General features: G+C 37.5%; 1 protein-coding gene across 1 annotated transcript; it reads left to right on the top strand.

The window, feature by feature from the left end:
• Positions 1-25,608: 25,608 nt before the first annotated feature.
• LOC131063977 (eukaryotic translation initiation factor 3 subunit B) lies at positions 25,609-58,582 on the top strand. Its single transcript, XM_057997983.1, has 11 exons — positions 25,609-25,900; positions 54,614-54,848; positions 55,182-55,328; positions 55,708-55,836; positions 55,947-56,075; positions 56,242-56,325; positions 56,483-56,607; positions 56,732-56,930; positions 57,105-57,637; positions 57,739-57,847; positions 57,949-58,582. Exons 1-11 carry the CDS (start codon positions 25,782-25,784, stop codon positions 58,288-58,290), a joined length of 2,151 nt encoding a protein of 716 aa, XP_057853966.1. The 5' UTR covers positions 25,609-25,781; the 3' UTR covers positions 58,291-58,582.
• Positions 58,583-72,089: the final 13,507 nt, after the last annotated feature.

Here is a 72,089-nt window from a genome sequence, read left to right as displayed (position 1 = left end):
TTCAGATGAATGTTGTTAGTTGGGTCGTTGAGCACATCTCCTTCTGAAGTTGTAAGCTGATAGGCACCTGATCCATAGACTGATATGATGACATAGGGACCCAACCAGTTAGGTTCAAATTTCCCTTTCTTTTCTCTATCTTGCTGATTTCTTGGATTTTCTTTGAGGACTAGGTCACCAACTTTGAAGTTTCTGGGAATGACCTTGTGATTGTAGCTTCTGCACATGCGTTGCTGATATGATTTGAGATGAGTGTAAGCATGTTGGCGTCTTTCATCTAATAGTTCAAGTTCTTGCAACCGGTTAACTCGATATTCTTCATCCGGGATTAAACCTTTTAAAGAGACTCTGAGAGATGGGATTTCTACCTCCAGGGGTAAAATGGCCTCTGATCCATATACCAATGAGTATGGTGTTGCTCCTGTAGGTGTGCGGATGCTGGTCCTGTATGCCCAAAGTGCTGGATTGAGTTGTACGTGCCAATCTTTGCCTGCATCATTCACTGTTTTCTTTAGGATTTTCAAGATTGTTTTGTTAGATGCTTCTGCTTGACCATTGCCCTGTGGGTAATATGGTGTAGAAAACCTATGTTGGATTTTGAATTTTTCACATAGTTCTTGGACATCTTGATTCTTGAAGGTCCGTCCATTATCTGTGATGATTGAACTTGGAATACCATATCTGCAGATCAGATAATTGAGGATAAAAGAGGCAATTTGTTTCCCTGTCACTGTGGTCATGAGAACTGCTTCTATCTATTTGGTAAAGTATTCTATTGCAGTTATAATGAACTTGTGTCCATTTGAAGATGAAGGATGAATTTTGCCAACTAAATCTAGTCCCCACTGACAAAAGGGCCAAGATGTTGTAAATGGCTGCAGTTCCTGTGCTGGTGCATGTATTAGATTGCCATGGATCTGACATTTAGGACATTTCTTGGCGAAATGATATGAGTCTTTCTCCATTGTAGGCCAGTAGTATCCCCTCCGTAGAATCTTTTTAGCAAGAGTAGTGCCACTTGAATGTGTGCCACAAATACCTTCATGAAGCTCGTGTAAAGCAGAATCGGAATCATTACGATCAAGGCAACGAAGAAGAGTACCATCTAGACCTTGACGATACAAAGTATCAGCGGTAAGGGTGTAACAGGCGGCTTGTCGGATAAAGTTACATTTTTGGTTACGGGATTGGTCAATTGGTAAGATATTGTGTTTGAGATAGTCGTATATTGGTCCATATAACGGAGAATCTGAACCAGTCAAGGTATAGATAACCTGGGATTCAGAGTGGTCATAGGCGAGGGAGAACAGTTGCTCTACCAGGAACTCGTAACGACTCTGATGCTCTGGAATTTGTAGTAGTGAAGCGATAGTAGCCATTGCATCGGCTGCTTTGTTGTTTAATCTTAGTATTTGTTCGAAGGTGATGTGCACAAAATACTGTTTGAAGTCATCCACCATTCGCTTGTAGGGTAGTAACTTGTCATCCTTTGTCTGATAGTCGTTGTTGATTTGATGGACTACTAGTTGTGAGTCTCCATAGACTTTTAACTCTATGATTTTCCATTCTACGGCTATTTTGATACCTATAACCAATGCCTCATATTTAGCCACATTATTTGTGCATGGAAACATAAGCCTATATGATCTTGGTATAGTGTGTCCTTCAGAAGTGATGAACAAAATGCCAGCACCTTAACCATGTTGTGTATAGGATCCGTCAAAGTATAGGGTCCATTGTTTAGTAGAAAGAGCAAGAACGTCCCTGTCTGGAAATTCAATCTTCATGGTGTGTTTGCCTGGTAGCAGTGCTTCAGCCAACTGATCTGCAATTGCTTGTCCCTTGATGGCTCGTCTTTCTGTGTATTGGATGTCAAATTCACTGAGAATCATGACCCATTTAGTCAATCGGCCTGTAAGAGTTGCCTTACTGAGTAGATATTTGAGAGGATCAATTTTTGCGACTAGCTTGATGGTGTGTGCTAGCATATAATGTTGAAACTTCTGAGATGCGAAGACCACTATTAGGCCAGCCTTTTCAATGAATGTATAGTTGAGTTCATAGCCATTCAATGTCCTACTGATATAATATATGGCGCATTCCTTCCCTTGTTGATCTTCTTGTGCTAATAGTGCCCCCAGCGATATATCTATTGTTGAGATATATAAGATAAGAGGCTTTCCTGTGACTAGTGGTACCAGAACTGGTGGATTCATCAGGTACTATTTGATTTGGTAAAAAGATTCTGCACACTTGGCCTCCCATTTGAATGGTACATTTTTGTGTAGTTAATGGTTAAATGGTAGACTTTTATCTGCTAGCTGAGCGATGAATCGCTTGATGGATTGAAGTCGTCCTTATAGAGATTTGAGTTGACTGATATTCTTTGGTGGTGGCATGTCCATAATGGCTTGTACCTTTGCTGGATCTACTTCAATACCTTTAGCTGAGACAATGTAGCCTAGTAACTTGCCTGATGTAACCCCGAAGACACACTTCTTAGGGTTGAGCCTGACCTGGAATTTCTCCAATTGATCAAAAATCTTTGTTAGGATGCCAAGATGTTCAGCTCTAGTGAAAGATTTAGCTAGTAAATCATCCACATAGTCTTCCATAAATGTGTGCATCATGTCATGGAAGATTGTTGTCATTGCTCTTTGATAAGTGGCCCCTGCATTCTTTAAGCCAAAAGGCATAACATTCCAACAGTACGTTCCCCAAGGACAGGTGAACGTTGTTTTATCTTGATCTTCAGGAGCTATTTTGATTTGTCTATAGCCTGAGAAACCGTCCATTAGTGAGAGCATTGCATGACCTGCTGTAAGATCTACAATTATGTCGATACTGGGCAAAGGAAAATCGTCTTTTGGACAAGCTTTGTTGACGTCTCTGAAGTCAGTGCAAATTCTGATACTACCATATGGTTTTGATACTGGAACGATGTTGGAAATCCATTCCCCATAGTCAATGGGTCATCTGACATCTAATAGTTTCTTCAGTTCAGTTTTAACCATGAGTGCCACCTGTGGATTCATCTTTCGTAGCTTTTGCTTGACTAACTTAACTCCTGTAGAAATGGACAAGTGATGCATGATTAAGTGTGGATCTACTCCGGGCATATCAACATATGACCAAGCAAAGTTAATTTGCTATCCTTTAAAGAAGATGATGAATGTCGATCTTTCTTCCTCTGTCAGGGATTCTGCAAGGTGTATGTTTCTGGCTGTTTCTGTGGTACCAATGTTGATTGATTGAGTGGGCTCAATCAAAATGGGTGATCGCTCATGAAAGTGTTCAGGAAGAGTGTCAAGTCTCCCATCGTTAGGTGCCTTAAAAAGGTTTTCACCTTCAGATGCGTCCTTTATTTTTACTTTTTTGTGATCTAGAGCTGCCATTGACTGGTTTTCAGCATCAGATCCTTTATTTGGTGTATTTTTGCAACTGAGAGACTTGGCACTCCCTGATTGACAGACATCATTATTTTGTTCACTGGTAGAGCTCGTTTCTGGATTTACGGTACATAGGTAATGGATAATAGATTCATCATCTGGGAAAATTGGTATATCATGTGTTTCAAGTTCATCCCAGTCGATGAGGTTAGGAAAGACAAGCGGTAAGGAATCGTTGGGTGGATCAAGCTCTGCTACTGTAAGTGTTAGGACAGAGTTTTCATCGTGATGGGTCTTGGTTTTAAAGAAGTCCAGGATTTCGTCGAGGTCTTCGATGGTATTATCTTCTGCATAGACTTGTGCATAATGTTTCTGTTCGCTTTCCTTGGCGTCATAGATAATTTGTGGTCCAAATTCAAGAGGTCTATTTTCTGCGTTATGTTCTTCTTGAGAAAGGGATATAGAATCAGTATCATCCAGGATATTTGTAGTAGCATTGGAGCAGGTACCCCATTCATATTCATTGGAATCTATCTCATAGGCATCATCCCAGATTCTATTTGTGCTGCAAACAGGTACGTTGTATGGTGAAAACAAATCTTTGATGATGGATACCATTTTGATGGTTTTTGTTGATTCTGTATCAGATCCGTCTTCTACTTTCTGGATTTGTTCATAGACTGTGCTTCCTCGGGGAGGAATAACGGTATCTAGAGATGACATGATTTGTTTTTGAGACATTGGTGTTTGAATATGAGGTACTGTTGCAGATAAGGCCTTCTTATGACTTAGAAGCTTTCCCTGATGCAACTTCTGATTTTGACGTTCCCGTGCCTTGCGGATTGTTTCTGTTGATTCAAAGAGTGCTTCCTACCAGGATTCTTCTTTGTACTTCTTCTTTACCTTCCATTGAGGTTTTGTAGTTGTGTGTGGCGGCTGTTTCAATAGGAACGTGAGTTTAGAACCCAATCCTGCTTTGTTTCTACTAGGTTGTGAAGGAAGATCTATAGGTTCAGTGACTCCTTTGCGTTTCCCAATAGGTCCTTTACCGCCATATCCCATTTGCTTCATGATTAAGTAGCCTTTTCCATACAGGTGTGTTGGTAGGACAATGTCCAGAGCGGCTGCTCTATGATCTTCTTCCTCGTCTTTGTATAACCAGCTAAGAATGTCCTTGTCTTCTGATTCATGTGCTAGAGTACCCAATTGGATGAAGGTACCATCAAATTTAGTGATGGGCTGAGTGGCTAGATGTGTTGATGTAGTAGGCAAACCATGCGATCTAGGTGATGTTGGCAATTTGGTCAAACATAAAGGCTCCAAAGAGTATTCTCCCATGCCCTGGTCTTTGATTTGCATCTTCTGCTTGAAGTCTCCCAATAAGGAGTTGGGCTTTGCTGTTTGTAGATCTGATGTCAAGGATCACTGCTTTTCTCTATTATGAGGAACCAAACTGTCTTGGGCTGCCCCCATTGCGTTGCAATGTTGAAATGGATTATGATCAGCTGATATGGAGATTTCTTGTCCATCATAAGGAAACTTGACACACTGGTGATACGTAGAAGGTACTGCTTGCATTTCATGTATCCAGGGTCGTCCTAACAAGATATTGTAGGTTAGATCTATTTCTAAGACTTGACATATAGTATCCTTTTGTACTGGTCCTACTTGAATAGGTAATATCACTGTTCCTTTAGAGGACCTTTCCTCATCATCATATGCTTTTATGGTAATCTTCTTGCAAGGATCAATAGATTCTTCTGAGAAGCCTAATGCACAGATAAGCTTTAAAGTACATATATTAAGTCCGGCTCCTCCATCTATTAAGACTCTTTTTACTCGGTGTTTGCAAACAATGACTTCAATATGGAGAGGAGTATTATGCGGATGACCCAAGGAAGTATTGTCATGTTATGAGAAGGTGAGGTTATGAGGTCTTGTCATATGGGCGACCATGGCTTGAAATCTGTCTGTATCCAAATTTTGAGGTACATTTGTTTCCAATAGCGCTTGCTCCAATATGTCTTTGTGCTTTGGTGATAGTTTCAATAATTTCAGGATAGATATCTGAGCTGGAGTCTTGCGTAGTTGGCTAACCAAGTCATATTGGATTTTGGGTGTGGTAGTTGTAGGTGCAGTATGTCCCTTCAAGACATATTTCTGAGTTCGGGTTGTTACATTGACAGATTCATGATCCTGCCGATCTCGAATGGTGATGACATTGACTTGATGATCTTCAGCTGATATGTGGTTAATGGTGTTGCTGTAGATGTGATTAATACGAGCTCCGCGTGTATCATCCGAAGTTGATGCTCCATCTTTGTTATAATTTGGGAGAGGATTTTTGAAGGTTCCGTGATCACCATTTGTTTTGAGACCATCCACTGTTAAGTCACCTCGATCAATCATGTCCTGTACTATGTGTTTCAATCTCATGCACTCGTTTGTTCTATGACCCTTGTTGCGATGGAAATCACAATAGTGTGAATCATTCCACCAAGGTGGTTTGATTGGGGGTTCATAGTTGCTGATTGGAGGCAAAGAAAGAATCTTGTTTGCCAAAAGTTCTCTGAATGCGGATTCTAATGATTGTCCCAGTGGTGTGAAGATACGCTTTTGGAAATTGTTCGTGTTGTTGTGTGAATTGTTGTTAGGTCCTGGATTCATGTTTTTGCTTTGAGTATTGTTGGTGTTGTTTGTGTTGAGTTGTCCTTGATCAGTGTTTGGTGTATATGTGTTAACACTGGGAGTAGCATTTTTAGGATTTTTCATATTTTGAGGATTTCCGAATAATGCAAGCACTGGTTGCTTAGATTTGGGATGATATGATTCATTGTTGCCTTCGTTTTTGTTTCGAGTCCAAAATCGAGATTTGTCAAGGTTGGTGTTGTTCTGGTTATTGTAGTTTGATGAGTTTGTTCCCTCTTTGTAAAATTTGAGTGTTCCCTTTTTGACACATGCTTCTTCTACTTGAATGCCATTTTCAATCAATTTAGCGAAAGATGGTATGCATTGAAGTTTTAGTCTGTAACTCATTTCGCCATTCAAGTTATCGATGAAGATTTCCATTTTCTCCTTTTCAGGAATATCTCGAGGATATTGTGATACCATGCGTCGCCAGCGTTGAAGAAATATCATGAATGTTTCATTATTCTTTTGTTTGGTATTGCAGACATCTAGCATGGTTATGGCATGTTGGATGTTGTAGGAAGAGTGGGTTATGAATTTGTTAACCAATTCATTAAATGATCTAACAGGCGGTGAAATTTTGGATAACCATTCCATGGTTTGCCCTCCCAAGCTTCTGGGGAATAACCTCATCAAATAGGTGTCATCATGAGCAAATTCAAGGCTCGGTGTGCAAAATTCTCGAACATGATCTCGGGGATCACTTTTCCCATCATATTTATCAAATTTGGGAACGTCTGAGTTTGGAGGAAAAGGCACCATGTTCAATCTTCTATCAAATGGATAAGGACAGATTTCGTTTAAAGAGTACCGCACTGTTGTCCCTTGTTACATATCCTGTATTTGCCTTTGCAACATTTGCATTTGTTGAGTAAGGGCTGCCAAAGGTATATGTTCTTGTCGAGGGAAAAGTTCTTCCCTTGTATTTGTTCTCAGCTGGAAAGGTGTGGTAAATGGTATATTTTGCTCTGGTGTTTCTAGCTCAGGTATATTCATTTCTGGTATGCATTGTTATGGAATGTGTTGCTCAGGTATATGTTATTCAAAGTTACGGGTTTCTTCTTCTCTTTGTTGTTCTTGATATGCATATTGTCAAGATCTAGTTTTAAAGATGTTTGGGTCTAAATCTTCGAGAAGTTTAACGCCTTTACTTGTAAGCATGAGCAGATATTTTTCTTTGTCATTTTCCATGAGCTTTTCTACAAGCTTTTGGAATGAGGGGTTTTCCTGACATTCCCAAAGAAGTGCTTTAGTAATTTCAGGTTCTTCTAAGTGTGGAACCTCAAAAGGATTTGACAATCTTCGATTCATACTAGACTCAGCATGTGTCTCGCTTTGTTTGTTTCCTTGAGAGCGAGTAACAGACATTTTAGTAGAAACTCTCAGTGATGAAAGAGACAAAAGCCTCGTTGATATGTTGTTCGGGGGTGGGTGGTTCTGGTCGAGATGTGTTATAAGTGATACACTCGTTGGGCAAGAATGTTGGATTGATTCTTCCGCTGCGGTTTATGGTTTGATTAAAAGCAGACTTTTGACAGTATGCTCTTGTCTTCAAGGGTTCTTTGTCAAATTCGCTAGATTTGTTTTGGATATAACGTTTGACGTGATAAAGGAATACCCGATGAGATTTGAATAATTGACGATTGATGTATAAGAACTTGTTTCTTTTGATGAATTTGAAAAAACTAGGTTGTTGTTTCTTCAACGTGATGTTACGATAAAGGTTCTTTCTTCTCAGAATATGAGGATTAGTCATGCATGAGTGATCAATGGTTTCCTTTGATTGGTTTGGATTCAGTTGATCTTGTTTGAAAAATTTCAAATCTTACTCTATCAGAGTGAAGGTTTAGATGTCTCTTCACGACAAAGCGTGTCAAATGATATGGATAAAAGCCTCCCGATCTGGAAACTTGATTTGACAATTTAAAAATTTTAAACAAGTGTTTTGAAATAAAAATCCGTAAGATGGTAAAGGATTCTGTTGATACTAATGATGAAGTTTCTGGATTATGATAGGAGAGACATCCTTTATCGCGTGATTCGTTTAGGATTCTGACAACGTTCGTTTTGACACAAATTTAGCTCAAGAAATAGTTTTAGTGGTTTGTTTTTGTCACTCTGGTTTGATGAAAAATGATGTTGATGAAAAAAAGGCTTCTAAAAATGTTTTTGAAAATTTCAAAAAATTTCTCGATTTTGCCCTCTGTTTTTCTGTTTTTGATCACGCGCTAGAACAGAGACTACATGCACTACTGAAATGTCTTTATACGCTAAAATGATAACCACATGCGCTAAGCTGCCCCCAGACACGTGCTAAAGTTTTTGGACTGTTAAAATTGTTTTTCTAGCTATTGAAAAAGCTATGCGCTATCCTGAGTCTGTGAAGCGCTAATTGTTGGTCTTTATGCGCTAATGTTTGGCTTTCACGCGCTAAACTGTTGCTTCTACGCGCTAGACTGTTTTTCTGATGCGCTAAATGTGTCAACACTTATTTGACCTATGATAAAAATGCTACTGTTTGGACCCGACGCGCTAACTTGATGTTTTGATGCGCTAACATAAGTACCCCACGTGCTAAGAAGTTGCTCTTATGCGCTAAACTGTCCTGATTTTTCCTTTGGTTTATTTTTTTTTGTGAATTTTGAATTTTTGCTGTGAATTTTTCAAGTTTGATGGATGATTTTTTGAAGTAATAAATGCAAACACGGCATAAAAAGTACAACCATTTTGCCTAATCTAACAAAAAGTGTATGTTCTGCGAGGATGTGTTCAAATCCCCAATGTTTTAACAGGTTTGGATACAAATAATACACTTCAGAAAGACTCTTTAGTCAAGGGTCATAAATAACATCATAGCCCACTAGTCTCGATACTCCGTCAGCTCAAACAGCCGTGTCACCCCCTAGAGGGCGCCCGTTTTTTTGCCTTTTGCCAGAAATTAACTCAAAGTGAATCGCTTCACAATTGAGTAGTTATCTTGGGAGATATATGGTGAGTAATCTTGGGGGCGGATTCTTCCCCACCCTTGCACTATGATGTTATAAATGTGTGGTTACTGACTCGGTTCAAAGCTTCTATTTCTATGGTTCATAATCAGGCTTCTCGTTCGGTCGTCAGTGATAAACTCCCTCAGGAGGCTTCCCAACCTTTAGAACAAAGGCTTTACGTATCTCAAGGATACTAGGGGAAGGCTAATCACTGCGTGCAACCGTTGAAAAGGACTTTCGTCACTTTCCACGTTTGATTATAGTAGGTTGGAATTCTTGGTGTTAAAGTCGTTCCCCACTTAGGTCGTTCCCTTCACACCGGCCATAAACGACTTTAAGATTTGATTTCAACTCCTCGGGAGGGCAAGCCTGCTAAAGGTTTTATTACTTGAAGTACAGAAAGCTGTAAGAGTGGTCTGGATTTTTGATCACCCAGTTAAGGGGAGAGCATATTCCTTCCACTTTCGAGACAAAGCAATCAAGTTAGTTCTTTTTAGCCTTTCAATTCAGTGATTTGCTAAAATCTATGTGGAGATATTGCTCCACAAAAACATGGTGTTTATTTTATCCTTTCAAGACAATGATTTTTTTAATCTATGAAAAGGAATTGGTCAACAAAATAAATTCGATGTTTTGGTCAGCAAAATGAAAATCAATAGGGGAAAACTTTCCCTCTTTGTTTTGCGCAAAAATAAAAATGAGGTTCTTTTACTTTGCAAAAATAAAGTGAATCCTTTTAGACACCAAAGGATGGTGATATTCTTTTTAGCCCTTTCTTGCAAAAATAAAGATTGTTTTGTTCTTTTTAAAACCCAAACTGAGAAATTTTCTCCTAGAAAAGTAAGAAAAGATTTTTGTTGTGGTTCATTTTACAGCCCAAAGTAAAGTGAGTCCAATTTTATCCAACAAGAATTAAAATGACTCTAAATTTTAACTAACTTATCTAAGTTAGCCAGAATCTAAACTATTTGTAATTCTACGAATAAAATCCAGCTCTACCTGCAAGAAATTGTCAGAGTCCTGCAAAATTCCAATCAAATAGTCAGAGAAATCTGGATTTTGGTGGACTTCTACAAGTCTAAACTTTATTGCGGTTACAATTTTAATTTTTGTTTTCTGTCTGTGATGCGCTACAGAAAGGACTGCACGCGCTACAACATAACCTGGATGCGCTAAAATAATGTCCCAATGCGCTACACTATGTACTGGATGCGCTACTCTGTGCGTCGAAAGCGCTGCTCTGTTTTTCTCCCGCGCTGAGACCTACAAGAAAATTAGTGATTTGATGTGCTAATGTTTTAACTGCACGCGCTGAACAGTGGACTGGATGCGCTAAACAGTGAACTGAACGCGCTAATTCATTTTTTCCGCGTGCCTACAAAAGTGGTTAGTTTCAAAAACCGATATGATATATGGGGTTGGGCCCCACGGTGGGCGCCAGAAATGTATGCGGGAAAAGTGGGCTGATAAAACTCAATATGTGAAAATATTGCTAAATACTAGTCCACACACACACACGACTTCTTGGTGCAAGCTATGGAGTAACAAAGTATTACTCAGCTTCCCAAGGTGGGTCCCATGGTTCTCTATCTCACAATGTCCCTCAAACCAATGTTTTTGCTCTTAGATCACTGAGCAAAATGGTTCAGGGATGGTAAATGCAAGAACGAGGGATGTCTTGATAGATTTTAGAATGAAATGGATTCTGAACTATGCATGATCTTAAAATGCAATAAACTAGATTATAAGATGACAAGGTTAGTATAAATACTATCCTAACATAATATATTTGTCTATGATTGAGCTAAAATGATAAATAAATTATTCTAAACATGCATATTTAGACTAATTTCTAGTTAAAAGAGAGGCTAAAATGATGAGGATATATGATATAAGAAAGCTTGAATGTATTTGAGCATAAGTGTGATACTACAAATTTGGAGGATGATGTAAAATGGAGGAATGAGAGCTCTATTTATAGCAAGAATAGGGCAATGGATGGTCAAGATTGAATGGTTTAATCAAGGGTTGAGTTTGAAAGTTGGGGATCCATGTTTGTAATTGACACCAATGAAATGGTGACAAGTGTCAACATAGGGTTGGGTTGAGAGAAGGGGTTGGAGACATTAAATGCCTGAGAAGACCTCATCGTTATCTTAGAGATAAGGGTTAAGCTTAAGTTAGGCTTACCTAATGGATTAAGAGTTAATCCAAGGATAAACCTTTGTGCAAATGATTAAGAGATAATCATGGTCAAAGCATTAAAGGCCTGATGAGACCTTTGGGTTGGGTGAAGGTTGAGTTAAAACAAATTCTTTAACCATGTAGGAGGGTTTGAGTTAACCATTAATGGTTATTGGAGACTTTGGGGGATTAAGTGGTTGAAGGTTGGAAGCCTTTAATGGTTATCAAAGACTTTGAGGAATTAAGTGGTTGAAGGTTGAAAGCCTTTAATGGTTATCAAAGACTTTGAGGTTTTGAGAAGTGACTTCCCTTTGCTTAGGGATGTGACAAAGTTTAGAGGAGGGGTTAGGTTAATTAGAAGAGATTAGAAGATTCTAGAAGGGATTAGAAAGGGGTTTGGGATTTTGCAAGTGGATGGAGGGATAATAGGATTTAATTGAAAAAAAGAATTTCATTCAATTTGGTTGCAATTAAATAAATTAGATTTATTCAATTTAGGATAACTATTTAATTAAATTTGAATTTAATTAAAAGTGGATAGAGGGGTTTAATTGAATAAAATGATTTATTCATTAAATGGGTATAGTGAATTTAATTTAAATAAATTGAGTAATTTACTTAATTAAATAGAGGAATGTGGGTAAATTAATTAAATTGGATTTAATTAAATAGAGAAATGAACAAAAAATATTCATTTAGGAATATGGTCATTTTTATACGTCTACAGCAATATCAAAGGGATTAAAGTAATAGAGGGGGTTGCGAATATTACTCATCAACAATTTGCAGATGACACTATTCTCTTTGGAGCAGGACACAAGTCAAAAGAAAAAGAATTCAGGTCAATATTAAATAAATATGCTAAGGCCTCAAGGTAGCTAGTCAATGCAAGTAAATCAATTTTTTTTTTTATGATCACTAGTGATAGGGATGAGGTAGAAATAAGTCATATTCTAGGCTTCAAGAAGGGGAGATTCCCTTGTAAATATCTAGGTTTACCTTTGGGTAAAGGGATTAGAACTAATAAACTATGGGATCTAGTCTTATCTAAAATAGAGCAAAAGATGGATTCCTAAAAAAGGGAAATGGTTATCAAATGTTGGTAGAGCTACAATGCTTAAATAAATCCTCTCTGCCATTTCCACATACCAAATGTCATATGTGCCTTTATCTCAAGGCACCAAAGCTAAGATGGAGAAAAAAATGAGAATTTTTTTATTTTCAAGGATCATCAAATGATAGAAAATCAATACATTAATTAAATGGGGGAATATTTGTAGGCCAATAGAAGCAAGAAGATTTGGGTTGAAAAAACTAAGTTTGCAGAGTAAGGCTTTAGGAGCAAAATCAAATTGGAAGATGTCTAAAGAACCTAACAAGAAGTGTGTGAAGATCTGGGTAAGAAATATTTGAATGGATTAAACCCTTAATATATTTAGGACATCAAACCCTCCTAGGGGATCTAGGGTTTGGAACTTCATTTTAGATAATAGGAATATGATTTTAGATAATTTGACTTGGGATATAGTAGATGGCAAGAAAGTACTCTTCTGGAGTGATTCTTGGAGTGGGTATTTAGTGCTAGATTATGTGCCTATGAGTCCTAGAATCAATGAAGTATTGATGGATCTATGGGGAGACTATTTGAATAATTATATTGAGATCCATAGTAGGGACTTGGTCCTAGGATGGAAATGGAAGACCCTGGATCAAACAACTTTAACTGAGGCAGAGAAAAAGGAATTCATAGACTCTATATTAGCGGAAAGACATATTACTTTTAAGAACGACATAGATAACTTAATTTGGTTAGGCTCAAATTCAGGAGTTTATAAAGTTAAAGATGGCTACAAGGAGTTGATCAAAGCTCAACAATAAGAAAAGACAGATTTCCCCATTCATCTGTGTTGGGATAAAGTATGCTTACCTAAATCAGGAATGTTTTTGTGGGTTGTATTACAAAAAAGAATTACGATTGCAGATTAGTTTAGGAAAATTGGTTTTGAAGGACCTTCCATTTGCACCCTCTGTGAAGCAAATGAAGAAACAATAGATCATCTTTTAATGAGTTGTCCTTATACTTCAGAATGTTGGGGTTTGGCTATGTAGGAATTTAAGCTATAAAACAACTCTATCCAATGAATTAACGATCAATATGAAAATTTGGCCTGCAATTTTTAAAAATAGTCTCTAGTGTGATTTGGAAATTAGCTCCCTCCATCTTAGTTTAGGAAATATGGAAAGAAAGGAATAGAAGGATTTTCCAAGGTAAGAAACTGGAGACGTACAACCTATGCAATAAGATAGAAGCAAAAATAATAGAGACCACAAATAATAGAATTAGGAGAGGTAATCTAAAAGATTACACATTTTCAGCTTGGGATAGCAAAATCAGAAAAAAGAGTGGTTTGGACTAATAGTACCCCCATAGTATGGGAAAGGAGGAAATGAGAGAAAACTGATGAGAGAATAATATAAATGGGCAAAACCAGATTATGGTTGGTATAAACTTAACTTCGATGGTGCATCTAGAGGTAATCCAAGAACAACTGGTATTGGTTGCATCCAACACTATTGGGATGGCTCCATATGTGCTAAACTCGCCAGGCAAATTGGTAAGGTTACTAACAATATAGCTGAAATGGATGCCCTTATTGAAGGTTTGTTACTTAGTATAGATTTAGACATTAGGAAAGTGACAATAGAAGGGGATTCTTAAATTATCATTAATGCTTTAAGAACTAAAATTACCTCGAATTGGAAGTTGAATTCTAGGCTAGGCAGAACTACTCAATTATTAAATTTTTTCGAAGAAATCACAATAAATCACATCTATAGAGAAGGGAATATTGAGGCTGATAGGCTTGCTAATTTGGGAGCAGATATTTTTTTATGGAGAAGATAGGATGTGTAGACTAAGGTAGCAAGTGGCTAGTCTTTTGTATTTTGGTGGGGGGCATTCAAGAGTGAGTTCTAGCCTTTTAAATTAGTAGGCCTTAAATTAATAAAAGTAATGATAATTAACCCTTAATTTGAAGATCTAATTTAGAAATAGCATTATGAGTATTTCTAATTATAAGGGGAGCAACTAAGCTATGAATATTTAGTAAGCCAATCATATATATGATAACTGTTAGTGATTAAGGAGGTGGGCTCGAGGAAGTTTCGAGATGGCTTATGGTGGAAAAATTAGCTTGCGAATGAAGGATCGCCGCATAGTTACTTGATAAATTATGAGGAATTTCACATGCACCAAATCACATGATACAACCAGCTGCAGTAGAGTGATGTTAATTATGACATCTTAATAGAAACGTCTAGTATGATAAATTAACTGGAAGAGCTCAACAAGCAGTAGAATAGGAGAGAAATTGTGAGAATGGAGGTGAACCTTAGGCTGGTCTCTGTATTAGACACTAGGCTCATGGCTTTTAGAGGAGAGGTCAAACTTGAGAGATGGGGTAGAGTGCTACTTGAATTGGATGACTTGTCTAGAAGAGCGGTTAGAGAGATTATGGGAGAAGAATTTGTCAACAATGGATTCCGATACAGGGTTAATTGTGACATTCCAGCTACATTCTTGGCTATTTAGCTTATGGTGGGTATCAAAAAGATTGAGGTCATTCAATTAAGCATAAATGTTTTCAAAGAGGATTTTTTAGGTAACCTAGAAATTGTTATGGGTAGTGTGGATGAGAATATGATGATTCACTTCCTAGAAGATTACGAGGTAGTAGCAGGCTCAAGAGGAGAGCAGAATGCTTGAATTACCAAATGACCGTTGTTGTTAGTGAGGGACAAAGTAGCCTTTGAACAAAGGAGAGAGGTTATCCTAAGAAATATAAAATTTCTTCTCAAATGGCCACATTTGAAGAAGGCTCCTGACAATAATAATTGGTGGGTTGATCATCTTAAGGATGAAGGATATGAGGCACTAGAATCTTTATCAGATGTGGCTATGGAGAGGGTGCAAGTTCTGCCATTGGTGATAATTAGGGCAGCAATGGTAAAGGGAGAAGCAAAGAAAGAATGTAGAGGTCTCTCAAGAGACATGGATGTGGCTAGGTTTGAAGCAGGACCTTCAGTTCCAAGGATGGAGGCAATGAAATGCAATTATATCTACCTCAACAATCTAGAGGAGCGAGATACTTAAGGGCATTGCGGTTTGAAATTCCCTTCTAGGGTACTTTTGTTTTATAACTTACAAATATAGGTTATGATCTAATCTAGACAGTTCAAGTAGTAGGTTTAGTCTTAGTCTTCTTTGTAGATTAGTAGTAGACTCCATAGAAGGAGTTAAGACTCTTACATGTATTAAATGAATACTGAAGATTATTGGGGATAGGATCAATTTTGTAACGACTTAGTTTGTTTGGGTTTTGAAGGTTACATAGCAAATGATAAATTTTAGATAGTGATTTTGATCCCACATTTTGAAACAATATTATATGTTAGTGAATGAAAGAAATATTATGGCTACGATGGTTGTCTCTTCTTCCCTGTTGGATCAAAGGTTTGGTCTATGATTTGTTAGTTTAAATTTAATTTAGTATACAAAATGTTGGATTTTTCTAGAAAAAAGTAGGATGTTTGTGGTTGAATTTTCGTTTTATTGCTAGTAGTAAGTAAGGTCATCATATAAAGCATGATGTTTGGGTTCTTGTTGTGCTCCCTTTGACCTATAAATCAATGTGGGGAAGATTAAAGGTTTATCATCTAGGATTGTTGTTAGTTTCAATATCTGAAATCTTGTTTTTACATAGATGAAGTTAAGATTCTCTTCTAAATCTATCATGCCAAGGACTCTTATTTAGGCAATATCATTCTCAAGGCTATGCTTGAGAGAAAGGGCATTTAGGATTTATGCTATGTCTTATATGTATAGCATTCTTTCAATGAAATTTAACTATATTGTTATTATTTGTAGTAACTAGAAGTTCAATTTTAGAATTTCTCTATAGTAAGTGTTGTTATTTCTAGTTTGTCAAGGATTTCTATTAATGGGTATAATGATCTGAACCATTATCTAAGAGCATTATTTGATTTAGGATTTAGGAATGATAGAGGATTCACTATTCATAAGGTGAATCTATATTTGCATGATTAGGTGGCTAAAGCACAGATCATTGTAGCTATTAATAGATTTGTAGATGACTTTCTAAATTGATTATTTAGTTAAGGTCTTATGGTTTTGAGCATTGTGGATAGACTTGGGAGATATATTAGATGTTAGTTAAGGTTTGGTTTGTTAGTGAAGAAGTTGAGATAGTACAACTTTTGAGATCCCAAGAGAATCTACAAGAAAAATACCTGTCACAAGAGAAGATTGGAGACATAACACAAAAAAGACTCTGAAGAAAAAGATTATCATTCAGAGAGGGAATAATAAAGAAAAGTTATAATACAATCCTTATGATAGGAGAATAGAAACCCTAAAGATGTGCAACCCTAAATAAACCCTAAAGGGATAAAGAGTATTTAATAATTAGAATAATTATTAAATACCTACGATATTATTAAATGCCTAAGTTTAGCTTAAGCGTAGAGTATAATAGATTAATAATTAAATAAATAATTATTAGCTAATACAAGATAACTCTAACACCCTCCCTTAAGATGAACTTAGGGAGTAGCTAAAAATTAAATGCAGGAAAGCAAAAATGCAACTACAGGAAGAAGGCCAAATTTGGGTCCTGACAACAAGGCCTGATGAGGAACCCAATCACAACCAAATCTCTATGAAACGGAGAAATAGAGAAAACCACATGGAAAAAAACTCTACTCCAAAAAGATATGGGAAAAGAATGCAAAAAAAACACGAAGGAAGGGCTCAATGAGACCCCCCAAGGACAACTTCCTTCACCCCAAGCATAGAGCACAACTGAAGATAGCGCAGAGATGCAAAAGGTTTAGTGAAGATGTCAACAACCTGTTCCTCTATAGGAATGTACTCCAAGATGAGAAAGCCATCCTGGATCAACTGTCTGATGAAGTGCATGTGAAGCTCAATGTGTTTAGACCTCTGGTGCTCCACTGGGTTGCGGGAAAGGTGAATGGCACTCAGAGTGTCACACCAAATAATAGTGGGATTATCAGGAGGGAACCCAAATATAGTCATCAACTACCGAAGCCATAAAACCTCCTGACTAGCTAACACTGCTGCTCGGTACTCAGCCTCTGTAGATGATAATGCAATAGCAGACTGCTTCTTGCAAGACCATGTGCTAGGACCAGAACCAAGGCAAAAAACAAAGCCATAAGTAGACTTCTGATCTTGAGCATCACCAGCCCAATTTGAGTTAGTGAAGCCAACAATGTGAGGGGATCTTGAAGTATAGTGAATGCCAAACTGTGTAGTGCCCCGAATGTACCTCAAAATACATCTGGATGCTTGCCAATGACTCTCATGAGGATCATGGGAGAACCGAGAGACAAGACCAACCACAAAAGAAAGATTTGGGCGCGTATGTGTTAGGTACAACAAACTGCCAACCAACTGCCTATATAAGGTAGAATCCACATAAGGTGTAGAACAAGTGGTAGACAAAACAACACCTGACTAAAATGGAGTGGGTGTAGGCTTGCAAGTAAGCATGTCAAATTTGTGAAGCATATCAAGAGCATACTTCTGCTGAAGTATGAAAATCCCATCGAAAGACTAAATAACCTATAGGTCCAAAAAATAGTGCAAAAGGCCATGATCGGTCATCTCAAACTGCTCCATCAAGGCTTGCTGAATATCCTAAATCAAAGAGGATGAGCTACAGGTAATGATAAGATCATCAACATAGAGTACAATAATAACTATATCATCCTTATGTCGATGAATGTATATTGTAGGATCAGAATGACAACGTGTAAAAAGTGTGGAAAGCAGGAAAGAGTCCATCTTCTCATACCAGGCCCGAGGATCCTATTTGAGACCATATAATGAACGTTGAAGTCTTCAAACCAAAGAGAAATCTGACACGAATCCCTAAGGCTGCTCCATATAGATCTCCTCATGAAGGTCTCCATGCAAGAACACACTCTTCACATCCATCTGAAAAACTTTCCATCCCCGTGAAGCTGCTAGAGAAAGTACAAAGTGAATAGAATTCATCTTGGTGACAGGAGAAAAGGTCTCAAAGTAATCAATACCCTCCACCTAAGAAAACCCCTTCGCAATAAGATGAGCTTTATACTTATTAATAGAACCATCTAAAACATACTTGGTACGGTACACCCACTTGCATCAAACCAATTTTCTTCCCTTCGAAAGAGTACAAAGATCCCAAGTATGATTCTTCATCAAAGAAGAATACTCCTCATCCATGGCCCTATCCCACTTTGGGTGACCTGTTGCTTCTGAAAATTGATGAGGATCATCCAAAATGGCATGACTTAGAAGACTAGAACCAAATGTCTGTGTACGTGTATGATGAGTGTCAGTAGGATCACCTGCCATAGAACCATCAACATCAACTGTAAACCAGGCCCACTTGGGCAAAGGCTGAGCAGCGAGTGGTGGTGGTGGTGAAGGTGGACCATCATCTGCATCATCCTCAAGGAAGAAGGAATCCTCAAAAGATGAAGAGGGAGGAGGAGGCAGTGAGGGAGAATCCATCTGAGGAAGGTGCTCATCAAACTGGACATCTCGCCTAAACTGGACCTCTCGGGAATTAGGATCAAACAACCTGTATGCCTTAACATCCTCACAGTAGCCAACAAAAATGAGTGGTTGGATCTTCCTCTCCATGGCTTTCCTTTGAGCATCTAAAATAAATGCCCAAGCGTCACTACCAAAAACTCGGAATGAAGAAACATCAGGCTTGACATGGGACCAAGCCTCCTCAAGAGTCAACTGGCGCAATGCCTTATGATGCATTCAAATCTGAATATAAGTGGCACAATTAACTGCCTCAGCCCAAAAAGTAGGCTGCATAGAACATGACTAAAACATACAATTGGCCATCTCCCCTAGTGTTCTGTTCTTTCTCTCAACAACACCATTATGCTGAGGGGTGTGAGGAACAAATAACTGATGTTGCAAACCATGATCTGTGCAAAAATCTGTAAAAGCCTGATTCACATATTCTCTCCCATTATCTGTGTGTATCCCCCTTATAGAAAGACCAGACTGCTTCTCTACAAATGTCTTAAAGACTCGAAATGAATCAAAGACATCAGACTTGTACTTAAGAAAGTACACCCATGTATGTCTGGAGAAGTCATCAATGAAAGTGAGCACATACTTGGACCCTGAAAAAGATGAAGTTGGAAATGACATAAGATCACCGTGGATCAAATCCAAGGGTGCCTTAGCACGAGTGGCTCTGCCTATAGGAAAAGGATCACTGTGATGCTTGCCAAGTGCACAACCTCGACATAAACCATTAGTATAGGATATCTGAGGGATCCCAATAACAAGTGCCTGTGTGCTCATCTGCTGTAAGTATCTATAGTTGACATGGCCAAAATGCTCATGCCAAAGTCTACTCACTGAATCTACATGTGCTACAAGTGAAACACCTGAACCATCTAGACTCTCAAAGCCACCAAACTGATATAACCGAGAATCAGGATCAACACAACCAGTAGCCACAACCAAATCATGATCATGGAGCTCTCGAATAACCACATCATATGGTGAGAACTCAACCATTTTACCAGAGCTAGAATGACAAATCTGATAAACAAAGAGGAGGTTCGTAGAAATGTCAGGAACGTAAAGAACATCTTGAAAACAACCACCTGCTAATGGAACATAACCTAAACCTGAAACTGAAAGCTGTGCTGAGTCAACAACTGCAATTTGTAAAGTATTACTGTGAGCAAGTGAGGTAACAAGCTGCGGTGAGTGTGTCATGTGATGAGAAGCCCCAGAATCAATAATTCAAGTGGATGCAGAAGGAATAGCTCATGTAGAAAGAGCATGTCCTTTCCTAGTATAAAAGGAAGATGTGGGTTGAGGAGTAGAAATATGATGTTGCTTCATGGCTGCCTCCAAGGCCTCTAATCATTTCCAACAACGAGAAACTGGATGACCTTCTTTGCCATAGAAACTGCAAAGTTTGAATATCTAACTTCTTCTTAGTCTTAGAGGAAGACTCACCAGACTTAGAAGAGTGCTCATGTTTGGGATAGGACTTTGGTTTGTAATCAGACTTAGGTGGTGGCTTGGAGGAACCCTCACTGCCAGTTGAATCCTTCTGAGGCTTTGGTTTCTGCTTCTTGTTCTCTTTAGATGTCTGAGCAACCAATGCTTTCGACTTTGATCCTGTGAGAGTGTCCAATTGAGATAGGTGAGTCTACTTATGAGTCAAGTGATCACAGAACACATCAAAAGTAGGCATGGTGAAGCATGTACCCAATGCATCCATAGTAGAATAAAATGTGGAAGCAAATATTTGATAGGGACCTTGAAGCTTAGAGAGAATCAGGTAAATACACTCTGGGTGTCTTATTTTTACCACAATTGTGTAGGATAGATCTGGTGGTTTTGAACTTGTTCAGAAAGTCCTCAATGTTAGGAAAAGACTTAGGTAACAAGGAAGAGAGCTTTGCCTCAATTTGTAATGTTGTGAACTCATTGATAGTACCAAAGAGAGTTTTAAATTTGGACCACATAGCCTGTGGAGTGAGAAAACCATCAAGGTGAAGAAGCAAGCCGTCTGAAACATGTAAGGAGATGACACCCATAGCCTCATCCATCTTATTCCGGTGCTGAAGAATCTCAAAAGGACGCTGCAACAACGACTGATCCACATCCAAACATGACCACAACCCCCTTAATCTAAGAAGCCTCATCATATGAGCTTTCTAGAGTTGATAGTTCTGGGATGCAAGAAGCTCAACTGAAGAATCTACCATTTGTACCTGTACCTGAACCTAAACCTGGACCTGCTCTTGATTTTTTTAATTAAGTGATCTTTTAGACTAGATAGAAGATGCTGAAGGTTTTTTTTTTCTTTTTTTTTTTTGAGTTTAGGTGTTCTGATTTTCTGAAGTAAGTTACAGAAAATAGCAAAAAAATAACACCCCCCACAATATGTAAAACAAAAAACTAGTACAATATGAGAGACAGAAAAGAAAACAAGAGCAAAGAAAATGCGTCAGACACTATCTTGTGTACCTAGTGATTTTTTTAGAAAAAATAACTCCAAATATGAGAAGATCTCTCTAAGGCCTTTCTGACGCCTATTCATTTTCCAAAAACGGAGTTCGTTTGCCCAAGATATGGCTCCCAGAGTGCAAAAAAGAGCGCTGACTTGGACGACAAAAAATAGGTACTAGATGAAAAAATCAGCAAATCTCACCTCCAAATTTGAGTATATCTTGAAAAGATATTTCCAACGCCTATTCGTTTTTGAAAATCTGACTCCGTTTGCCCAAGTTATGGCAAAAAAACAATACGCTGTCAAAACCCTTCAAGGAAAAAAATAAGGGCCCCCCTGTTGGTGGCAGGGAGGTGGCGCGCTGGCTGGGCGGCGACAGGGTGGTGATGGTTTCTAGGCGGTAGCAACAATGGCTGCGGGTTTCTAAGCGATGGCGGTGGGGTTTCCAGGCGGCGGCAACGGCGGGTCCCGGGTTGGCGGCCGGCGCTGGGCGCAAGGTGCTGTGAGCAGCGGCGAGGCGATTTAATAAACTACCTACGGGAATCGCCAACCGCGACAGTTAATAAACCGCTAGTGGTTGGTGGTAGTGGTTGTGGCCTGGGCACGCCATTAAAAGGCCCGAAAAAAATGACTTTTTGATTTTTTTGATTGTTTTAAAATTTTTTATTTAATTTTTGCCTCGGAAAACGTGCTTGCAAAGGGAAAACTCATTTTTTTTTCCCCAGAGCTAAAGTTGTCCAAATTGGACAAATTTTATATGAAAATGGGTTTTTTTTTGGTGTTCTGAGCTCAATGGTGAGGTCCGTTTGAGCTCAAAATGCCCAAAATAAAAAAAAGATACCCCATATCCAAACTAAAACCTCTGAAAAAGAACCGAAACCCTTGCCTCCAAAGAAAATCTTCTGAAAAGGAAATCAGGAACAAGCTGCAGCAGATGAAAGCTCTGATACCATGAAGAAGTTGAGAAAGTACAACTTCTAAGATCCCAAGAGCATCTGCAAGCAAAATACCTATCATAGGAGAAGATTGGAGACAAAACATAAAAAAGACTCTGAAGAAAAAGATTATCATTAGGAGAGGGAATAATAAAGAAAAGTTACAATACAATCCTTATGATAGGAGAATAGAAACCCTAAAGATGTGCAACCCTAAAGAAACCCTAAAGGGATAAATAGTATTTAATAATTAGAATACCTACAATATTATTAAATGCCTAAGTTTAGCTTAAGCATAGAGTATAATAGACTAATAATTAAATAAATAATTATTAGCTAATACAAGATAACTCTAACAGTTAGTATGACTATCTATTTCTCTCATATTAATATTGGAAAGGTGAAGGTGCAGAGATGATTAAATCTAATTATCAAGCTAAAATTCTCATGATATTGTTTCTGCTAGTAGGAAATATGTAAGGATCTATTGGAGCAAGCAATGGTTATGACTTTGGATTTGTTAAGCTAACGCTACACTAATTTGTCTTCAAGGTGTTTGAACTTTAAACAAGTTTTGCAGATTGAGGAGGAGAATCAGGTATTCAAGCCATTGTTACAAAGGAATACAAATGACTCTAAGGCAACTTAAAAGCTTTGATGCAATTGTCACCACTATATGGTGACATGGTATATTGTAATGGGGTTGTGGAAACCAATAGAGATCACCATTAAGGTTGGGTATGGCAGTATGCTGGTTGATGTAATTATGATTAGTCTTGAGGTTTATTTGAGTTACAACTGGAGGTTTTCTTCTTGGTTCTTTCCTGCCGGTATGCTCTATTGAACCAGGGCTATTGTAATCTTTACTATTAATAAATAATAAAATTTCTCAGCTACGACCCATTACTTATAAAAAGCAAATAAAAAAATATCGAGCCATATAATTATATGGAGCTAGTGAGCTTATCGAGGCATTATAGGGTAAATTTCAATAAATAGGATAAGCTATAATGACACAATCAATTAATTAGTAATTTTGATAACACAAATAAATAAATAATATGATGACAGTGTTATGGCCAAAGACTTCCAAAATGGAATGTAGATTGTAGATTTGTTCATTGTAAAATTCGTGTTCATTGTAGAATGTAGATTTGTTCATTGTAAAATAGAATGTAGAGTGTAGTAATGTTCTAAATTTAATATATCTAAGGAAAAAAGTCATTGACCATCACAAGAAAATTTGAATCATTTAATCAACCAAGTGAGGCCCACATATGTAAAAGGGATCTTCTTAGAGAGGGAAATATGAAGCCTACAACACAAAGCAAGAACCTTTTGGAATGTTATATAGAGGAGATACTAGGAGAGACCAAAGTACATGCAAAAACTTTTTCTCTAAGCATAATTAATCCCATCCTCTTAGAAGGAAAAATAAAAGCAAGCAACCTTTAAGTAGTTATGAATCAAGGAGAAACAAGGGGAAAGTTTGCAAAATGAGTTTACATACAAACATTCTAGATTCTATTACAAACATATAATTAACAAGGAAACTTCCAATTTGTTCCCCTCTTTAGGATAAATACCCCAAATATAGTAAAGGGAGTTAGAAACTCTAAAATATCTGGACAATGTAATTGAGATTTTCTATGCCTCAAAAGTTTGAGCATCAACCACTTTTCTTGTCATGTCACAAGTATGGCCATCCAAGTAACTAATGAGAGGAAAAATATTGCAAGTGAAGCTCTCTCAAACACCCTATCATTAAACTTTCATATGTTATTTTGTCGTGAAAGGAAATAGTACTTTAAATAAAACCAATAGATTAATTTGATATTTTTTTAATTCACCATTAAGTTTGGTTTGATTTAATGACATGGTAGTGGGATCACAATTTTTTTCTTAATCATGAAGAGTAAAATTTACTTATTTATTTATTTGGGTTCACAACTTTTATTAACAATGGTAACATTTCATTTAAGATCAAGTTTCCAATATTAATTCAAAATGTTTATGATGGAGTTCAAATTTAAAATATAATTTAGTATTTATCAAAAATATTAAAAATAATTATTTTCAAATAGATTAATTTTTTGGGACACCAATCTTTGTCATTGTGGATGAGCACATTTTCGAGTATGTGATAAAAGGGTTGTTCAATAATAGACTTATTTTCAATTATGGTGAAACATTTATTCGACATCTTCAAGCAAATAACAACAAATAGATTAAATGTAATACATCTCTTGTGTTCATTATAACCATATATTATAAAATAATTTCAAATAACAAAAACATTTTCCACAAATTATTGATTTAAATTAAGTTGTGTACATTCATATAAAATTTATTTTACATGTCAAACTCAAACAATTTATTTATATTGTACACAATTACTACTAGGGGAAGCGTACCAGTAGTGGACATAGCTAACTTTGGACATTTTTAACTCTCAAACCATACATCAGATTTCTATTTTTTTTTTTGGTTGTCTTCGTATGTGGCTTAACTACTTATAGCTAAGGATTTGATTTCTGGGTAGTAATGATGCACGCTATGAAATTTGTTATGTTCGCAAAGGTTAAAAAAGTGGTCATTTAAAAGTGCCGCCCGATACATAATCACCTTTGCACCAATAATAGATAACTCAAAATATACAGTAGTAATGGACAAATGCCCTAATAGTAGATCACCCTTTTTGACCATAATTAACCTATTTATGCACCAGAGACATTTGTGCAAAATTATCCACTATTGGTACATGTGATATTTATTAATGAACTTTTCATTATCAATTTTTTAGGTTCTTTTAGAATCTAGTAACGGAAGATTGGGTTGACAAAAAACTATCCACTATTGAAACTATGTCCACTAGTGATGCCCTTCCCTAACAATGCACAACTCATCAAAGTATATCTCATTATGGGGTAACTATTGCACCTAAATTGATGGGATGTGTCTATTTTGACTCCAAAATGATCGAATCTATTAGACTAACAAGATGTGTTATGCATTCTCAGCCGTCGAATAGAAAATCTACGGTTGAAAATTGTGACTAACATTGTGTGTTAGTCGCGCCATACCACTTTTTGGAATGCGTTTGAATTGATGGGCTGAAGCTTTCTGGCTCCGAAACAGACCTTTCATACAACGTGATAGTGATGTGATAGTCAATCCCAGCCGTTTATTACAAAATCGAAAGTATAAAACGCGCGACTAACACGTGTGTTGGTCAATCCTTACTGCCGTTTTGGAACCAGAATAGACACGTCCGAATTGATGGAAGTGCTAGTAATAAGAATTGCATCTCACGGACGGCAGACACTCTCCAAATTCGTTGGATAGATTTTGAGCGTTGGATGGGTCGGCAGTGCGGCAAAACCCTAACAGAGATCCAGACCGTCGGATGAAGGAAAAGGAACGGCTGCAGATGGTTATAGTCAGTGAAGCTTATCCCCTAAAGCCATTCTCTCCAGCGTATGCGACTGACGTCCTCCTAGCATGGCAGAGACAATGGAGATGCCTGTACCAGTGCCCGCCCACCAGCTGAACATCGATTTTTCGCAGGTGGATTTGGATGCAATACAGCTGCCTCCTGGTGAAGACTTCGGCATAAAGAGGTGCATGGATTTATAGAAAGAAAAAATGATGTCCAGGGTTCTGGACGGGCTTTTGTAAACCCTTTATAGTCTTTTTCAATACCCAATTCATTTTTAGATGGATTTGTCCTTGTACACAGGCATAAATTGTTGATCGGTCAAGTAGAATTGTATGATGCATATATTCATAATCTTTGTATCGTATATTCATAGCTATTTTTGAGACCCGCACCCGCACATGGCACATTCCTTCTATTGCAGACTTAGAACTGCTGATGCACTGGTGACACCTGAACATTAAAACACATCTGCAAACAAGAGTTTAAGCTGCCTGCATGGATGCTCCAGGATGAAAATATAAAGGTCTGAGCACAAGCCAAGCATGCTCGGCCACAAATTCCCAAGAGTGTGACCCAATTCCCACACAAGCGAGTTGGTACCGCTTGCTCATCAATAAAAAACACGATGGCACTCTAATCACATGGTTGTACTCTGAAGTTAAAGAATGATTAAACCATTTTCCATGATCTCTCTAACAACGGGAGCAAGTCCCTCGCTTCTGGAAAGACACTGATCTTTGACAAGAAGGGGAAGTCACATTGCCTTATCTGAGGCAACGATTGATCTCAATATAGTCAAAACCGGTTCTGAGAAGAAGATTTTCCTCAACAATGCTCTTTAATTTCCAATTCTGTAAAGAAGTATTCTTTAGACAATCGATAATCAATATGGAATCTTTTTCATTCTCCAGATGTTTGAAATTGGACGCCACTGTCAATTTGTTCACATTTAACACTGCCAACGCTTCAATTTCATTTTCCATTTTGCCGCCAAGAAAGAACGTGGTCTCTTTGACAAAACTACCATCTACTAGTCTAAAAGCGTTTTTGGCTAAGTTTTATGTTGGTTACCTCATTGATGGTGGATTTGTTATGTTTGTTCGCGTGTTGCTTCACTAGAAAAATTTATTGCAATAGCCCAATTATACAATAGAGGATTTTCCCTACCAATTCCCCCAAACTTCTCACTACTATGGAGGATTGCATTGAAATCCCCCCTCCCAAAAAGGATATGTTGGTCCTGCAAGTCTGAATTAAATCTGTCCAGTTCCATACGTAATTCCCTTTTCCTTATGCAAGTAGTAGGGCCGTATACGTTGATCAAGACAAAATCTAGATTCGAACTGAGACTTTTCATCCTACAGCCAATCCACTGTACGTCTTCATCTAGCTTACTTACAACCACAATCTGAGGATTCCATAAAGTAGCTAAGCTCCCAAAGGCTCCTTGCGCTTCCACGGAAATGCCATCCCACATTTTTATTTTTCTTTTAAATAAATTAAAATCAGCATTGGTCAGCTTCGTTTCTTGCAATAGAACAATTGATCCTTGGCATAATCTCAATCTCTGCTTTGAAGAGCAGATAGGCAATACTGAGAGGGGGGTTGAATCAGTATTGCAGAAATTTTTGAATATTTAAATGAAGAAACCACATAAAACATAAAGAGACGAACTATACAAACATTAACACTAGATTTCTCATGGAAAACCCATTTGGGTAAAAACCACGGCATATAAAACTTTCATTAACAAAGAATGGGCACCAACCCAAATACAAATATGAATACCACCCCATAGAGAGCACCAACTCAAAGAACCAACCCTCTTCGAAGCACCAACTCCAGACAACTGAGACACCAACCTCAGTTTGAGAGCACCAACCCTCTTCAAAGCATCAACATTCTACCCTCTTCAAAGCATCAACATTCTGTAGCACACAGAAAACCAAATGACCATGCTCTGCCCAAATAATATCCACACAGCCACACATTGCTTTACAATGGCCTCTTTTTGCTTGAATACCCACGTGCACACTTCAGTGTCTTCTTTTTTACCAACAAAACATCAAAAGCAAACAATGCAACTCTGTCACCAAAAAAAACTTTTACAACTTGACTACACGCACAATCACTTAGCCCACCATTCACTTTTTCAAATCCTCAAAATACGAACTCCAATGTCTTAAAAAACGATCACCCACTCATAGCTACAAAGCTTCAAAACCGTGAAGCGCCTTTTTAAATATATGACAAAAAATGGCTTTACAAACAAAACGTTTTTCATGCAATTCAACACACCACCTAGCAAAGAAAGACGATATTAAATTCAAATCGCATACCCATTTTTCAAGTCCAAAATTTGATGCTTGCCAGATATATGTGCGACACACGAACTCAAGCTTCTTTAAACTTGCCCCACGATTAAGAAACAAAAATGTCCATGTTATTGATTCCAAAAGAATAAAAAACATAAATACACCACCACATGCAAACATCCAATTCTGGTTGAATAAATGAAAAATTTCAGCGCACTACCTCCACCATATCTACCATTTATGTTGCCACTTTTAAAATAGCCGCCACTTCTGAGTCAACACAATAAAAAACTTTTCTCTGTTTTGAAAAAGATTCCCAAACCTTTTAATTAAGACAATTCTGAAAAGAAAACATAGAGCCACAAAAACGTGGGGTCATGAAGATTACTCGATGAAGCCAAAGTCAAACTTGAAAATTCAACCGGTGATGTGGCATAAACTCTGACTCAGCTGCTGACAAAGTGATAAGTAGACATACAACTAGTTGAATCTGACAGCCAGACACCTCAAGTAGCCAACCAGGCACCTCAATCAACCAAGCAAGCAGGCAAGGAGCTAAAGCAGGTCAAGTAGGTCAAACACCTCAAGCACCTCAAGCACCTCAAGTACGTCAAGCAACTCAATTAAAATTGAGAAAATTTAATGAATAAACAGTAGCTCGGAAAGCACTTCAAACTTAGTCTAATATTACTTTGAGTAATCGTCTAGTTTGAATAGCACAATTTGACAAAAACCACTTGACATCAATGACAAAATGTCTAACAAACTCCCCCTTTGTTATTGATGGCAACTCCATTTGCAACTGCCACCTCCTGAAAGCAACAAAACAAAACTGCTCTCCTTGAGATATTGCTCCCTCAAACTTACTTCTCCCCCTTTGACATCAATGACAAAACCAACCTGCAAAAGCTGAAACCATCCCGCATAACTGAAATGGGGCTGAAAGGATGTGACAATAAAATAACTTCCCCTTAGTCCAAGCAGGTAGCTCAATGATGGAGTGGAAACACTCCAAACTTCTCCATTTTGATATCATCAAGAGTGTATAAATTGTTAGCAGCCCTACTTGCATTTGCAATAAGTTTACCATCTTTTATAACTTCACAACAATCTAAATTAAAACTCAAACTATGTCCATGGTCACACAACTAGCTCATACTTAATAAATTTTGCTTCAGACCATTTGCATATAGAGCAATCTCAATTTTTGTCACACCATCATTCAAAACAAGTGTATCTGTACCTTTGATTTTTGTTGAAAAATCACCACCAAATATTACCTTACCTCCATTTGTTCTTCTGAGAGTAAGAAACTTGCTCTTGTCTCTAGTCATATGCTTAGAACAACCAATGTTAATATAACATTTGTCTTTTTCATTTTGTGCATGGAGGGTTGTTTGCACAATGAAAGATTTCACTGGCACTTCCTTCTCTTTCTTCTTCCAAACCTTAGCAACCTCCTTTGCCTTATCCACATTCTCATCCTTCTTGCTCTGTTTAGAAAAATCTGCCATTTCATTTTTACAAACCTTTGCAATGTGACCAGGATTATTACATTTATAGCATACTATATTGTAATTCCTTGGAGAAATAAAAGAATTCCAACTCCTAAAATTGAAATCATTTCTTGTAAACCTTTTACAATTGATGGCTTTGTGTCCAAAATAGTTGCAAGAAAAACAATAACCATTGAAAAAAGAATTATTGAACTTGTTCATATGTCTTTGCCTTGAGATAGGAGGCCTCTTGGAAGTATTATTTCTGGCTTTTGATGATGAATTCATTGTTCTGCCAGCATTTGTCTTCTGCTGTCCATCTTTTGCAAAGATAGAACTTTGACCTTCTTCAAGACCAACTCCACCCTTATTAGAAGATTGTTTTTGTAAACTCAAGATGTCATCCAATGACATAGAACCTTTCTGATTTATACTCTCATAGTTTAACAATGATGAAGATCTATTTAACCTTCTGAGAGAAACAATTTCAGTCTCAAGTTTCTCACAACTTACCTCTTTTAGCTTGATCTGATTTTTTAGTTCTTCTTCACTTTTCTTAACTTTCTCCATCTGAATTTTCAAGTTATCTATATGAGCTTTTCAGCATCATCAAGAGCTTGTGATTTTCTCATTTTTTCTTCACTATCTTTTTCGAGCAGTAGCTTCAAATTTTTCTTTTTCTTTTTGAGATTTTTAATCTCGCTAAGAGCACTCAACGATTCTTGTTCAAGATCCACTTCTCCATCTTCTTCATCAAAAACATTTCCGTCTTCTTGATTCTCAGCCCGAGTCTCTTCTAGAGCCATAAACAAAATCTCATCACTTTGAAATTCTTCATCACTTTCTTCAAATGAATCACTAGCCTCTTTTTTAGATTTCCATGTCTTCTTATCTTTTCTTTTGTATTTCTTTTTGTTAAACTTAGGCTTCTTTTCATGACTGCTATCTTCATTATTCTCATATGGACATTTGGCTGCAAAATGTCTAGCTTTTCCACAGTTAAAACACTTAAGAGGCATCTTCTTCTTGTTCTTCCTTAACTTTCTCATGACAGATGTTTCTTCTAAATCAGAATCATCACCTGAACTATCACATGAACTTTGCTCTTTTGGCTTGCCTTTCTTTGATGCGTTGAAGGTAGTCTCCCTCTTTGTTGATTCTGTGTTTGTCCTCATCTCATATGTAGTCAATATACCATGGAGCTTGTCAATGGACAATTATTGAGGTCAACCATCTCCTCTATGGCTGAAATCTTTGCATCAAATCTTAAAGGTAAAGACCTTAATATTTTCTGAATAACCAAACTATCTTCAACCTTCTCACCAAAACCTTTAAGAGAATTCACTACTTCATCTACCCTTAGAAAATAGGCTGCAACATTTTCATTTTCTCTCATTTTCAGACTTTCAAATTGCATTCTATGAGTCTGAAGCTTGGCTTTCTTCACCTTTTCATCTTCATAGGCATTCTTGAGTTTATCCCACATGGCTTGAGCAGTATCACAGTGCATGACTTTAACAAACTCAGATTCAGACAAACCACACAATATTGCATTCATAGCTTTAGCATTGCTTTCAAACACCTTTTCATCAGCAGTGGATGGTGGATTTTGTGGAGGTGTAGAGCCAATCGTAATACAATTCCACACATCAAAACCAAGTGACATTAGATAAGCCCACATCTTGACACACCAAAGTGTGTAGTTCGATCCATCAAATAGAGGAGCTTTGTTTGTTGCAAGACATTCCAAAGCATTCATCTTCGAGTTCCAACAAAAACAACCTTCAAGATTTTAAGCCTGAAGATACCTGCTCTGATACCAATTGAAGAGCACATGGACAATACTGAGGGGACAATACTGAGGGGGGGGGGGGGGAGTGAATCAGTATTGCAGAAATTTTTTAAATTTTAAATGAAGAAACCACATAAAACATAAAGAGGGGAACTATAAAAACATTAACACCAGATTTCTCATGGAAAACCCTTTCGGGTAAAAAACCATGACATCTAAAATTTTCATAACAAAGAATGGGCACCAACCCAAATACAAATAGGAAGACCACCCCACAGAGAGCACCAACTCAAAGAACCGATCCTCTTTGAAGCACCAACTCTGAACATTGAAGCACCAACTCCAAATAGTTGAGGCACCAACCTCAGTTTGAGAGCACTGACCGTCTTCAAAGCATCAACATTCTGTAGCACACAGAAAACCAAATGACCATGCTCTGCCCAAATAATATCCACACAGCCACACACTGCTTTACAATGGCCTCTTTTTGCTTGAATAGTCATGCACACACTTTAGTGTCTTCTTTTTCACCAACAAAACATCAAAAGCAAACAATGCAAATCTGTCACCAAAAAAAAACTTTTACAACTTGACTACAACCACAATCACTCAACCCACTATTCACTTTTTCAAATCCTCAAAAAACGAACTCCAAAGTCTTAAAAACCGATATCACCCACTCATAGCTACAAAGCTTCAAAACCATGAAGTGCCTTTTTAAATAACTGACAAAAAACAACTTTACAAACAAAACGATTTTCATGCAATTCAATGCACCACCCAGCAAAGAAAGACGACATTAAATTCAAATCGCATACCCATTTTCCAAGTCCAAAATTCAATGCCTGCTAGATATATGTTCGACCCACAAACTCAAGCTTCTTTAAATTTGCCCCAAATGATTTAAAAAACAAAACAAAAACGTCCTCTGTTCTTTTTTAAAGTGTTATTGATTCCAAAATAATCGAAAACATAAATACACCACCACATGCAAACAGATAATTTTGGTTGAATAAATGAAAAATTTCAGTGCACTACCATTTATGTCGCCACTTCTGAGTCAGCACCAAAAAAAAGCTTTTTTCTGTTTTGAAAAAAGATTCCCAAACCTTGTAGTTAAGACAATTCTGAAAAGAAAACATAGAACCCCAAAAACGCGGGGTCATGAAGATTATTCGATGAAGCCAAAGTCAAACTTGAAAATTCAATCGGTGATGTGGCATAAATTCCGACTCAGCTGCTAACAAAATGACAAGTAGGTATACAACTAGCTGAAGCTGACAGCCAGACACCTCAAGTAGCCAACCATGCACCTCAATCAACCAAGCAAGCAGCTGGAGCAAGCAGGCAAGGAGCTGAAGCAAGTCAAGCAGCTCAATCACGTCAAGCACCTGAAGCAACTCAATTAAAATTGAGAAAATTTAATGAATAATTAGTAGCCCGAAAAGCACTTCATTCTCAGTCCAATATTACTTTGAGTAATCGTCTAGTTTGAATAGCACAAGCTTGACAAAAACCACCTGACATCAGTTACAAAATGTCTAACACGCTTGACTAAGCGTTGCTTGTTAGGTGCGTTAAGGCTCCTAACATTCCACGTTATGACCCTCATGGCTCCGGGGGAAGGGGGCTCCCTTACTTGACCTTAGCATCCATGAAATTTTTGTCTGGCCCTTGTCCTCTCCATTCAAGGTTCACATTTCCTTGTGTGACTTTTGCCCGCTAGATTTCTTTTGTCCACAATCTGGTGCAATTTTGGTGGTTGGGGTTTGACACAGGCCAAGTTTTGCCTTGCCCACAACACTATTCCCATTTATCCCAAGCTCTTCAGGGTTCCCAAAAAGGAGGCACTGTTCATTTTCCATCATCTCCTCATCTTCCATGCCATTAAGCAAGAGGCCTTCCACTGTTGGGTGTTCCTACCCATTGACATTGTTTATCTCTTCAAGGAAATCCTTATTGGCTATCATGTTATCCATCACTTCTCAAGTCCCCTACATCAGTTGTTCTTCTGCTAATTCTGCATCTTGTATACCTTGATCCCCCACAACTTTGGTTGGTGCCTCCTCAACCTTTCCTCGTAATGCTGCACCGTCTAGGTCATTCTCTACATTATCTGGCTTTGTTTGGCTTAAGCATATTTCATTAACTTCAGTTTATTGTTTGTCTAGTAATTGATTTGTTTGTAGCTTGGATGATTCCTTTTAGACCTTGTTAGGGCTTATAGTGTCTACCTTATTCCCTATTTGCTCTAACTCCCCAATGGTAATTTGAATGGTGGATGGTGCCTAGGTAGCCTCATCTTGACTTTTCTTGTTTTGGAGAAAATCCAACTTCCTTTTCTTTTGAGTTCTCCATTCCACTTATTCACAATTGATTTCCCCTTATCCTTCACTGCTTCGCTCAATCCATTTCCATCCTCAACTTGTGTTTGGTCTGGGGTGAGGCCATGATGTTTGTTGTTTATCAACGAGTTAGGGTTAGGGCTTTGCGCCCTATTCCTCGTTTGTTGGGTTTTTAATCAGTAGGGCTCCAAGTGCTTTTGCGTGAGGCATATACCCCCAATTTGCTCCTCACTTTTGACCTTTTGAAACCATTTTCCATTTTCTATTATCATTTCCAAATCATCCAAATCTCCACTGCGTATAGGGATTTCCACTAACACTCGGGGCTTGAAAATCGCTTTACCATTTTTGAAATTTTCCTTGACACCTAGAAATTCTCCTAGGGCATCACCTATCGCAACTAGAGCCTTGAGAGTCCAGTATTCTATGGGAAGTTCATCCAATCCTATCTAGAATGGTTTTCTTTGGAATTTGTGATTCCGTGGGTTAAAATTTGGAACCCATTCAATTCTGAGGAAGGCATATCCTTCAAAGAAGATTGGATCCCCCCCCCAAAAAAAATTCTTTCTTTGACTTTGAATCTATACATTCAATGGAAAAGAATCCATTAGATAGGAAATTGATGCTTACCTGGTTTTCAAATTGCTTTGACCACCATTCTTTGATATTGTCTGAACATTCTCCATCTCCACTCCATTTTACGAAAAAGGCTCTATCTTTGTATCTTTCTGTAATTGGTGCTATGACTTTCGAAGAGATCATCGTTGCTCGACTAGCCTTTTTGATTCATACCTATGATTTATGCTTGTCCTGATTGACTTCTTATATCGACCAGCCCATTCCCATTCTGATTTGCACTGCATGCTGATGCCCTTGTTGCTTGCTTTGCCAAGTTAGTTTCATGGCCTCGTTTGCTTTGGATCTTTTCCCGTTTAGGGGAATTGCATTTGTCCTAGTGGCAAAGGTAGGAGTGTCTGATGAAACATTGCCCCATTTGTCGATGTTTGGTTGTCACTATCTGTTGCGGCTTTATGGCTAGTTTGTTCATCTTTCCACCCTTTTGCGAGAAAATTTCTGACCTTTTTGTGAAAATTTGCACTTCTGTGAATATTCCCCTCACCTTGCCTCATTTTTTGACTATAGCCTTGTTTCTTGTGTTGTTGCATAATAAGTTAGACCCAATTTTTACAACAGTCTTATATCAATATTTGGATTTAATTAGATGGTAGCTAAAACTGAACGGGCCAAATAATTGCAAGAAAACTTGTGAGCGACTTCAATTAGAACCTTTGAAACTTATAGAGCTAGGGAGGCCGGAATTAAGGCCCAAACATTAAAGATATTGTTGGATGCTTTCAACAAATTTTATTTCACCATTGTAAATAGAGACATGGTAGTGCATGGATGTGGTTGTTAAGAGTGCACAAGGGCATTGATTGAGGACAAGAATTGCATTAGACATCTTTCAAGTCCATTTTCAGTGGTTTTATTTTCTATAGGATGTGGCATTAGTAATTGGAAATGGAAATCGTCTAATTAGTTATTTGTATGGTTATTTTAAATTTATGTCAAAGTTGTCTCTTGGATTTATATGGTTACTTATAAGATTTTATGATGAGCAGATTCGTTGTTCCTTTTAGTGCACCAAATCCAAGTGTCTCACTGTTGATTACTCCTTAATGCTCTAGAGTGAGAAGATTTCAAATGCAGCTTGGATGATAAATTGATGCCAATGAATGCCTTTAAATACTAGCTTGTAGTATCATACCTCACAAAACACATGTTTGGTTGGCTAAGGGTGGGAGAACAAAGGGGTAAGTTGGCCAAATTTAAATTTTGAATTTTGGAAGTGAAGGGATAAAGGTCCACAATTGTGGGGTTACCCTTGCGACAATATAAATGGCCTAGGATGGGCAAACGGTCAAATATAAGTCACTTACGACTACATGAAGATAGATGCATATGTGATGTGGTAAACATGAGGGTAAGTTTGATGTATAGAATTATTTTCATAGAAGGATAAGATAGGTGCTTCATGTGTGTGAATAAGTGTGTACAAAGCAATGAACCATGGGGACATGTCCCCCCACCAAAAACCTTGCATTTCGGGGACGGGGATAGGACGTCCCTCCACTACCGCCGAGATGTCAGAGACTTGTGGTGGACGCTAGGGGCATCCAGACATCTTTGGGACGTCTTGTGGATGGCCGTCTTAGGGATGCCTAGGAGTCTCCCATAGCTCCCACTCAAAACCTAGGCCGATTTTAGGTTTTAGAAGATTTATAAATTTTAAGACCTAGTCAAATTTCATTTATTAACAAGCTCGCTCCTATCAGCATTCTCTTGCTCCATCTCCTTTTTTTTTGTGTCCTCTGAACTCTAGACCTATCTCTTTCTCTGTCACTCTTCCTCAATTCACTCTCTCTACCTCTATCTCACTCTCTTCTCTCTCCCCTCAGATCTAGACCTATCTCTCTATATATTTGTGTCTGTTAGCTCCTGACCCCTACAATGGGTGCTACGCTCAACCTCATTTTGGTGTCGCCCCCAAACCCCCATTAAACTATAAATCTAAGCAAGTAATAGGCCAATGATGAATCGTGATCATAAAAATCTACATGATACATATCCCTTGGTTGCAAATCTTTGCATGTTCATAGTCAAAGCCATAATCAAGACCCTCGCAAGGGGCACTACCTCTTGACCCCAAACCTCCACACACCATTCTTATTGTTTATGCAATCATTTCCACATTTTTTATGTTTTAAACTTTTTAATTTAATAGTTTAAAACTTTAAAGTTAGTGTGCCAAAGTTTCATTTGCAATTCTTAATACTTATTCTTGGTTTGCACTTTGCTCCCAAAGTTCCAAAATTCTGCCCACCATAGTTAATGTTCAAATTTCAAATTGTTATTGCCATTACTTACATAGTGTAAACTTAGGCCCTTGGTCCCCCCTACCCCCGAAACCTGTCTCTATGTCGCCCATCAAGATACTTTGTGGAACACTAGTATAAAGATAGGCTAAGGCTAGGGGAATGAGCCCAATTTAATGCAAGATTGTGCCATTTGTCAATATGTACGGGTATTAATACATTTTCTCAAATGGGTAGAAAGCTAAATGGGAAATAGCATAGACATGCAATTTTCACCATTGCAATTTGATAGCAAAAATATAATAATAAGAATAATAACAACAAAATACTATGATAATAATAAAAGCAAAAATAATATTAAGTACTATAATAATGATAACAATGATAATAATAATAATAATAGAAGAGAGGTGGCTTTTTGGTAGTTTACTTCACTACTTATTTACTGGAATGCACATAAGAGGGAGCACCGGGGTAAAAGTGATGAATTCCATGAAAAGATTGGGGAAATAAAAATTTAATGTTAGCTACAAGATGGGTTCTGTCCTATTGCAGCAATTGTTTGAAAAGTTTGAATTGTGTAAACAGTCGATTCTCTTTACATATATGCATTTATAATTTTGTATTATAAATACTTATAATTTTTTAAATTTAGTTATATTTGATGGTTGTATGTTTATTCTACCAATTTTTACAGATTAGTACCACAACAACAATTTGAAAATGAAATTACAGCCAGCCCTTGACTTGAAAATTCACAACAAACCTGTCTGAGGAGAGAAAATCACATTGAGAAGTTGTTAGAGTGAATCATTAAAGAAACTTAGAAAATGAAAAAAAGGTGAAAATGAGTGGGTATAAACTAGTGTTGCATGGGGTTGCATCCCCTTCAAAAAACCTCATGTTTTTGGGATGAGGATATCTCGGGGATGTGGGGACTTTGGGGAAATGTCCCTCCATTGCACTGCCACCACCTTCGTCACCTTTGAGATGCCATTGGGATGTTGAGACATCCTTGAGACATTTGGGGGACTCTCAAAAGTCTCCCGACCGTGCTAGGAGTGCCCAAGCATCTCTTGTGACTAGACGGCCAAAAACATTTAAAACATAAAAAGATCAATTTTTTTTATTTGTACACCGAAGGCCGAATCTTAATGGCCTATGGTCCCCACCTAAACCGCAAAAACCCTTTAAAGCACCCTCAAATCGTCATTTCAACTCACAAAAACAAATCAACAAGAAGCTGATAATGTGAGTGTGAGAGTGAAGTGCAAGAGAGTTGAGGAGGAGCAAGAAGAGGAGTGACACCAAGTTGCAAGCATTTTTCAAGCAACTTTAGGTTTTTATGACTGATTTTTAATCTTTTTCAATTAATTTCATGATGATATGTTGATAGAATCCATAGATGGCTGCATATTGTCATTATGTTGATAGAATCCGTAGACATGGCTGTATATTATCATTTTATGTTGATAGAATCCATAGACATAGCTGCATATTGCCATTAACATTGAACAAAATCATATACCAAGTTACAAGGTTCAATTCTAAATTTTAAATTCAATAGTTTATTAGTTTAGTTTTGAACTTGCAATTTTAAAAGAAAAATAAAAATTATACAACTGCAAGTTGTCATATTTATGATTTTTAATTAAGTTTTAGTGTTTACAAATTACTTTGTCTTTTAGATGTTTAAATTAATTATATTGTCAAACTAGGATTATAACTTTTGTGTATCCTTTGCTTCTACTCTGCTCGTGACCTAAAGTATTAAAAACAAAAGTGAAATCCTTGTTTGACAAAGATTAAGAACAGAGATTTTTATTTGTGTATTCTTTACTTTTACGCTTCATGTGATTTGAAGTAATAAAAACAAATAGAAAATCATTGTGTCCTTTGCATTATGTATGTGTAGTTTGAATTTTATTTTTAAAATTATAAGCATAATTTTTTTATCATTTATTGCTGTGTCACTATGAGTTCGCATTGCATGAGTGAGGATGAGGTTGAACTTGAGCCTCAAGAAGTTGAAGATGATGTTGGAATTGAATCTGATTATGCACCCAGTCATGACGAAAATGTATAAGTGGAGAGGGGTGATAGTGAAACCCATACTAGTAGTTCTATTGCTAGTGCAAATATTAATTGCCCTTTCGAGTAATTGGCAAAATTTTCTAAGGGTCCCTTTGATCCCAAGTTTCCTCTCAAAAACATTGCAACAAAATTACAAGTGAAGCCTGGGACATCTGGGGGCAATATGTTGCGAAGTGCCATTTTTGTAAGCTTGAGTTAAAGACCGGCATTTCTAGATTTAATGACCACCTCCTTCATATCCATGGAAAAGGTTTCTATGTATGTGAGACCTTGGCAAAAAAGATCTGGACTTTAGGGCTGAGACATGTAAGTTATGGAGTGGTCCAGGTGGTGAAGACAATGCACCTACATTTTCTCTTAGTCTCTAAGATTGAGGGGTCATCAGAGACAAGGTTATACTTCTACTACTTTGTAGAGGCCAATTGCACATATGCGATTTTCTTTTACTTTAGGGGTAGCAGAGGCAAGGAGGAAACACAAGATGACAAGTGATGCTTCTAACCCACTTGTAGAATTATTCAATGTACAAATGAAGGATGAAGCAAATGGTGCCATTGGCAAATTCCATCCCATGTGGCTTGGTCTCCTTATTATAAGGGGGTGATGGTGAAGATATCAAGAGTAGGACCATCATATGTGCCACTAAAGGAGAATAAAGTTGAGGACCACAATATTGGATAAGAACTATTCCAAGATAAATGTGTTAATGGAGAAAATGAGGGAATGTTGGGTTACAAGTGGGTGCAATATAGTTATGGATGGGTGGACAAACATTAGGCATTGCCCACTCATCAAAATTATGGTTCATGTTTAGAGGGACCTCATTTTATTAATGTAGTTGATTGTTTAGGGCATCACAAAGATGTCGATTTTTAGATTTAGATCATCAAACATGCTATAGAGGAGGTTGGGCCACAAAATATGGTCCAAGTAGTGATAGATGCGGCCCATGCATGCAAAGTAGCAAGGAAGTTAATTGAGGCAGCTTATAGACATGTTTGATGGAGTTGTCGTAGTGTGCATGACATGAATAATACATTCAAGGACATGGGGAAGATTGCTTGGGTCAAAGCAGTGGTCAATGATGGTAAAGATGTGTTGATGTTTATCTATAAACACCACACTTTACATGCACTCTTTAGGACCTCTAAGAAGGAATTCTTGAAAGTTGTTGAGAGTAGATATGTATCCTATTTCATTCTCTTGGAGAGAATACTTTACTTGCAAGAGGCATTGCAACCAATGGTTACGACAACAAAAAGGAATCGGTTGCCCGAGTCGGAGACAAAGTAGGGGAAGATGGTGAAGGATGTAGTGAAGAGATGTATTTTTGGGTTGTTGCAAAATATATTGTCTCCATCATTACTCTAGTCTTTGAGGTGATTAGATATGGTGATGCTAATGAACCTAGTATTTGAGAGGTGTATGAAGTGCATTGACTCTATGCTAAACCAAATGAAGGCTATTTTGCAAGAGAAGGGTCTCACATTAGCATTCTATGTGAGCACATTCAACCAATCCTTCATCATAGATGAGAGAAGCTCAACACTACCTTGCACATGGCTGGCTATGCATTGAATACCAAGTGGTTCGTGCGAAGCCTTGGTAGAATTACACCCATACAAGATGCTGAGTTGAAGGTAGGGTGCATGAGGGCCATCCAAAAGATGTGTGAACATATAGAGGTCAACATCATTCATATTGAGTGGACAAAATTTGCTACTCTTAGGGGTTATTCTGAGGCGAAGATGGATGAGGCAACTATGGCACAAGAGGACCTAGTTTTGGGGTGGACTATGCATGGACCAACTTCTTCAACTGCTTCTCTATTCTTTCTTTTGCTATCTCAGGTTTTTGGTTGTTCTATTGTTGAGAGGGATTGGACTACTTATAGCTTCTTCCACTCCCTTAAGAGGAACATGCTTGCCTCTAGGAGAGTAGAGAAGCTTGTGGTTATACATAGTACCTTGTGTCTCATTGACAACAACACACTTTGTACAAGGAGAGCCCAACATCACAGTGGGATGTAGAGCTAGAGGAGCCAACACATATTGATGAGAATGCTACATAGGTAGGGCTGGTTGGTTTTAGTATGTAGGAGCTTGACCATGTGGAGTCCAACCATTCTAGTGATGGGGACTTTGGGGATGATTAGAGGCCTCTCTTCACTCCATTTTGTTATCATGAACATTTGTAATCATCATTATGAAATCTTGAATATAATATAAATTTCAAATTCAACATTTTCATTGTTCATTGGTTCAATGTTTGTGATGAACCCTTGCTGGTTCAACTCTTCAACCTGCTGTAATTTGTAGATCTTCTTGTAATTTTTAATTATTAAGATGGTCTTTCAGAAATAGACAGAAGTTGCAGAAGAGGGTTTCTTTAATTTGCAACACATATTGAATAATACATGAATTTAATCAACTGAAACAATGAATTGGAGAATTTAGAAGCATACTCGTAGGTCTTTAGCCAATTTATTGAAAAGAAAGAATAAATCAGCAACTTACAAAGTTCTGATTTTTATTCTGGAACAATTCAGATCTGCTCTTATTTAAATGCTAAGACACCCAAACAATGGAAGATGGTGCCAATAAATGAGCAAGCCGTGTGTTTGGGAAAAGAAGCCTCCAAACCACAGAAGAATCAACAACAAAACAGTAAATAGGAAAACCCTACAACAAATCTGCCTTGTAAGAAGCCAAATCTGCCCCAATGTCATGTCCCATGATAAATGTACAAAATGTTAACATCTACGTAATACAATCTCTGTTCCAGATTTTAGATTTTTTTGTCTTAAATTAAATTAATTAATTTAATGATGACAAAGCTAATTCAATTAATCATTATTCTTAATTTAATAAATAACTTGGAGTTTATTATATACGATGCCTAAAGTATTAAGCATCGATTACTAATTATGGTGTTTAAAACAAAAGTCACGATCGTAGGAAGACATGCATCTTTCTGACTAGTCGTGACTTTCTAATATGATTTATGAAGGAATATATATATCGGGTTTTGGTAAATTAGGGAGAGGATACGGAAAAGGAAGAAAGAGAATTGAATATTGCGGGAGTGAAACTAATCGCAGTTTTGATTCATCAGACAACAGGACAATCACCCCAGGTATGTCGCCATACTCAGAAATTATGCCAAATGGTTTTGAAAAAACGTTTGTAATTTGCACAGTAACTAGATCCCCGGGTGTAATATGCAACAGGTAGTTGGCATTATTCGGTTTCATGTGTTCTGATAACAGACCATAAACATCTATCAGTTAAACTCGTATAACACTGTAAATGCAATTATTTATATGTTTGACAGAGCTGTGTATCTATTTTTATTAAAATGACATATATGTATCTATGAGTACAAGCAATCCCAATCTGATAAGTTTAAATGGTTATAACAGAGATAAAACTGATGAGGAATAGGAAGTAACCATCTTCCCCACTACGTCTAACTCTATGGTATATTCAGATATTCATAAATAGGTTATTAATAAAGTCAAACCCCAAAATGGCTTAAGGGCACTCTCTAATGACTTCGTTTTCTCATCATCTGGTATAATGTATAAAATTATATATATTATATATATTGGGTAAAATGTACTGCTGGAATAATAACAAATTAGTTATATGTCTGAACCAAAACATACTGCATTATTTTGTGTCAATAACAATAAACAATAAAGATGAATCTATATTTAAATTCACTCAAAATTCCAAGAAAGTAGAGAGATTGGGAGAGGAGGATGATGTCTGTCTCAGTTGTTTACCTACTGATCCATGTAAGATCAGTAGGCCAGTAGGGCATATGACTGCTACTGGGCTTGAGACTGACAACCTTTAAGCCCCTCTACAGTCTGATACTACCCTGGCTTAATTAATTTAAAGGTGGGACAAGGAATGAATTGCGGGGATAAGTCCCACACCACTAATAGTAAGCCAAAGGGGCATCGTGACTGCCTTTGGATCCAGAGTGGGATGGATGGGCTAACCGGATCATTCCCTGTGCTACCAACTATGGTTATTAAAGACAAAAATGTTATAAACCATATAAATTACAATTGAATAAACCTTGTTTCCGCTGCATCTGTATAATCTGTAAAAAGTAATTTTTGTATGTTTTAATGTGATATTTCTTTTTATATGAGCAATGATTTCATTTCTGATTTATTTTTTCTATCTTTATCCCAGGCAGACATATTGATACTTACACCCAATTCAATTCAATTTGACTTCTGAATGAAGCCAACCAAGCTGCAACAATTCGATTGATCTTTCACAATCTCAAAGCTACTGAATTCTGAAGAATGCACGCTCTCCAAAACAGGTCCAAACCCTAGCCGCCATAGCCAAGTGCTTAGAAGAAAATGTCAAATGCTCAATATCAAGAATGAGGTTTAATTTCCATCTTGGCTGCCTAAATACCCAAAAGGTGTGATTTTTAGCAATTAGGGATTTAAAAATAATAACTTGCTTTTAGGGTTCCCAACTTAACCCTAAAAGCCACGTCTAGCTTAGGAGATAATAAATCTTCACTTAAATAAATTTAAGTGATGCACTTTATGATTTTATATTAATATTTCATTAAAATATTAACTGCCTGTGGAAGCACTAAAAAATTCATATCTCTCTCATTATTGCTCGGAAATTGAATCTGTCAGAAGCTAGGGTCACAATTCGCCATGCCAATGAAAATAGGACCATGTCTATTTTTAGCAATTTTTCCCAAAAAAATAGGAAATCCTCATAAAGTGTCAGAAACTGATGAAACAAAGACCAGAACTGAACTCAACACTGAACTAGAACAAATAGACAGACCACTCCTCAAGATACTGCATTACAGACCCCTTTATCCATACTCTGTTAGCCTACAAGGGTCCAAAAATAAGCTAACTCCTCAATCCCAAGTCTCTGACTAGGATGGGGACATTACAGTCCGCCCTCCCAAAATTTGCTTGTCCTCAAGCAAACTCAATGCTGGATGCTGTAAAATGCTATCACACTCCCAAGTAACATCCTCTATCGGCAAATCATTCCATTTAATAAAAAATTCCCTGATGACACTTCTTCGCAAATGACGCTCTCTGAACTCCAGAATGGCCTCAGGTACTAGCACTAATTTCCCCTCATCATCTAAGGGTGGTAGAACTGTAGAAGGAACTATTTGTTGTCCCAATGTCTTCTTAAGGCATGACACATGGAACACATTATGAACTTTACTAGTAGCCGGTAAATCTAACTCATAAGCCACCTGGCCAACTCGCTTGGAAATCCTGAAAGGACCATAGTAACGTGGCTTGAGTTTCTCTGAGCCCTTCTTTCTAAGAGAGGATTGTCTGTAGGGTTGTAGCATCAAATACACCATATCCCTGATCTCAAAAGATCGCTCAACCCTCCTTTGATCAGCATATTGCTTTTGCTGATTCTGAGCCTTCTGAATATTACATGAAGTGCTCTCATAATATCCCGGTTCTCCTGTAGCAGATTCCCAACACTTGGTACTCGGCAATCGCTCATCAATAAATCCAGAAAACTAGGAGCATCATATCCATACAAAGCTCTGAAAGGTGTCATCTGAATAGTCATGTGGTGAGTGGAATTATAACAATACTCGCACAAATGTAACCACTTCACCCAAGCCTTCTGCTGCCCTGAGATGTAGTTCTGCAGGTATCTGTCCACCCACTTGTTGACAATCTCTGTCTGTCCATCAGTTTGGGGGTGGTAACTGGTACTCAGAGTGAGCTCTGTCCCCCAAAGTCTGAATAACTCTTGCCAGAAGTGACCCATGAATTTGCTGTCCCTATCACTGACAATACTTCGAGGTAAACTGTGCAATCTAAATACCTCACGAAAGAAAAGATCAGCCACCTGACCAGCGGAATAAGTAGTCGCGATCGGAAAAAAATGTGCATACTTAGTCAACCGATCAACCACCACATATATGCCGTCTCTCCCTTGGGCTTTTGGCAAGCCCGTAATAAAGTCCATAGGCACGCATTCCCACTTCTTGTCAGGAATAGGAAGTGGCTGAACTAACCCTGCAGGGAAGTTGTGCTTCTGCTTTTTCTGCTGGCAAACAAAACACTCTCTGACGTATTGAAGAACGTCAAACTTGAGACCCTTCCAAGAGAATCTCTCTTGTACCTGCCTATAGGTCTTAAAGTACCTAGGATGCCCAGCCATAGGTGAATCATGGAAAGTCCTGAATACTATGCATTTCACCTCAGAACCTAGAACTAAAAATATCCTCTCTTTGTAAATGATGAGGTCATCCACAAGAGAGTACCTAATGTCCTGTACTGTTCCATCAATAATACTAGATGCCCATAGATTCTTGGCATACTTTGCTATAATCAAGTGTTTCCAATCTTCGTACACAGCTGCCATGGAGCTCAATTGGGGGCGGCGAGATAAAGCATCAACAACAACGTTCTGAGTCCCTTTGACATAGGAGATGTCAAAATCATAAGACTGTAACTTGCTGACCCACTTCTGTTGATGCTCATTTAGATCCCGCTGTCCAAGAAAATGCTTCAAACTATTGTGATCAGTTATGACACGAAACTTGCTGCCAACTAAATATTGCTTGAACTTGGCCATTGCATGCATGATGGCCAACATTTTCTTATCATAAATACTATAGCTCCTCTCCAGACCCTGAAGCTTCTTGCTCTCATAAGCTATAGGATGACGATCCTACATAATTACTGCACCAATACCCTCTCCACATGCGTCACAATGAAGCTCAAAAGGTTTGGTGAAATCGGGTAAAGCAAGAACTGGACATGTAGTCATCAATTGCTTGAACTTCTCAAAACACTCCTGTGCGAGAGGTGTCCAAGCAAATGCACCCTTCTTGGTCAAATCGGTGAGTGGTGCAGCATGCCGTGAAAAACCACTAACAAACCGACGGTAGAAGGCACATAAACCAACAAATCCCTTGAGTTGAGTCAGGGTCTCAGGAGTAATCCAATCAACAATGGCACGAACCTTATCAGGATCCATGCGAACTCCCTCTTTGCTGATTATGTGACTCAAATACAAAAGTTCTACCATTCCCAATGCACACTTGGACTCTTTGGCGTAGAAGGACTCCCTGTCAAGTATGCCTAAGACATTATCCAAGTGAACCAAGTGCTCCTCCCAAGTTCTACTGTAAACCAAAATGTCATCAAAGAAAACCAAAACAAATCTCCTCAACTGAGATTGGAAGACCCTGTTCATAACTTCATAGTGGACTGAAAGGTAGTTGGTGGGTTGGTCAACCCAAAAGCATAACCAAAAACTCATAGTGTCCACCATGACATCTAAATGCAGTCTTCTCAATATCCTGCTCCCTAACACTGATCTGATGATAACCTGTTCTTAAATCAATCTTGGAGAAGTAACAAGCTCCATGAATCTCATCTAACAACTCATCAATGCGAGGAATGGGATACCTGGTCTTTATAGTCTTTTTATTCAGCATACGGTAATCAATGCACATTCTGAGTGTACCATCTTTCTTCTTCATCAAAACAACTGATGAAGCGAAAGGAGATTTACTTGGCCTTATGTGTTCTGTTGCTAGAAGTTCTTTGATAGTTTTCTCAATTTCATCTTTCAACCGCTTGGGGTTCTAGTAAGGTGTAATCATAATGGGTTTGGTGCCCTCTTCAAGCTCAATAATGTGTTCTATGCCTCTATCAGGAGGCCTACCAGGAGGTATGTCACTAAACACCTTTGTATGCTCAACTCTAAGCTCCTGAATATCTGAATGATAAGGTTTTTTATGTTGCTCCTCATAAGTAGGCATGAGTTTACACCCTGCTGCCCAATCCACCATGTCATGCTTGACAAGTCTCTCCATTTTTTTAAGAGTGATTAATTTCAAGTTGTTGGCTTTGATAGCTTTAAGAACATGATTTGTCCCATCAACCTTGAATTTCATCTCCATATCTCTAAGGTTGAGTGTAAATTTACCTATGGCATGAAGCTACGTCATGCCAAGAACCACATCCGTATCACAAGTCAGCACGTTACCAACAACAACTTTCACCCTTATGCCTTCAAACTTTTGAGTTTGAATCCCACGTTTCTCCACCAACCGCGCATCTATGAAATTATGAGTTGCACCTGTATCAAGTAGAGAAATGACTCTTTGACCAGCCAAGAGTCCACGCAACCTAAAAGAACCTTCTCCTTGCATGCTAGACATATGAGCTTCCCGTAGATCGAATTCTCCTTCATTTTCAACCTTCTTTTCTGAATTTTCAGTCTTGGAGTCATTTTGATCAGCTTGCTGGTCTGTGTTATTAGTCATGATTTCTTCCTCTTCAAACCACTCCATATTCCTATTTTGACCCTTAGGCTTGAGGGGATAGTCATGGTTTTGATCATAAGGACCCTCACAATGAAAACATAGCCTCCTTCTACGCAAATCATTGAGTGTTTCCCTATCCAAAGGTGCTGTAAACTTCTTCCCTTGGTCCGCATTTTCTGATTTCTTTTGATCAAACTTGCTGTCATTAAATGATGAGGATAGTTTTGAGTTGTTAATGCTGCGTGCCTTCCTCATGGCTTCTTGCAAGGTAGGGGGATCAAAAGCCTTAATCCAACCTTTCATAGGCTCATAAAGACCTTCAACAAAAAGAATGACCAGTCTTCTCTCTGAAATGTTAGTTACCATAACTGAAAGCTTTTGAAATTCACTAATATAAGATTCCAAGCTGCCCATTTGTTTCAGCTGAGCTAAATCCCTAAAATATAACTCTGGATCTCTTTTATCAAAACGCTCAACCAATCTGTCAGTGAATTCTTGGTATGTAGTAATAAGGTCATGATGCAAAGTCACCATCCCATGGTGCCACCAATCATGGGCTACCCCATCCAAATGCAAAGCTGCAAACTTAATAGCATCTTCTTCTGACATAAGACGTAGATTCAGGAAGGTATCCAACTTGCTAATCCAAGCGTTGGCTGTAACTCTACCGTTGGCATCAAAAGTAGAAAGTATGAGCTTGTTGATTGCATATTTGAGATCATTAGTTTTGTTCCAAGGTTTCTTGTCATTCCAATTCCACTTCTTGTTGTGTTCCCTCTTTTGACTCATAAACCTGTCAAAGTTAAGATGTTCCTTAACTTTCGGTCGTAATGCACATCCCATTCATCATGAAGTGTAGTTACGTTAACTGTAAAGACCACCTCATCTTCCTCCTCAACCACGTCCTCTTCTTCAGGTTCATTTCTAACAAAGGTTGGGCATGTAGGCCTATCATAGGTGTGTGTGGGAGTCACTCTTGCCCTTGGGCGACCAACAACACTACCATTTTCCTCCTGGTTCTGATTATGCTCCCTTGGCACAGTGATCTGTTGTATGGTTGTAGTCAACTGCTGCAACACATTTGCCACTTGTCGCTGCCCTGTTACTAAACCCCTCATAATAACTCCGGCATCTTGGTCCTCATTGTTCACAACCTCTCTGCGTAGCTCATCATCATTCCTGTCCCCCATTATTTCCAAGGGTATTTCTTCAGTTTGATGAGGATCACCCTGTAAATCAGGTCTCCTGCGTGTGTAATACTTGTGAGGCCCAGTATGTTGTTGATGCATAAAAAAAATTCTAACCCTCCAGGAAGGCAGGATCAAAGCTCTGATACCACTGTGATAAACCATAGCTGGTTCAACTCTTCAACCTGCTGTAATTTGTAGATCTTCTTGTAATTTTTAATTATTAAGATGGTCTTTCAGAAATGGACAGAAGTTGCAGAAGAGGGTTTCTTTAATTTGCAACACATATTGAATAATACATGAATTTAATCAACCTGAAACAATGAATTGGAGAATTTAGAAGCATACCCGTAGGTCCTTAGCCAATTTATTGAAAAGAAAGAATAAATCAGCAACTTACAAAGTTCTGATTTTTATTCTGGAACAATTCAGATCTGCTCTTATTTAAATACTAAGACACCCAAATAGTGGAAGATGGTGCCAATAAATGAGCAAGTTGTGTGTTTGGGAAAAGAAGCCTCCAAACCACAGAAGAATCAACAACAAAACAGTAAATAGGAAAACCCTACAACAAATCTGCCTTGTAAAAAGCCAAATCTGCCCCAATTCAATTCAATTTGACTTTTGAACAGAGAAACGAGACTCGCCCGAAATCGCCCAAACTCGGTGAGTCCGAGTCCGAATCAGGCCAAACGAGTCCCAGGGGCTCGGACTTGGACTCGGCCGAGTCTGGAGAGTAAACTCGCCAGACTCGCCGAGTTGGCGATTTTGGCTCAAAATCGCCAGAATCGGCGAGTCCTGAGCCCCAGACTCGGCTACTGGCTGGGTTAACAAAATGACAAAAAAAATAACATTTTAAAAAGTAATAAGTTTTTTTGGAAGGGTGAAATTTGACATTTTGGTCTCTCCGTCAGGATTATTTTATGGAATATAACATTTAAGTATAAGTGACATTTCCTTTCTTATACTTTAAGTTATATTCCATATATACTGTCAGGATGTTTGAGAGTGGTTTCGGGCCTCCAGGAGTTATATTGCAAAATCTAGTTTTTGGAGGATTCTTCAGTTTTCCAGACTTAGTCAAATTTCAGGATCAAGACATTCCAGACTTAGCCAAATTTCAGGGCATTTGAAGATCAGGATGACATTCCAGACTTTATCACTCACCAACTTGACCTAGCTTGGACCTTCAAGAATGATACTCACTCACCAAGCAAGACCCAATTAGCAACAAGAGCAAAACCAGGCCCTAAGGAAGACTCTCAAAGAAACCCTAATTCAGACTTGTAATAAGTTTTTTTGGCCTCGCGGGGCGCTGCCCCTTGACCCCACCTTGGGGGTGCTGCCCCCAAACCCCCGTCGAAAAATATGGGGGAAACTGCGTCGATAGAAGTAGAGAAAATTTAACCTCCGAGTCTGACATTGATTGGATCGACCAGGTAGATATAGAGGTTGAGACTGTAGCCATGGTAGAGGAGGAGCGGAGAGCACGAGCACAGACAGGAGATTCAGAGGCAGATAGTGACACGGATGTTCCTGATGTTGGTGAGCATGGCATGGTGTCACGGGGAGCGGCTATGGCAGTCGAATCATCCAGGACCTACCTTAGACGCCTTCGCAGGGGGCTGGGGCCGGAGGGTGCAGGCTCCTCTGAGCCATAGAGTTGTAGTTGTATTTACCTTTGGTATTTGTATGAAACATTTGATGATGATCATATGATGACATGGATTTTTTATTCCATGAGTTTTGTAATATTGTATACATTTGACAATATTTATATATCTATGTTTGTTATTTTCTTCAGCTACAATTTGCGTTTATGCTTATGTGATTGATGTATACTTGTGTATGTAATCAAATGAGCCAAGTTTGATGATGTTATTGTGTCTTTAAGGTGTATTCAATAAAGGGTGTCTGAAACAAGTTTTAAATATTTAAAAATCTCTAAATTTCTTGAGTTTTTCACTATCCCGAGTCCAGCCGAGTCTGGAGCCGAGTCTGACGCCGAGTCCCGAGTCCGAGTCCGAGTTGGCCTTGCCGAGTCCGAGCCGAGTCCGAGTCCCGTTTCTTTGCTTTTGAATGAAGCCAACCAAGCTGCAACAATTCGATTGATCTTTCACAATGTCAAAGCTACTGAATTCTGAAGAATGCATGCTCTCCAAAACAGGTCCAAACCCTAGCCGCCATAGCCAAGTCCTCAAAAGAAAATGTCAAATGCTCAATATCAAGAATGAGGTTTAATTTCCATCTTGGCTGCCTAAATACCCAAAAGGTGCGATTTTTGGCAATTAGGGATTTAAAAATAATAACTTGCTTTTAGGGTTCCCAACTTAACCCTAAAAGCCACGCCTAGCTTAGGAGATAATAAATCTTCACTTAAATAAATTAAGTGATGCACTTTATGATTTTATATTAATATTTCATTAAAATATTAATTGCCTGTGGAACCACTAAAAAATTCATATCTCATTATTGCTCGGAAACTAAATCTGTCAGAAGCTAGGGTCACAATTCGCCATGCCAATGAAAATAGGACCATGTCTATTTTTAGCAATTTTTCCCTAAAAAATAGGAAATCCTCATAAAGTGTCAGAAACTGATGAAACGAAGACTAGAATTGAACTCAACACTGAACTAGAACAAATAGACAGACCACTCCTCAAGATACTGCATTACAGACCCCTTTATCCATATTATGTTAGCCTACAAGGGTCCAAAGCTAACTCCTCAATCCCAAGTCCCTGACTAGGATGGGGACATTACAATGTTAAATTGTTAATGTTACATTCAAATGTTCAATGTTTAGTAGTTTCTTAGTTTTATTAGTTTGCCAAAGTTTAGTTTGTAATCCTTGTACATATTTTTCTATCTAATTTTTCAGGTACTATATGTATTTCAGTGCCTTCCTCCGCCATCCCCATCCTTAGGCCTTTGGTCCTGTCTTTGAAACACACTCCACTCCCATGTCCCCTCATTAGGAAACTCCATGAAACTATAAACCTTACCAATGTGGGTAGGTGAAATCTGACATTTATTTTGCAAAAAATTGCAATTAAACACAATTTTTTTTGGGCATAAACTGTTGAAAATTGGTTAAATGCAGTAGTAAAAAATTATTTAAAAGAATTTGTTTTTTAAGTGGAAAAAATTAATGATATTGCCCTTTTGTGATTAATTGGGATTTTGGCAAGTTATTCTCAGTTTCTGCTTCTATGGTAGGGAATGCCTTTTTACAGCAAGTATGTGAAATTGGATCTCTGTTATGAGTGTCCTCCACTACCAATACACGCCAACCCTATAGACACATTGTGACCATTGTTAAACACTGGGAAGTAATTTTTGGTTTTGATTGGTAAAATTTGTCAGGGAATGGGACCTGTGCCCCATTGTTAGCGTCATCGTGACCATCCTGAAGCCAGAAAACATTAGCATCTTTAAGACAACCGGTCCCTCTCACCATTCAAAAAAGAAGAGAGAAAGTGATACTCGTTGCTTATAGTTGTATACATAATTGTGAATAATAATTTTTAATGTATGCCAAACTCTATTTTCATAGGCTAGATTGTCTATGCCAATCAGAAATGCCTATATCATAGTATGTTGTTGTAACCAAGCTACTGTTGATGGCATCGTGTATTCATCTTTCATGAAATCTGAATTCTGACCCAAAGTTAGAAGGAAGGAACAAATTTCTTCCTACCTGCCATTATCTGGACCAAACAGGATTAAGTTAGACTTGAAAAGTAATTCCTGTATACAGCGCAGTGGCCTGGGTATAGGGGCTGTAAATGCAACGAAGGACCAAACTTCTTCCTGTCTGCCATTATCAGGACCAAACAAGATTCAGACAGACTTGAAAAATAATTCCTGTATACACAGCAAGTGGTCTGAGTGTAGGTGCTGTAGATTCAATGAGTGTGTAATTTGAGACCATCCACAGGCTGCACACAGGTTTGGATAGGTGAAGCCGTGAAGCAGTACATTCAGTTGGAGACAATTTCAAGCTTTTGAGAATAAAAGCTTTGAAATTTGAGACTGATCAAACTTTTTCTGACATTTTTTTGTAGAAGAAAAATGAACCTGAACAACTGTCAAACCAACATAAAGGTGCGTGCAGCCCCCACCCCAACATGATTAGCATTATGAATAATAATCAATCCATTTCCAGTAATATTTTGAAAGCCACCAACAAACTCAGAGGATAAAGTTGGATTGCATTGATTTTAGAAATAAAAACGTCATACAGGTAAAAATCCACGACATTGCTTTAAGAGAGTATACATTCCCACCGAAGACACTCATTTCATTTTCTCCATATCTCCATGGTGTGAGTTGGGGCAGAATAACATCTAATTAGCTTTTCCATCATATTCATTAGCTGCAATTAGGGTAAACCAGGGAGATAGGGAGGTGAAGGGCCAATATCCATATTCTGTATACTTGCTAGCATTTAGTTCCTCATTTATTGCAATGTCTGTAACCTCCTTAGGAATATTAGAGTTATACACAATGAGTGTAGAGCTCATGATATTAAAGAGTCCAACACCTGTATTGGATATAGGCTGTATGCTACTTGGCTGCATTCCTGGTGTATATGAGCGAACACATCTGCCTCAAAGCATCCAATAAAATCCTTTGTCCTGAAGAAACTTCCTTGTTAGCCAAATAGCACATGGTCATTTGTTCATTCTATTTTTAATGATCTTTGAATTGCTTGCAGTTAGGTGCTTTGTCATGTGTCATTTGTTGGCTTTTTGAAGACCTCTATGAAGTTCCTTTGTTGCTTCAGCTACATCATTAGTTTTTTGCTCATATTAATCTGCAAAAGCCACTAGGATCTGCTCAAAGTTATCTTTGATTACCCCTCCCTCTGCTTGTTCTAGATTTTCTATTGGTGTCCGATCAGGATCCAATTTTTATGCAGTGGGTCCCAACTCACCATTGCCCCAATTTGATTTCACAGAGACTGTTATTTGGGAGGGGCCATATGACCTCGTTTTAAGTGTTCTTAATCAGTTCACCCGGAATAGTTTTTTGCTTTTCAAATCCATATTGGCAAAGGATCTGGAATTCCAATCAGGATTGTTTTGATGTCCCTTCATTTGAGGGGAGGTCCAAACCGGCTGAAATGTACTGAACCATCAACATACATGATGGGCAAAGGAGTGAAGGATAAGCAAATGATGATTGTTTCCTCTTGATTTTTGTCAAATTAAAGATCTCTACAGGGCCCTTGAAAGCATCTTTAAGTCATTTGATCTTGAGCCTGAATTTTGTCTTTCGCTGGTAGCCAAAAGAATTCAGATGCCATCGGGGTTGTGTTCTGCAGGTCTCTGATATTTTTTGGAGCACAATCAATCATAGCCATCCTTCATTGTTTAACCATTTGATTTAGTCCTGTTCCAAATCATAGATCCAAGTAATTTCATATCTTTGTAAGTTTTCTCACCACAGCTTGAAGGAGGGGGGCGGGATATGATATTGAATGTTTCTAGGTAGGCATCACTTTTCTTACCAGGACTAATTTGATGATCTCAAATCTACATTATAATTTGCTCCGTATGCAAGAGTCTAAAGCATCAATAAGATTGAATGGAGATGGAAGAAGCCACAAATCATTGCAGGATCGGGACAAATTTGCCTAATTGATGCACCATAGCATATCAGGCTTACCTACCTTAACTTTAAGGGACTACCTAGGGCTTCTGCTGTTATGATGAAGATGTATGGGGAGATGGGATAGCCTTGCCTCAAGCCTTGGAAGCTTCACAAAGTAGTACCAAAAGAATGGGGGCAGTGTAACAAATTTGGACCCAATGACACCAACGGTTACTGAATTTAGATTTTCTTAATGCTTTATTAATGTCTAACTTAATGATCATTCTTAGTTTTCCCCGTCTTTCATCTTGACGCAAGACCTGGTGCATGATTAGGATGACTTGAAGTGCTAGTTTTCCCAGGGTGAAACTGTCCCCCTCTTCTGAAATGAGATTAGGTATTAGTTTTTTCAGATTTTGAGATGATTGGCAATGATTTTTGAGGTGATCATATAAAACATGTTGCCTGGTTGTCTTGTTGTTTGTTTGTAATGGGATATAGAAAAGTGCCGTTAATTTCCTTCAAGTTTATCTTATTCTGCCTGGATTCATCTCCTTCCTTCCTTATGTTCTTGCCATTAATTAATCAATATCTTTAGAAGAAACCTATTTCTTTCCTTAGTAGGCTGTGACCTGCAAAATAATTTCTATAATTTACCTATTTATTCAGTTAATGCTGTCTAAGATGTGCATAAGATTTCAGATACTTTTTCCTCATTTGGATAGGATGGTGGTGCAGGCCACAGCTGGAATAGAACCTTGACAGATTGTTTGAAATGGCTATGGCCGCACTAGAGAACTATTGCTCTCTTGTAAATATAGAGTGCTCTCCCTATTTGCTAATGTTCTTTTTATTTCTCTTATTTGCAGTGATGCTGAAGAGGAAGAAGAAGACTCGTTGGAGTTTGAGACGGGGTTTGGTAATGTCGTTGTTGTTGACAACCTTCCTGTTGTGCCTCCTGAGAAGTTTGAAAAACTTGAAGGTGTTGTTCGTAAGATTTTTGGTCAGATTGGAACAATCAGGGACAGCGGTCTGTGGATGCCAGTTGATCCTGAGACACAGAAGACTAAAGGTTATTGTTTTATAGAGTACAACACTCCTCAGGTATGGTTTATAGACCTCCATATTGGTATGAATGCTTGGTATTGCTTCAGTTTTCAAAAAGACTGGATAGATATTAAGTAATATATTAAAGTGAAAATTTACAATAATTTTTGAGTGTTTGTTTTTATTTGCAGATAACATTTTGTTCTTGACTTACAGATTGCAACCTTCTACCTAGATTTTAAAATGTTATATATCCTAGATGAAATATTTTATTTTGGAATATTTTATTTTTATTTTACGCAAGAAGATGGTGTTTGATGCTTTCAATTTTCCTTCCTGTGTAATGGTTGTACCTAATATTTTACCATTTTTGCTTTTTGATTGGTACAGGAGGCACAAACAGCAAAAGACCAAACAAATGGATATAAGCTCGACAAAGCACACATTTTTGCTGTTAACATGTTTGATGACTTCGACAAATACATGAAAGTATCAGACGAGTGGATTCCTCCTGAAACGAAGACATATTCTCCCATTGTATGTTTTCTGTTTTGTTCTTTGTTTTTATAAGGCAAAGTTGGTGTGTTTGGATTCTTCATGGTTCAAAATATATTTTGAAGTCCTAGAAAAGTTATATCTGAAGATACACTTTAACGAATCATTATATATTACTATTCATGCCACGCAAGTCCATCTTTAGTTCTGTTTTCTATTGGCAACATTATAGCTTATTTTAAATTATTCAATTCACACAAGAATTAACTGGAATGTTCATTTAATAAATAATTATATCTTGAGAACTTATTGACTTTTTCTTGTTGTAAGTGAACCATCTGCTAAAGAGTTTTAGTGGTGGTAAATGCTCTTCTTAGCAATCTTGGTTTGCATTAATCAATTGAAGTATATTATGTTGCAGGAAAATTTATACCAGTGGCTTACGGATGAAAAAGGACGCGACCAATTTGTTATTCGTGCTCAGTCAGACACTGAAGTTTATTGGAATGATGCTAGGCTATCTAAGCCTGAATTAGTGTACCGCCGTGCAGTTAAGTAGATCACGACCCAAGCTGCATAAATTTTTGTCTAGTGAAGGGTGACACAATTGCTGCTTTTTATTTTCCAGTCTACTGAAGGTTAGGGCGTATTCTTTTGCAGCATTGGACTGAAAGCTTCGTTCAGTGGTCACCACTTGGAACATACTTGGCAACTCTTCACAGGCAGGGAGCAGCTGTTTGGGGAGGTGATACTACATTTACCAGATTGATGCGTTTCGCACATACACAGGTTTTTTCTGTGCAGAGTTTACTTTGGTGGCTGTGAAGCATTAGAATTGAGAATTATTTCTTTGTTGTGCTGTCGAGAATCTTTTATATCCAATCAATATTTAATAGAAATCATTCTTTTGTCAAACGTAGGATGAAATATAACTTCTCCTATGTTTTTTTTATAGGTTAGATTGATTGATATATCACCAGGGGAGAAATTCCTGGTAACTTATAGCAGCCATGAGCCTAGTAACCCAAGAGACACACAGGTATTTTAGCAGTGGAGATACCATACAAATGAATATTCCAGAAAAATACCGTCTTATTGCAAATATGGTTGGGATATCAAGTACTGGTCATTTTAATTTTTTTTTTTTCCAAAGGTCTTTTAAATTTTCTCTAACACTAGAATGCCTCTTGTTCAAGAGGGTTACTCTAAACATCTTTGATATGAGAACTGGCATCGTTGTGAGAGAATTTAAAGGAAGTGCTGATGATTTTGCAACTGGTGGAACTGGAGGAGTTGCTGGTGTGTCTTGGCCTGTATTCAGGTAATTCTTTGCAATTTGAATTTGCTAGTGTTAGTATATTAAATTTTACCTGAGTATTGCTATTGCCTGTATCTCTGACTTAATAGCGACTATTTCTCATTCACTGCAAATCAAATCTGACCAGATGGGCAGGTGGCAGGGATGATAAATATTTTGCCAGGATTGGAAAAAATGCCATCAGCGTCTATGAAACAGATACAATGGGTCTCCTTGACAAGAAATTGCTCAAGGTTGACAATGTAATGGATTTCAGTTGGTCTCCAACAGATCCAATACTATCACTGTTTGTGCCAGAGGCAGGTGGTGGGAATCAACCTGCAAGAGTGAGCTTTCTAATATTGTTAATTTGAAAAATACTTCACATCAATTAGTTTATAATCAAATTGTATACTTTTGGCTAAAAGTTCTATAAGAATATTGAGAAAGCAATGCAAATTACTATTGTCTATAGGGTCCAGCATTAGGTAGTTTTCTGAAGTAAGTCTTATTTCTCTCAGGTTAGTCTTGTGCAAATACCTGGAAGGGAAGAACTGAGGCAGAAAAACCTCTTTAGTGTGAGTGACTGTAAGATGTACTGGCAGAGCAATGGAGACTACCTTGCTGTAAGGGTAGATCGATATACCAAAACAAAGAAGAGTACCTACACTGGCTTTGAGCTTTTCCGCATCAAGGAAAGAGATATTCCCATAGAAGTGTTAGAATTAGAAAACAAGAATGACAGAATTGTTGCATTTGCTTGGGAGCCCAAAGGGCACAGGTTTGCAATTATTCATGGAGATGGGAGTAAACCAGATGTCAGTTTCTATTCAATGAAGAGTCCTAATAATACTGGTCGGGTTTCAAAACTCACCACAATAAAAGGAAGATCAGCAAATGCACTTTTCTGGTCTCCTATTGGGCACTTCATTATTTTGGCAGGGCTGAAAACTCACAATGGCCAGCTTGAATTTTACAATGTGGATGAACTTGAGACAATGGCAACTGGCGAGCATTTCATGGCAACTGATATTGAGTGGGATCCTACTGGAAGGTAAATTCTCTTATTTCCAATGTCACATAAACTATATATTATTCCTGTATTTTGCTGCTTTGTGCTTCTCTGATAGCTGCTGATACACTGTCTATTTACAGGTTTGTTGCCACATATGTCACTACTGTACATGAAATGGAAAATGGCTTCAACATATGGTCATTCAACGGAAAGCTATTATACCGTGTTTCTAGGGATCATTTTTACCAGGTGAGAACCCAAACACATGTTGTAAGCCATGCTGCACTAGTTAAAAGTAGAAGTTTTATAGCTCTGTATTTATATATATATGCCTTTACTGTAATCCACAGCTGCTATGGCGTCCAAGGCCACCCTCTCTATTGAGTCCAGAGAAAGAAGAGGAGATTGCCAAGAATTTGAAGAAGTATAGCAAGAAATATGAGGCTGAGGATCAGGATGTTTCATTATTATTAAGTGAACAAGACAGGGAGAAACGAAAGAAGTTGCAGGAGGAATGGCAGGGCTGGGTCAGTGAATGGAAACGTCTACGTGAAGAAGAGAGATTCCTTCGACAAGCATTGCGTGATGGAGAGCCCAGTGATGAAGAAGAAGAATACGAGGCCGAAGAAGTGGAGGCTGAGGAGGTATTAGATGTTACAGAAGAGATTGCTTCGTATGGTTTAGAGGACTAAAGTACTATAATAGGTTGCTGATTTCAACACCATTCAAGAAAAGTATACAATTGTGCATTTTTGCAGGCAGATGTCTCAGATTGTGTGGTAGTTTTTCTTATTTTGTAGGCACATTTTTTATGGCAGAGATGCTTCGAAATTTTGTATAGTTTTGTAAAATACCCAAATTCAGCATGAAAAAACTGCTGTAGAAAATCTTTTGTTCGTTTGTTGAATTGTATATCCCTAGAGGTGGGTGCACTGTCACATTTTATTATACTTTAATTAAGAAAAACACAGATTTTTTTTTTTATCAAGAAAGACGCATACAAGAACTGTCAGGTTATTAGATGCTGCTGGCGGGAGTTTGTATGCTTCGATTATATATTTGTTTCACTGAAAGCTTCTAGTGATTTCACGTGCCTTCTGCTTTGATTTTAACTTCATCCTTGATGAAGATGTTGTGGGTGAAATCCTGCATTGTTTGGAAGACAGTCTCCTCACTCTTGCTGGGATGAAAGCCAACTCTTTGCCGTTGCCCCATGATCAACACCTCTATTACCTGCACAAAACTCACTGCCACAGTAATCTCTATTGCTGCGCTCACTAACACCATCACCGTCTTCATTACATTCTGCTTCACTGACCTCTAACTTATTCCCCTTCATCCCTAGGTTGTGGGCCTCAGATGATGGCACTGCCTTTGTGCATTCGGTCATTACATTGGAGATAGCTACTATAATAATTACCATTGGTTAGTGTGGCATCAGGGAAGAGAAAAATGGTTGTGGAGTGGGACTGGGTATGGGCACCATCTATTTAAATGTATCTTGGGCGGTAGGAGTTTGGGGATATCCACCAACACTATGCTATCTACAAATGAAGCTTTAAGGCTTAAAGTAGAAAGATACCAGATCCCATGAGGATGTTAAAGAGGCTGAGTGGCAAAAGAAATTTAAACCAAGCCTGCTAAGAATTGGATCAAATTAGATATTCCTACTACTATGGGAAAAAGTGTATACTTGGAAAATTTAAGTGTACATTTTCTTAATGTCAGTCATTAATTTATTGCAAATATGATGGTCAAGATCTATTTGATGGTAGTCTTTGAAGAGCACACACTAATACTGAGAGAGAGCGGGGGTGGGTGGGTAGGGCGGTTAACACTTATTTCAAATCTGCAAGTATAACTTCAAAATCATCAAGTAAATAACAAAACACAGTCATTATGTGGAAAACTCTTAAGGGCAAAAATCACAGCAAAATATTTTTATTATCTTTTTACAAACTATTGGCAACAACCCACATAAGACACCAATATTACAAACGTGAGCTCCAAGTTCCAACTCACTAGAAGCACCAGTGCCAACTCACTAGAAGCACCAACTCCCACTGAGCACCAACTCAAACTCTGCTTGAAAAAACTTCTCTGTACTTTGTTCAATCTTCATAAATCTCGTTGCTACTCTCCTCAAAACTGCATTTCTCTTTTTTAATAATACTCACAAAAAATCTATCCTTTTAAAAAAAATTCATATCATTAAAACTCGTAAAGAATAAAACCTACTAAAAATGACGTTGCTGTTTGAATTTCCAAAATGGAAGATTCTAAAATATCTGGGATTCCCAAATCTGATCATGAAGCATAATCAAATCTGCTTTTAAATCTGCATTAAATCTTTCTTTTTATTTCTTGTTATATCTTTTTTTTTATGTCACATCAATTTTTTTTTGACGTGAATCAGATTTGGTTTAGATCGTATCATATCCTCAAATATTCTTTTTTTGTTTCTTTCCTTGGTAGCTGATCAATTTTTTTTCCACATAAATCAGATTTGGTTTTATCCTATCATATCCTCGAATATTCTTTTTTTGTTTCTTTCCTTGGTAGCTGTAGAAACTGATTTTATTTTATCTAAATCTTTTCCACCTTGGCGCTCATGATGAAACTTATCTGATTTGATTCTCATAAAAATCTTTCCATTCAAGGCAGGTAACTCTGATTTTTTATCTTAACTTTTGTTCTGCTTTCTTTAGTTGCTTTAACTATGTTGCCGTCTTCTTTTACATGCTAACTTTCCTTATATCCAACACAGACAGATCTTCTTCTTCTGTACCTAGGGGTTGCTGTCTTCTTTTACATGTAAACTTTCCTTTTATCTAACACAGGCAAATTCTCTCTTATACAACAACATATTCTTTCTAACAGCAGGATCTTATATCTTTTTGCATGCATTGAGCTTTGACATCAATGACAATTATGTAACAGTCTTTATGATCTATCATTGATCTATGTTTTTAAAATAGCACCTATCATTAAATAAATGTCAGCTGACAAAATTAAGAGTTGGATCAGTAAATTAAAATGTTATTTTGAAAAACCAAATGAAATAAATGAAATTGAAGTCAATTATGTTTGGAAGTTTGTTATGTCTGTGATGAGTGGGAGCCTCGTTTCAATTATGCACATCTATCCTATATAATAGATGTAACTTGTAAAGTATTTGGTTTATGATAATTAATTTTGAGAATTTATTGATCCGTCCAAAGTAGAAATTTCCATGACAATGTTTCGTTCACATTTATCTACAACATATGAACAATATAGAATAGCTTCAGAATTGTAGTATCTAACAAAGTGCATTAGGGCATGAAATATATAAGATTTTTAATATATGAGATATGACCTTTATCCCATTCACTTTTCAAGAATAGTGCATTTTTGAGATGAACACCGGAGCATTGAAAGCCGATTTGTAATTCAGAAACACATTATATTTTAAAGCAAGCATACAAAGTGTAAGAATGCATTTAAAATTTAAATGAATCGATTTCCATGTGTATCGTATATTACTAATTCCTTTTTGTTAAGACATACTATTTATGCCTAAAATATATTTGAATACGTATATTACTAATGCCCCCATGGGATGGTATTGGAAAAGTTTCAAGGGGCTTCCCCTCCCCACACAGGAAGTTGACCAACTCAAAGGTATATTAAAAAACAGGCAATGGCAATTGGTCTTCAGAAATGGCCACGACTCCTTTATTTGGACTTTTTCCAGTTCAGGCCAATATATAGCGAAGGAGGGATACAATCTTCTCACTAGCCAAATGGAACAGTATGAAAAATTCAAGAAAATGGGTTTTGAAGGTCCCTCAAGATGTGTTATATGTAAGGCTCACGAGGAGACAATAGACCATTTCCTTCTCAATTGCCCTTTCTTGGCCAGGTGTTGGAGGTGGCTCAGCTCTAAGCTAGGATGGATTACTGCCCTTCCAAATGATATTGTTTCAATCTTTCAAGGATGGCCAGTTAGACCCAAGGATAGTACTCTAAGCTCTTTATGGGAAGTCAACCCTTCCAGTTTAATTTGGGAGATATGGAAAGAGTGCAACATAAGAATTTTTGATAATAACGCTGGAAAAGTTGAATCAGTCATTAATTCTGTTGAAAGTTCCATTGTAGAGTGTCAATTGTAGACTGGCTTTATTCTCTAACCTTAACAGGGGATTTACTGATTGGGATGGTAGGACTTGACTTGATGGAATGGGATCAAAATTCCTCCTTGTACAGGCAAAAACAAGGTTGAGGATAGAAGCAATGCAGCTTGGTTCCCACCTAGAGCTGGCTGGTTAAAGCTCAACTTCGATGGTGCTTCGAGAGGTAACCCGGGCCCCTTTGGAATTGGATGTGCTATCAGGGATCATGAGGGTTCGTTCATAGGCAAGATAGCCCTCCCAATTCCTCCAGACACAAATAATGTAGTAGAGTTTAAAGTTGTTTTGATTGGTCTCACTCAGTTCTCTAGGAGAGGTGTCAAGAATATTGAAATTGAAGGGGATTCTTTACTGGTGATCAATGCAGTTAGATTGGGGAAAATTCCTAATTGGCGTCTTCAAGCAATTCTGGATAAGATTCTATAGCTTCTAAATGCTTTTGAATTTTTTTTCGTGCATACACATACAAAGAGAAGCGAATTCAGAGGCAGATTTGCTCTCAAAATCTGCAGTAGCAGGCGATTCTTTAAGTTGGTGGGCGCATGGCTTTGACATGGGACAAATGGCCTAATCAAATTACTTCCTGCATTCCACTCAATCCTGGTTTAATTCACCAACCTGACCTGTTGAGGCCCTATGCCTGTTGTGCCTCGGTGCGCTTTTAATCCAGTTTTGCTCTTTTTGCTATACTTTTGGCTGGCGGCTTCTTTCTCTCAACTGGACATTTGTGTTAAATTTTATGGCTTCTTTGGTTTACCTAGTATCTGTTGTGGCATTTTCCTATCCGTTTTGCCTCCTATCTTTTCATGCCTTCATTTCTGGTCCTTTCCTTGTTTTTCGCTTTTACTCTCCTTCCTCTAGATTCGTGCCATCCTTGGTGCTCTATCTTTAGCGGTTTCTTTTCAAATTTCTAGTATTTTTGCTCTATTTGTTAGAGATTTGATCTCTCCCTCCTTCCATGGCTTTAAACTAGGGCCCCTTTTAGTGGGCTTTTCTACCTAATTAGCAAGTGGTACTTAATGTCTACTTTGGAGATCTCTTGGTTCAAATTATAATTGGCAGGCGAGCGCTCCTCTCTAATGGTTAGTGCATTTAAGGCTTCCTAACCATATCAGCTAACAAGGTGTGCGTGGTAGGCTTCAAATCTTCCACCTTTTCACGACAACTAAAACAAGTGGTGCAATATTCCCTTTGTCAGGGAATGTATCTCAGTTTGAGATTGCTTGAGCGACCTAAGACTCTCGACATTAAATCCCCTCGCTACTTGGTTGGAGTGTCTTTTCAATTAATTCTTTTATGATGGGTGTTATATCGAGCACAATTGAAGCTTTCCTTGCAAGTTTATTTTCTTTGCTTCTCTTCATATCTAATCTTCCATTCGAAGTTTCTGGTCTCTTTGACAACAAACAAATTTTTCCTTCTTCTCTGCTCGAAATGGCCTCATCATCAATGGAGATGATCGTTTTCAAGCTTCATACTGACCCGGTTTTTTGTTTTGGTGTAGACACCCCAATCTCTCTTTCAAGTCCCATCCGCCAATGCAGTTTCAAAGAAATCTCCGACCTCAAGCTCAAGAGATTTTTTCGCACTGTCAACTCTCATCATTTTGGCTACGAAGATGATATTAGAGCAAGGCCATCTCGACATGTCTGAATATTACAGGGACAACACATAGATATCCTCGAGGTTTGTGGCCTCGGTTCTAGATGCAGGGTTTTCAAAGGCAGTCACCTCCACCCTTGCGGAGAAATTGTTTGAGCCATAGCTCTTGGGTGGGTTAGATAAGGTACTATATTATGCACTGTCAGGCTCTATTGTTCCTAGGCCTTCCGATGTCTTTGCAAAACACAAATATGGGGAATCGATCAACTTCTTTCCCCTAATTCTGGACCTTAAGGAAGGGGCATTGAGAAAACATAGACAACATGTAAGGGAAGCAATTGAGTTCCTTAGGTGGAGAGTTCTTGACCACCAGCTAGAGAATATCATGAGGGAACAACTGTTTAAGGAATGCGTGGATAGCAATGGTTTCATTCCTCCCCTGGAGCCAAATGATCTGGTAATCTTGCCTAGTCAACCTCAACCAGATATCCACCTTGTTTTAGAGAGTGGATGAAGTGGAAGTCCAATTCATGGCAGGGGCCGAGTAGGTACTCGTGGACGTCGCAGGGGTGGTGGCCGTCTTCAGGGTAGGGGTTGTGGCAGGGGTCGAGGCCATGGAGTGGTTTCAAGCTCAACTTCAAGTTCTACTAGCTCTCCCTCTTCTTCTGCATAGCATATGGGAGAATTTGCGAAATTATGTTAGTTTATGTTAATATTTTTCTTTTAAGTTGCTATTACTCTGCAGAACGATATACATTCTTTGAAATTTAAAAAATGCGCTCTCTGGTAAAGGGTTGATTCCAGTCTGGCCACTTTACTTTTTTGTTAATATGGACACATTCGATTACTTGCCTCTGTAAATAATTTATTAAGCTATAAAATTTTGGCTCTGCCATTTAATGATAAAAAAAGAAACAATTAGAGCATAAAATTTCTATCCTCTACCATGCCATTTTCCATTTGATTATTTTTTGAGTTGAAATAATATTTGATTATTAAGTGGCCAAACAATTTTTTAATCAAAGTTTTAATGTTATTAAAATATTGAAAACAAATAAGGAAGGTATTCGGTATGGTACCTTGCGTTTTTTTGTTTGTTGATAGAATAAAGATTCAAATTTTATTTATCATGGAAAAAATAAAAAACAATTTAACTTTATTGTAAATGTAATAAATTTATTGTTTGTAACTTATTCTTGCAATATAATAGTAAACCTCCTAAACATCAAAGGTATAACTAATTATGTTTCCTTGTTAAGATTATTTTTGATTTATTCCTTGTGATTTCCTTTTGAATCTTACATGTCATCTCATTACTGATTAATTCATGGTGGCTAGTGGAAATATTTATTCAACTACTTGTTAAACTTATGCAATGATTGGTTATGCACATCATCTCTCCTTGAAAGTTTATAGCAATGAATAGATTGTGCCTAATCATTTTAGAGGTTTGTCATCTGTTTGTCAAATAATGATAATATAAGATCTATTTTATATGCTTATTCTTATTTAACAATTATGGCTTTCATACATTGTTTTTATTTTAGAAATTTTATGTGGTTGTGGTCTCATAAAAATTTCAACTAGAATGCTCCTATTTTCATTACATGACAATGGTAAAAGAAATCAATATTGCCACAAAATATACAATCCATTATGCTTGGCCACTAATTAGTACAGGCAACAAATTCCATTCACTTCTAAAATGATTTTACATGCTTAGCTTGCTTAAATTTAAAAGTAAATTAAAACAAAATTTATTATCAATTCATGTTTTTTGTTAAAGTATATTTAGCTATTAGTTGTTTTTTACAACTAGTTATGTTTTTTTTGCTTAAATTCACTTAGGAGTGCTTGTTTCTAGTTTAGATTTTGTTCATCTAGTTTAGTTAGACTTTTAAATTTTTTAGCTCTTCATGCTTACACTTTAGTTCTCCTAAATTTAGCTTAGGGCATCTTTGTGCTTTCTTTATAAGCACCTCATTGTACAATTGTAATTGATTTTGTATTCTTTTCTTTTGAGTAATATAACATTGATTTATGCAGCTCTTGTTTGTGGAAGGTGTTTCTATTTGCCATTTGATCTTGCAGGTGCTTGTGTTACAAAATTAAACATGGTATCAGAGCATATAGGTTTGACAAAACGCTTCTCAAGCTTTGAGAGTTTCTTTTATCAAAAGCATTGCAGGGTCACATATTTTCTTTTTTGTGGATCTGGTGGTGGGTAATTTTAAATAAGTTTTGGAAGAAAATAGGCATAATTATCGCTTCTACAATGTTAAGAAACCCTAAAGATTGATTGTCGTTTCGTCAAAATTTGAGTAGTTGAAATTTGGGGTTAATTTGCTTCAGAGCACTTTTTATGAGATAAGTTTTGAAGGTAGCTGAAAAATTTGGTCAATTTTGGTGAAACACATGTCACCATCATGCTCAGGAAGCCCAAAAACCTTTAAAAAACCTATTAATTCATCAAAATTTGAGGTCAAAAAATTTTGAGGCATTTTTTTAGGTGTCCTTTCGGTGGTATGAAAATCCGTACATCAATATGGATCCATATGAGTACGAAAATGCATGCCAAGTTGGCATCCATTGCAGGTAAAAAAAAAATGCACCCCATCTTTAATTTTTTGAAAGTAAAAAAATTTTATGCAATTTTTTTTAAAGGGGGCAATTTCTTTGTTTAAAGAGAAGGAAAAATTTTCATTAAGCACAAGTACATATTGTGCAGGCCTATACCAAGCCTACCACATATTACATTAGCAAAGTTGACCTTTTTTTTTTGGTAGCTTCTCTCTAAGTTTAGTGTATTGTTAAAAATTGCAGAGGTTGTTTAATTTTAGCTGCAAAACTTGGAGGAGAATCTTTGGAGAATATTCTAGCAATCCAAGAGAGCATATTTAGACAATAATTTTTTTTGGAAAGAGGGAGTTTTTTTTTTCGACAACAAGGAATATTTTGTTGACATCAACAATTGACCAATTTGACTAGTTTGAGCCTCCAAGCCCTAAATACCTAGTGTTGTATTTTTGCTTATTATTCTGCCATACCGACTCTATTTTTTGCCTTCTATATATTGTTGGAAAGATGGTTCCAGTGTTGATCTTCTCATGGTGGTGGTTTTTTCAGATTTGGCTCCTGGTGATTGATAAATCAGAGTTGTTTTTCATGCTTCCAGGGCTATAACTTGGGTAAACAAACTTCATTTTTCGTCTTCTACATATCATCAAAAAGCTCTCGAAGTCACCTAGTCATATCTGCAGGTATCTTTTCCTGATTTTTTCTCAAATTCTTAGTATTGACTGATGAAGTGATTTCTTGATTTCAGGCTTTATCTCCATTTCAGTTGCATTAGGGTTTGTATTTATATTGTTGTGGGGGGGTCAATTTATCTTTTTCAAATCCTCTTCACACCTCAGTGCTATGGAAGACTCTGTTGTTTGTCTCATGCCCCATAACTATCGCATATGGATGAATCATATGACCAAATTGCTCATGTCTAGAGGCTTTTAGTCTACTTTGGATGAGACCCAACCCACCTTCAAGTGTCCATTTGAGGATTTTTAGCACATAAACAAGATGGATGAAGCTACGAGGTTGATTTCGAATAGTCTTCTATTTCACCTTGAGTCTTGCACTACTTGGGCAATGTGGACTAAGTTCAAGGATGTTTTTGGGATAGTTAATGAGTTTAGGAAAATGCAGCTGGAGCTAGAGTTGACTACATTGGTACTTGATTCTTTTTTTACTATTGAGGATTTTTTGGAGAATTTTAAATCACTCAAATCTTTGTTGAAAGGTTATGAAAAGGAAAAATCTGACGTCTACTTGATTTTGGCTGAGCTTCAAGGTCTTTTCTAGGTCTTTTCTTCTACATTATATGCATCCATGGATGCTATGGGAGATGCCTTCATTTTCTTTTTCTCTTTTTAGGTCTTTTGTGAGCGGTTGACACATGAGTAGGATTTTTTGTCTCATCAAGATTGAGTTTCCAGTTCCTCTTCCCAAGCCTTGGTTTCACAACCCTTTAAGGGAAAACATAAGAAGAATTTGAAGCCTAATGCACCTTCTTCATCAGATAGCGAGAGTCCCTCCAAACCCCCTTTGCAGTCATCTCAGATGTCCAAATCCACTTCACCACTTACTAACTCTTTTAAATCTAGTGAGTCTTCCTCCATGATGATGAAGAAGAAGAAGTTTGGTGAGCCTTTGAATTTTTGTGGCAAGGAGGGACATTTTGTCACTAGATGTTCGAAGAGACTAGAGGCTTTATAGGAGACTATGCAACAACATTAAAATTCAGCTCCTATGTCTTCTTCCCCACACACATCCAAAAGTTAAGCTCTTTTTGCGCGGGCCTTGACTTAGGCCCGCGCACACTTTTATGATCCAAAAGTTAAGCTCTTTTTGCGCGGGCCTTGACTTGGATACTTGATTTAGGTTCTTCTCATCATACGACACACTTTTACAATCTTGTTGATTCTCTTTTAGAGTATAACACTACCTAGATTAAAATGGGGTGTTCTATTCAACTTTCAGTTGTTGGTTTGGACTAATTCAACTTGAGGACGGTCTTTTTAGGATGTCTTATTTTTCCTAACATCTCCAACAATGTTCTCTTAGTGTATCAGATTTTTCATTCTAGGATGGGGAAGACAGTTGAGTTCACACCACATGATGCGATTATCATAGACCTCCATGACCGTGATGTTATTATGGCTATTGGGAATGTTGATCCTGCATCTCAGTTATACTACTTTGATGGTTTTAAGTCCAACTCCTATTGGTTCTTCCTTCATATCTCATTAAGATTTAGTGAGTAAGATTTGGCATGAATGTTTTGGTCATGCCAATTATATGTATCTGTAGTCACATAAATCTGTCCACTTAATTAAATGAATACTTAGTATTTATTTGATTATTTAACCATCAATTAATGAATTAATTAAATTAATATTTAATTAATTCATCTTAACCCTCTTCTCCTATTAATTAAATAAATTATTCAATTTATTTGATTTAATTCACTTAACCAAATTCAGACCATTAATTAAATAAATAAATCATATTTGTTTAATTAAATCTTCTCTCACATTTAAATAAATAAATATTTATTTAAATCCCCCAAAATCCCACCTCTCACATTTAAATAAATTAACATTTATTTAAATCACCTTTATCCTCTACCCACTTGTATTTTCCTACAAAAGCAAGTTGCACAATTATTTTAAATAAATAATTTATTTAAATCACCTTTATCCTCCACCCACTTGTATTTTCCTACAAAAGCAAGTTGCACAACTATTTTAAATAAATTATTTATTTAAAATCCTATTTATCCTCACCCACTTGAAACCTTTAATGGTTTCCCTTAAAGTATTCAAACTTGATGGCTTTAAAGTCTTCAAACTTGATGGCTTCCTTCTATAGTCTTCTTAAGACTTTAATGGTTTTCCTTAAAGTCTTCAAGCCTTTAATGGTTTCCCTCAAAGTCTTCAAGCATTTTAATGCTTTATCTTCATTTTTCTCATTTAAATAAATTAATATTTATTTGAATATTTATCCAAATGCAAATTACACCATTTAATTGAAATAAATGATTTTATTTTAATTGAAAATACCAAAATTTCTCCCACTTGCATTTTCCTACAAAATCCACTTGCATGCCTAAACCCCTTGTAGAATTTTCTAATCACTTCTAAATAACCTAACCCCTTCTCTAAACTTTGTCACATTCCTAAGCAAAAGGGAAGTCACTTCTCAAACCCTCAAAGTCTTTGATAACCATTAAAGGCTTTCAACCTTCAACCACTAAATGGCTCAAAGTCTTTGATAACCATTGAAGGCTTTCAACCTTCAACCACTAAATGGCTCAAAGTCTTTGATAACCATTGAAGGCTTTCAACCTTCAACCACTTAATCCCCAAAGTCTCCAATAACCTTTAATGGTTACCTCAAACCCTCCCACATGGTTAAAACATTTGTTTTGACTCAACCTCTACCCAACCCAAAGGTCTCATCAGGCCATTAATGCTTTGACCATGATTATCTCTTAAACATTTGCATAAAGCTTTATCCTTGGATTAACTCTTAATCCAGTGGGTAATCTTAATTTGGACTTGACCCTTAGCCTCTAGATAACCATGAGGTCTTCTCAGGCCTTTAATGCCTCCAACCTCTTCTCTCAACCCAATCCTATGTTGACACTTGTCACCATTTTATTGGTGCCAATTGTGCACATGGATCCCCAACTTTCAAACTTGGCCCTTGATTAAACCATTCAATCTTAACCCTTCATTTCCCCATTTCTTCTATAAATAGAACCCTTCTCCTCAAGCAAAAAGGGAAGCATTAGAGTATTGTTGTTATACTGGCATTAGCATAGAGCTTTTTCATAGCATCACTATCTACACTTGCATAGCATTTGCTTATCATATTCAACCATCTTGAATCTCCATATGGCATCCATGGCTAGTGCTAAAAGCTGAGAGCTACACTCATTTGGGACTTGGAGAGGAGAGAAACAAGGGAGGAGCAACTATGAGCATCTTGATTAGCTATTTTATTCTATGTTTATATGCTTTCTATTTCATGCTTAATATCTCTCTTGATATGCCTGTTTAGGATAATCTTTTGTTGCTAACACTAACGTTTGTTTCTTGTGCTCTTGTGTGTGTTGCCATCAAACAAATTTTCTAATCCTTTTTGCAGAGCATCATTTGGTGAACCCGACGTGAATCCAAACACCACAAAGATCAACTTTTTTTTTAAAAACCAATAACATGTTTGAATGTTGAAAATGTCACACAGGTTGCACTTTTGACATTGTTTTGGCGCGTTTGACATTGTTTTGGTGCTATTCACCTTGTTTCAGCACTTTTCCCTTCTCTGTCTTTCCCTTTCTTTTAGTGCGTTTGTGTTAAATAGCGCCTCTGTTCAAACGCAGACTAGCGCTATTGTAACAGAACGTTGTACAAATCACCTTGTAACCAAAAAAAATAAAAATTAGGCTTGTAGAAGCCCACCAAAACATGCGAATTTTTCTAACTAATTGTCTTTTATGCAGGTTCTAATCTTTTTGTGCAGGGGAAGGAGTTAGTTTAAATGCTTTAAAAGTTTCTTTTTTACTTTCTTTCAACAAAAGTTGGTTAAAAAGAATCCATTTTTCCTTCTTGCACAAGTTAAAATAAACCTCACATTTTATTTTAGAGTGCATAAAATGAACCTCAAACTTGTTTTTGGTGCTTAAAAAGAAAATTCATCTTTCTTTATTGCAAAGTAAAAAAAAACAACAAACTTCAAAATTTTGCTTTCATTGCAAGTTAGGGATACATTTTGTTTTGGTGTTTAAAATCAACAAAACAAATTTTCTTTCTTACATCAAACTTAAAAATCACAAGCCACACTTCAATTTTTGGGCAAATAAAAAGAACAATCCACTTGTTTTGATTTTTGCAAAAACAAATTTTACTTCAAGCAAACGTGTTTTTCTTTAAGTTGACCAGGATTTCCGAATTCTAGGTTACAAAACACATTGCCTTTGAAGTTAAAAAGAACACCATGGCTGTTGGAGCAACATCTCCAAATAGTTAGATCACATTTGTAATGGTGGATTAAAAAGAACAAGTGTCTTTCGTACTTGGCACACTTGTGCAAAAAGTCAGTCGAGTGGTCCTACCTCTAACACACACTATCCTCTCCCTTGGCTTTCGTGGTCCTAGGTACAAGAGAAAAGTGTTAGTAACACTCAAAATTTTATCTTTTTAAGAGAGGCCTGCCAAGGGATCGATACTCTTGGGAACGAGCTCGAGCGGTAAATCCTTCGAGCCGCTATAGAAATCAGGTGAGAGCGAAAGCTGTAGCCTTGGGTATAGCTGTTCCTACAGTGTAACTGGCCAAAAAGACAAATGGGCCCCACCACCAGTTACAAGGCTCTTAAGTGAGTCACTGCAGAATGAACTTATGTCCAAAAACATCGAACATGACTAAACACCTTTTAGTAGTAGCCCACCCGTTCTATTGATTGAGGATATTTGTGATATAATTTAGTGCAAGAGCATAGATGGTTTTGCTCCCAAGATACTCACCATACATATTTCCTTGAGTAGAAACATAGCTTTTTGAAAAGTCACTTGTGGCTTGATAAAAGTGGTGACTCCCCCATCATAGGGATCATCTATTTGTTATGCTCGTGCAAGACTTAGTATATCACATCCTTACCTGCCACAGCGGGATTCACAAGGTATGTAGTACCAAAGTCGAAGAAATATCAAGATGTGGGCTAAATTTATCACAACTGGCCATTTGACCTTAGGGATAAAAAGTGTTTGAAATGTGTTCGTTTTAAAGACCAAGTGCAAATTGAGCCGACTTCAGGCTTTGGAAATACACCTTAAAATACATCTAAAGGAAGGGTCATATACAAGTCCAAAGATTGGGTTGATCTAGACCCATACTCATTTGTGCCTTTGAGGCAACATTTTGGTGTTTGTGTGCTTGCTTTGTTTTCTTGTCAAAGAAACATCAAATCAGAAAATCAATCCCAAAAACAAAGTATTCATCCAACCAAACATCTTTCAAAAACAACCAAAAACATCAAAAACAAAGTGCAAACAACAAAAGAGTCAAAAATTTTATGACCATTCTTCACATCTTGCGAAAGAAGAAGCGTCATCAAAATATCAACTTGAAAAGAAGACAATTAAGCTCAAAGGCTTTGA

The sequence above is a fragment of the Cryptomeria japonica genome, chromosome 11, assembly GCF_030272615.1.
Source record: "Cryptomeria japonica chromosome 11, Sugi_1.0, whole genome shotgun sequence".
Lineage (NCBI taxonomy): Eukaryota > Viridiplantae > Streptophyta > Pinopsida > Cupressales > Cupressaceae > Cryptomeria > Cryptomeria japonica.
This window is presented reverse-complemented; position numbering and strand designations above follow the sequence as displayed.

What these genes read in the sequence shown, in the direction of transcription:
- LOC131063977 (XM_057997983.1), top strand. Translation starts at nt 25,782, where the DNA reads ATGGCAGAGACAATGGAGATGCCTGTACCAGTGCCCGCCCACCAGCTG. An exon ending in GTGTCTTGGCCTGTATTCAG is followed by an intron (nt 56,608 to 56,731) that starts GTAATTCTTTGC and finishes AAATCTGACCAG; the next exon opens with ATGGGCAGGTGGCAGGGATG. An exon ending in CTAGGGATCATTTTTACCAG is followed by an intron (nt 57,848 to 57,948) that starts GTGAGAACCCAA and finishes TGTAATCCACAG; the next exon opens with CTGCTATGGCGTCCAAGGCC.